Source organism: Cajanus cajan, chromosome 9 (assembly GCF_000230855.2).
Source record: "Cajanus cajan strain Asha chromosome 9, NIPB_CcT2T_4, whole genome shotgun sequence".
Classification (NCBI taxonomy): Eukaryota; Viridiplantae; Streptophyta; class Magnoliopsida; order Fabales; family Fabaceae; genus Cajanus; species Cajanus cajan.
Genome location: NC_138525.1, coordinates 14,391,072 through 14,444,697, shown reverse-complemented (window position 1 = coordinate 14,444,697; position 53,626 = coordinate 14,391,072). Strand labels below are relative to the sequence as shown.

The following is a 53,626-nucleotide window of genomic DNA, read 5'->3' as shown; positions in this document are numbered from 1 at the left end:
TCATGCAAAAGCTTGGAAGCTCACAATCTTCAATGATGCGAGAGCTAAAAACTCATAATCATGCACGAGCTCAAAAGCTCGTAATCTTCAAGACATAAGAGCTCAAAAGCTTAGAATCATGCAAGAGTTTAGAAGCTCATAGTCTTCAAGGCACAAGAGCTCTAAAGCTCATAATCGTGCAAGAGCTTGAAAACTTGTGATTTGAAGGAAAGCTTGAAAGCTTGTGACTTGATGGCAAGTTTGGAAGCTTGGCCTTGTTTTCTATAAGCATTAATGTATATTGTTTTCTACAATTTTCTTTGAAAACATAAGAACAATGAACTTTTTATAAATGAATTAGCGATCAAAATTTGGGCAACAAAAAAAAGAGCTTAGAGGATAAATAATATCCATTTAGCAACAAATTAATTAAGGTGATCAATGACCTTTACATTTGTGGGGCTTAATATGTTGATGATAGGAATTTCATATATTTTATGTAGAGGCTTTTAGTTATAATAGTAGTTGGTTCGGTCTGATGACTTGCCCTTGGTTCTAATGGAAAATCGAATCTTGTATCAACTAGTCTCATGTTTCTCCATATGGATGAAGTTGGCAATGTGTTCTCAACTTGTTAATGTTGGCGGACTTGTCTTGATACAAGTTGTTGGAGAAAGGTACCCTTTTGAGTGGATTTATCATGGTGGTTAAGGCAATCTAGGGATGAAGGTCCTGTATTTTGTTAGCCACGGACGAGAACCTCTTCCTGAAGGCTCGAAGTGATTCGTTGTCTTCTTGTCTAAGGTTGAGCAACACCAAAGTCGAGGTCTCATGAAGTTGGTTGGTGGTGAAACACGCTTTAAACTATTGCTCCCGAACGACATAGCGGGTTATGTTTAATGGGGGCAGGCAAGTATACCATAGCAGTGCAAGCCCTTCGAGCGTCGTTGGGAAGATCTTTCATAGGACTACCTTATCCTAGAAGTACAAGTTTATTCTCGATCACATAGGTAGTGAGGTGCCCATCCAAGCATGTTGAACCATCATATGTCTTCACATTGATGTGTTTCCATCCTCGGGAAAATGGGACATCAATTATGTCATCAGTAAAGGGATGACCACAATGTTCATTGACAAATTGTCCCAAGGTGACCCGAGGATGAGATTTCTCTCTTGGTCGAGATGGGAGCCTTATGCATTAGGGGTATCTTTGGTGGGTTTGGAGGTCGTGTACTCCTTCGTCGTTAAGACACTTGTCCTTGAGCGAATGTCACTATTCTCCTAGCATAAGGCCTAGAGTTCTTGCCCATAGCATGTGCAATCGACCTCATGTTGTTGGTGGAGGGCCACTACGGCTTCTTCATTGCGTTTTTGCATGGCATTGATGTGGGCCGCTAGTGCTTCTTCGTTGCATTTTTGCATGGCTTCCATGCATTGTAGAAGTTCAACAATTGAAAACGTGACAAACAACATCATGAATGTGATAGTGCATAATTGATACATCTTTCATTACATTACATTGGACTTATTTGACATTTATTTGTGTCTTACATTGATGATTTGATTGAGATTTGTTTTAGTGAGATATATTGGTTTTAATTATAAATTCTAGTTATTTTTTTTTTAATTTTTATCAACTTTGGCATATTGTCTTGTATAGACCTTATCTTGAGCTATCAAACTCGAAATCGAACGTTCTTGGTATCCCTAGAAAGCTAAGAGAGAACTCTACAACTTCTTTGTTAGGAGTACATAGTTCAAACATTTCAGAGTCCAAAAATGTAATACAAGTTTACGATTCTGCTATTTATTTTGGATTTGCTTTAGGAACTTATTATAGAAGAAGTTTAACCTTGTTAACTAGTTGATTAGTGGGTCAAGCCTTATAAATGTTCTTACTAGACCCACTAATTTGGTCTTAAATAGTTGTTATGAGACTTTCTATGAGCATTGTTAATCATTCTTTAGATTTTCGAGTTGTTTTCTCTACAAGTTTATCTAAACTTCCCTTTCTCTTTTCTTTTTTTTTTTCGTGTCTCTCATTCTCTCTCAAGTTTTTCTCTCTCAGTTACTCTACACAAATTGATTGCAATAACTTGATGGAGATGTGTGGCTAGTCCGTTCAATCGATTCAAGATTATATGAATTGTTGTAAAGTTTAAGTTTCCGATCTATTTTTACTGTAAGAATTCTTATTTTTTCTCTTCTTCTCTGTTTTAGATATATTTTTTGTTTTCATGATTATGAATTCCATCTCAAATAAACCAAATTTGAGATTGAAGTTTATTTTTGGATCTATATCTAAATCTAAAATAGCCTAAATCGTTGAAATCAATTGTTCATCATTCTTGAATCTCACATTTTTATAAAATTTAATAATCTATATTTATATCTACTTTTTAATTACATTGTGTTGATTTCAGGTTGATTGAATTCAAATTATATGTTGAACCATGACAATTTTCCTGTAAGGATTAAACTCTTGAATTGATGTAATTTTTTTTATTGAAATTTCTGATTAATTCTTTGTTTGCATTATTAATTTCTAATTATTGTTCGTTGTTCCAAAAATCTCATTCTTAACAATTGTGTGATAAATTTAGATTTAACTAACTTGTGTCTTCAAGAAGAATGACTTAAGTTGTTTCCTATATTACAAATATAAGGAGAAAATTGATAAGTTTTTTATAGTGATTCAACAACATTATCAATGTAACAGACGGTGCCATGGACGCATCAAATAGTGTTGCGAGACATAATAAAAAGTAAAGACCTTTTGTGTGTCTTTTTTATCTATAATGTCATGTCAATTAAGTTGTGACAAGTCCCACGACAATACTAAAAGTTAACAATCAACAAATATTAAATTGACGATATAAACAAAATTCAATATTTTTAAAATTAGAAAGACTAAATATCTTTATTTTGAAGTAGAGACTAAAATTGCATATTAACAAAAACAAAGGCACTAAAAGTGAGATTTAGCCAATGTTATTCTTTAGTATATTTGAAGAAGAAAAAAAACGTTTGATTATATTCTATGATTTCTTGAAATATTTTTAAAAATTAAAATAATTTAAATAAAATAATTAAAAGCAAAGTTACAAATGTATTAGAAAATAGTTGTTCATATTAATTAAGATGTTTAGAGTTCAAATCCTGATCTTAGGTATGGAATAAACTATGTTGGAGGAGAATATCCACCTGATATGCGTTTATAGTCCCCCGTCAGAGATTAGTCATTGTTTTCGATGTTAAAGACTTCATACTAATACCATGGTTATGAAAAGAAAAAAAAAATACCACTTTCTTCTCATATCATGAGAATAAAGTGTATGAAATTGTGATAAAAGCAACTTTTTCAAGAATTAACAATACTTGAGAATTTTTTGTCAAGTCTAAAAAAACTAGAAAAATATTACATTCCGTATTTTCCATTTCCATAAATGATAATTTAATATGTGAAACAAACATACTTTAAGAGGTATTTGACACAAAAAAAAATTTCATGCCTAGAAATATTCATGATTCTCGAAAACTATGAATTCTAAGAATCATGGTTTTTCATAATTACTAAAATATATTTCAATGGTTATAAATATTTTTAGAAATATTAATATATATTACTTGAGAATAAAAAATCTTACCTATAGTTAAATTAACAAATAAACATGAAAAAGTTAGATTGTCACCTCTTTCATGAAAATGATTTTAAGGAAGAAATAATTAAAAAAAAATTATAGGAATTAAAAGTAAAAAAGTGATAAATTACGAGAACAAAAATTATTTTTAAACTAATATTTTATTATCAAACTTTTTTTTTTACTATTTGAAAATGAAAATAAAAGATGACACACGCAGAGTTTTGGGCTTTGTTCCATGCCATCCATCTTGAAAAAGAGCATGGCGTTCTTAAGAGGACCCTTATTTTCAAATCGTCCCTATGGTTATCCTATGTTTTTATATTGAACCTCTTAGTTTTGCTTTACACATTTTAAGTGCCGATTCAACAACACTTTGTAACTAGATTTAGTTTTCTATTTTTATGGGGCTTTAGCCCCTTTTAGCCGGAAAAAACAATAACTACAAATTAGTACAATGTAAACATTAAAAATATACATATTAGGAATTAGAAATATTGTAAATATTGAAGTAGTTAATACAAGTTGATTTGATATTTTTTTCATCAAGTATTGGAATTTTATTTCTAACATTCGATCTCTAGTTTGAATATAGAGTTATACACTTTTATCTTCAAATATAAACCTATCTTATGAGAGATAATTACTTTTTATTTATCTATATTTATATTAATAATTAAATAAAGGAAATACTCTATTTGGTGTCTACTTTTGTTTTGTCTATTTTACTCTTATTAACTAAACTTCATTCTTGATAATTGCATAAAATATTAGAAGAGAGATTTGTTATTTCCTCTTTTCTTTATCAAAAGCATGAAGTACTTTTTTTTCTCTTTAATATATATAAAAATATCATAAATACTTTTTAAAATTTACTTGAAATTCTAAATGATTTCAAATAAATATCATCCTAATATGAAACCACTTATAGCTACATAATGTAACTATAGCAATGCTAGCTTCTTTAGTTTTTTAACTAACTTACTAGTTAACAGAAAGTTATAAGTTAAGAACTAAAAAAATTGAAATAATTAATTAGATTGAAATGTTTGATAAAATTAACCGATAATTAGCTAATAAATATAAAATGGCATAAAAATACATATTCAATTACTTGAGATGAATAAAATTACAAATAAATTAATTAAGAAAATTAATAACCTGTAAACTAATTTATTTTCATAAATTATTTGAAGTAACTTATAAAAATAAACTTTAAAACTATCAAAATAAATTTATATACCAGACAACCTTATTTTAATCAAATTAACTTATAAAATAATCATACTAACATAAACTTTTCCAATATAATGTGAAACTCACTTATAATATACAAATTAGTTTGTTCTGAAATGGTTCAATTAAAAATATATATGTTTGAAAACTTAAGTTTCAAGGCACCAGACGGTTTGGAACTTAACAGTTTTAATATTATCACTTAATTTTTATAGTTCATAAATAATGCAATGAAAAATTTATATTTGAAATAGTCAACAAGAGACACGTTCAATTGGTTGGCCAAACTAGCTCGATATACCCTACACTTTACAGATTAGGTTGTGAAAATTTTAGCTTAATTCAGCTTTAAAAATGGTTTATCTATGTTATGTGTTCCGATGAATAATAAATTAGGAGCGTGTTTTAATAGAAGTTTGGAAGTATTTGTTGGAGTTTTTTTTACTAAAAATAATTTTTTTATTTAGTATAAATACCTTAAAAACACTTTTAATTTATATTCAGACAGATTTTATATCAAACTTCTACTTTTTTAAAATCTTTTTATAATTATTTAGAACCTATCAGCAAATAAAACGAACCTCGTTGTATTGGTAATTTTTTGTATGAGGTTAAATTTCTATATTAAAATAATAAATAAAGTTAAATAAAATACTTATGATAAATTTTTTTACATTAAGTCTTATATATTAAATGTGAATAATTACCTTGTATTTGAGTATTTTTAAAAATTATTTTTCAACTATAACGTTTTTAGAAATTGTTTCAATTATTTATCTAATTCAAATTTTTATTTATGTGAGACCCCTCCTTTTTCTCTCTTCTTCCCCGTTCACTCTTTTTAGGTGGTGGTGTTGTGTAGGAGTTGGTTTGCTAGCTAAGTGTTCAGAGTTTCTCTTCTCCTCCTTAATTGCTCAAGCTTGTTCTTCTCCTCCGATCAAGCTTCTTCTCCGTTGAGCTCTTTCTTTTCTCCTCTGCTGTCCCGAAGCTCGGATTTCTTCACTGAGGTAAAGGAAGTTAGTTATTCTTGTGTTGGCTGCTTGGAAGTGATCTAGAAACTCACTTGATGGCTAATTATTGCGGATTGATGGTGGTGCTTGATGAAATTTCGTTTTCGGGGTTTTCATGAAAAATTTGGGGTTTTTGATGATTGATGGATGCATGTTGAAAAAGCTGGTATTTTCGGGTTGTTTGATGAAAATGTGATGTTTTAGGCCGATTACATGTGCCTGGGATGTTGATTTTTGCAGGTTTTAGGTGAAATTTTCGAAGTGGTGAGGGTTACTGTTTGAAATTGCACCGGGCGCAGTTCTTCGCGCCGGGCGTGATTTGAAATGGGGAATCCCTGGGTGAATCACGTCGGGCGTGGGGAGAACCACGTCGGGCGCACTATCAGACGTGAATCTTATGTTTTTGTTACTGATATTGCGCCGGGCTCAGGTTAATTGCGCCGGGCGCAATAGACCTCTGTAGGTCTCTGGTTGAGATTTTCAGAATTTGACTTTATAGTTTTCAGTAAAGTTGTAGCCTTGGATGTTAGCTTTACAATGGCATTGGAATCACCCAAAAAGGAGTTCTAGAACTCCAGATATGACTGTTTTAGTGAAGAGGGGTCAATCTGCCAGCATTGGTTGTAGCTGTTGTGGTTTTTATCGTTTTTAACAAGGTAGATGAAGGAATTAAGACTTGGTGTCTTCATGAGAGTTGTAGGAAATATTCTTATCTTTCATATGAGATAAGGATGAGTATGGTAGGAGTAGTATAACTCCTGATACATTGTTTTATGTGAAGGTTGCCATTTCACAGTTAGTGATTTGGTTGAGTTGAAAGTTGTTTTAGGTGCTTAGGTTGATTGGTGTTGTTTGGGTGGGTAATTTGACAAGATAGATGAGTTGTAAACAAGATGGATGAGCCGTATTATGTGTTGAATATGTTGTATGTTGTTTGGGCTGTTATTGCTGTTAAGCTGGGTTGTGCTGTATGTTGTTTGAGCTGTTATTGCTGTTAAGCTGGGTTGTGCTGAATGTTGTTGAGCTATTATTGTTGTTAAGCTGAGCTATGCTGAATGTTGTTTATGCTGATTTAAGCTGTTAATGATGAATGTTGTTGAGTTGAGTGATGATTTTGATGTGCTGTGAAATGTTTATGCTGCATTATGATGTTAAGCTGTATTTGATGTATATTGTTGTGCTGTAAGTTGTTTAGCTGTGTTGGATGCTGATATTGTTGTGCTATGCAGAGCTGTTGTAGGTCGAAAGGCTGAGCTGTTGTAGGCCGTAAGGCTGAGCTATTGTAGGCCGTAAGGGTGAGCTATTGCCAAAAGGCTAAGCTGTTGTAGGCCGTAAGGCTGAGCTATTGATCACTAAGAATAGAGGAGTTGTTTTCGAAATTTCCTCATCCCATTGTGTGGATTGAGTGGCTGTGGTGCTCTTGGAGCCCAATTTGTTGAAAACCCTCCTTGGAAAGCTAACCCTTGGACTGGTAATTATGATGTTCTCCTCTAAGTTCTTAGTGGTCCCGTGTGTGTGCAATGTCGAGGCACACGTGTACAAAGCGACCACGGTATAGGGGCCAGGTCGAGCTATACCGATTACAAGCGACCAATACTAACTGATATGTGTGACGATGCATTATGTGTTTATTGCTGTTTACTGCTGATATTGCTGAATGATGTGAGATGTATGTTGTGATATATTATAGGCTGATGTTGTTAAGCTGGTTGATGTGCTGATAGCTGTAGCTGTTTACCATTCATATATTTATATATGTATGTTGATTCTTTTCACTAGCTTACCCTTTGTTGTTTCTATGTGGTTTGGACTGCGATGATCATATTATGTATGAGAGTAGAGTAGGGTTAGGTTGGTGTGCTGAGGAGAGTCTGCAGCTGGCAGATGGCGTTTGTTTTTGTTGTTGTATTTAGCTACTTAGTGTAGCATTGCTAGATGTATTTTGTACACTCTGACTCTAGGCAGATTTGGACCTTGTATATATATATATTCTAGATACTATATGTATATACTTGTTTGTTTCGGTGTTCTGGTGTACTGTGCTGTGTGTAGTAACCAGTCAGGTCGTTACAATTTATCTTATTTATTTATAAATAAAATTTAATGTTCTTAAAGTAAATTATGAAAAGTTATAAATATATCATTGTTATAATATAAATTATTTATTTTAAATAAAAACATAATTTATATATTTAAAATATATATTTAAATAAATTTAAAATATAATTTATATATTTAAATATAATATTTATATATAGATAAACTTTATTATAACATTTATTTTTAAATATACATATCAAAATACTAGTTATAACATGTTTGAATATCTTATTTATTCCAAACTCGCTTATTTATTACGAGAAAAAAAAATATTCTTCTAGAAAAAGTATTAAAGAAAGAGAGAAAAAAAATCATAATAAAAGTTGGGAAAGAAAAGTGAAGTACAAAAGAAAGGGAGGGAGCCAGTTAAAAAAATCATAATGGGGAGTGGGGAAATGTAAGGTGTGTTCGGGAAATAGGTAAAAATTATATTATTTTAATAATCGATCATATATGAATAATTTATTATTATTAAAATAAAATTTGTTTAAATACGTTTTTTAAAAGTGTTTTTAAGATATTTAATTTCGTTTAGAAATAACAACAAAGGTTAAAATAATCATAAAAATAACTTAGGAAAAAAAGTTGTTGCATAAGCTTTAAATTTTTAATTTCATAAAAATAACATTTAAAAAAAATTAAAATATTTTATAATTCTTATAATTTCACTTATTTTATCTTTTAGTTTTTGTAGTTTAAAATAGATATTTTTAAGTTTCTATACTTATATTTTTTGAATTTTTTTTAGTTTTTATAGTTTAAGATAAATCTCTTTAGTCTATGTACTTGCACTTTATTAATTTTTTTAGTCTTTATACATAATTAAATATTTTGTAACATAGTTTGTTTTATGTTGATGTGGTAGAAGACTTCAATTTTGTAAGAGTAAAAAATAAATATTTCAACAATAGATATCCCAGTAAAGATATAAAAGAAGCACGTGACACCAAGAGATTTAATTTAGAGTCATCCTAACAAAATAAATTTAACATCATATACATAAAATTGAATTAATATTTTTTTCACGTCAACATGAAAGAGACAATATTACAAAATAAATTAACGAGAAGATTTTAAAAGATTAAAACAAGTATAGAGAAGATCTATTTTAGATTATAGGAATTAAAAGGTAAAATAGATAAAATTATAAAAATTAAAAATATATTTTAATCTTTTAAAAAATTATAAATTTAAGTTAATATCCTAAAAATATAAAATATACATCTTATTTTATAAATCGTTTTTTTCAACAAAAAAAAAAAAAAAGAAGAAGAAAGAGTTGAAGTTTGGGATTATAATCTTTCCCAGAAATGGTCATAAAATAAAAAAGATTTTGAGTCAGTTTTGGCACCGAAAAAGCTAATTTGGTTATGAGCCCATAAACCCATTTCAACGAAATCCAATAAGTATGGACCCATATCCTACCCAACCCATAAAACCCCTAAGGCTCATGATAAACACACCTCCACTCTCTTATAAGCACACCCCCTTTTAAAAAAAATATATATAAAATGTCTAAATTACCCTTAAAAAAAAAAATTCCTAAATTTACACCCCTCCTTCTTCGCACCCCCATCCCGCAAGCAGAACGGGCCGTACTGAAAGCAGAACGGGCCGTACTTCTTGCAATACGGCCCGTTCTGTTTTCAGTGCTGGCCGTTCTGAAGAAAAACGGGCCGTACTGTTTTCAGTACGCCCCGTACTGCAAGCAGTACATCAGTACGGCCCGTTCTGCAAGCAGTACAGGCCGTTCTGCTTGCAGCAAGGGCCGTTCTGGGGCCGTTCTGTTGCAGTACAGGCCACCGCGTCACTTTTAAAATGGCTACCTTATGACTGATTTTAAAACCCCGATTTTAAAAGTTATTTTTGTACTAATCTTTCTTTTCATAGAACAAGTAAGAGTCTTTCTCATACAAAATCACTTGCCGACATTGCGCACCCCTCTTCTTTCTCTTTCTAGCACTCCTCTTCTTCTTCTTCTTACTGTTACGAAAAGTTCTTTCCGGAATTATATAAAAATGTTCCGGAAAATACTTTCCATAATATTAAATTCTTATTCCAGAAAGTATTTTCCGGAAATATTTTGTTATATAATTCCGGAAAGTATTTTCCATAATATTAAAGTTACTATTACGGAAAGTTCTTTCCGGAATTATATGAACAATAATTTCTATTCCGAAAAGTACTTTCCGGAATGTTAATGACTGTAAAAGTACTTTTCGAAATGCTATGACTGTAAAAGAACCTTTCTTATGCTGATTATGGTGGAACTAGTCCTTTTTTTCTATTCAGAATGACTGTAAAAGTATATTGCTTAATAACATTGAGCGGAAAGAGGCTTTGGGAAGAAGAGGGGTGTGAAATGTGGGGTGTGGGGAAGGAGGGTAGGGGAAGGGAGGTGTAAATTTAAGAATTTCATTTTTTTTAAAAGGTAATTTAGACATTTTATATATTTTTTTTTAAAAAGGGGGTGTGTTTATATGAGAGTGGAGGTGTGTTTATCACCAGCCAACCCCTAACCTAATCCAAATATGATCCAACCCATTCACCATTGACCCTCTCTCAAAAGAAAAGACCCAATCATCAAAATCCAAACTAAGCACCCCTCACTTATCCTCAGGGCCTCCAAGACTAATTTATATATTAAATATCAATTTTTATTTTGAACGAGTTTTTTTTAATGAGAAAATTTGTAAAATTTTTTTATTTATCATAATTATTTATAAATTAAATATTAATATTTTAAAATAAATTATTATTAAATAAAAATATTTTTTATAATATAAATTATTTATCATAAATTTAAAATGTAATGTATATATTTAAAATATTTATTAATATAAATTTTAAATATAATTTATATATTCAAATATAGTATTTATTTATATATTTATTAAAAAAAACATGCATGTGCATTACACAAGTTAAGATACTAGTTATATGTATATATATAATATGTTATTAATCTATCAAATTTAAGGTAAATTTATTTTTCATCTTTCAAATTTAAAATTATTATTTTTATAATTTTAAAAAATATAATTTTAATCTTTATATTCAAATTTTGTTAAAGAATTTATTAAATACTGTTGTATAAAATCTATCTATTAGTATCTTCGTTAATGAAAATATTACTTGAAATTTATTTAATATTGTATAACTATTTTAATCTGTCACTTTTAAATATGTTATTAGTAATTTAAAGAACTAAAATATAAATTTTAAAATTATTCTTAGGAAGATTAAAATTAAAAAAAAAACATTTATAAATATCTTTGGAAATAACATTCTGAATAATATATAATATTTCTGAAAATATAATTCACAAGAATTATTTTTTTTTCTTTTTTTGTGATTCGTCCCTAGATTATCCCGGGCCGAACCCCGGAGGCACCTCAAAGGGTGGGTGGGATAGCTGGCCTCAAGATTTAACGCGGCTGCATACACAAGGCAAGATTAGAACCCCTGACCTTGCTTAAGCGTGAATCAACCCCTACCGCTGAACCACACATTTGGAGTTATAATTTAATCTAATATATACCTTACTAAACACTTTCATAGTCCGCACCCTTTAGTTTGTGACCGTACACATTTAAAATCCACCTTAATTTTAAGTTTCCCCCTTCTTTACACGTGTGTTGCTATGCTTCACTTCCAACAAAACTTATATTCTTAATAGTTGATTCCTCAATCACTTCTTAAATTCAAGATAGTCATCTTTTATGTTAATATGATAATATGATTCTAATAATAATAAAATAGTATTCACATTAAAAAAAATCACTTTAGGATGCTAAATTTTTTTCCTTTAAAGTCATGAAGAAGTAAAGGCTTTCCTTCCATACATTAAATTGAGAATTTATTCATTTAGAAAATTGACTGTCTTTGCTAGTTTTCTACCATAACACCACACTTAATGAGTTTGAATACAACTTTTCCTATAATTCAAAAGTGGTTCGAACTTCCATCTTTTCTTTGCAAGTTATTGTTAAGTTGATGGGATCACTCTCATTCCCATTGGCAGATTCTAAAGTGGTTGGAGATGGTGACATGGAAGACGTATCTCCTTTCCATTGGTAGGGACCAAGGAGGACATGATTCGAGAGGATTAAGGAGCACCATGAGACCTATATTAGCTCCAAATAAATACCATCATATACATATCTAAGTGCTGTAGAAATATTGTTCAATCCATTGAATGTCGTACTTGGAAACTCACAAGTGTACAAAAAAAAATATGTGAATGGTTTTGTATCTGAAATTTAAGGATATTTTCTTGGAAGTATTCAATGTCAATTGCACTGTGCCCGTGTAAACACTAATCAATTTTACAAAATTTTATTTTTATTAATTTTATAAGTATGATGTCAAATATTAATTCTAGAAATCAACAAGTCGTTGACAGGAATGTGAATTTTTTTTAAAGTAAAGTTTCGCATTTAAATCATAAATAAAAATGTAATTAAGAAAAAAAATCTCATATGTTTAGTTAGGTTTTCAATAGAAATAAATGATTATCAAATATTAGTTACTTTTAAATTAATTTTACGATCTAACTCGAGTATATATATATACTAATACTAGTACGTGTTAAGAATAGCTACGGACTCCACCGGATACTTTGGATTTTCTCTGTTTGATTGGGCTTGTTGCACTGCTACAAGTTGGGTTAGGCCTAATAAAAGCATATTTTATGAGAATTTATAGGATCACAAAAAAAATTTCAACAGTTACTTTTCTTATATTATCAAATTCGCAGTTTTAATCCTTTTATTTTTAAATTTGTAATTTTAATTTTATTAATTTTATTAAATCAATAGTTTTGGTCTCTTAATTGAGTTTTTTATCTATTGATAATTAAAATTATAACATTAATTATGATTTAACATTAAGTAATAAATTAAAAATTAATATTAATAATATTTAGACTAAATTTTATTATTAGTTCTCATTTTTATCTCATAAAAGTGAAAAAAATGAAATGCAAAAGTGATAAAAATGATAAATAAAAGCGTAAATTATGATAAATATTATTAAATATTAATCATCTTGTCATCTACTCAATGTCGGATTACAATCAACGTTACAATTTTAATGATTAAGAAATCAGTATTCAATAAGAGGATCAAAATTATAGATTTTATAAAATTAGAAGACTAAAATTACAAAATTAAAAATAGAGAAAATAAAATAACATATTTGATATTATAGGAGGACTAAAAGTATAATTAAACTAAAAAATAACAAGTACACCAATATTTTTTCATATTTATTATTATTATTATTATTAATAAATATAATAAATGCAAAAAAGATGATAAAGTAAAAAAGAAATTCCCCATTCACATTAGTCCTTAAGTGGATGGTTGTTAATGAATATCGTTAATAGAGTTAGCTTGCCATTATATATTAGTTACATTTACATGATAAAGAGAGAGAAAATATGTAAATGCTTGATTAGAAAACTTGTTATTCTTTTGTAATTTTAGTCATCTTGATTAGATTATCTCCATTCAACAATCCTTGAAATTTTTTGTAATCTTAGTGTTAATGAGTATTTAGTGATTCTAACATTAAAATGAATTTTGATGAATTAGTATAAGGATCGATCTAAAAGTCATTATCCATTTTTAAGAAAATATCATTTAAAAAAACTTCAATTTAATTCCTATAATTTGACAATTTTTTTTTAATTTCATCCATGTGAAGCCGTAATACTTTAATTTGTTTTTCTATGACACAACATACCACATAGAATAAACAATAATTATTAATGTGATACTTAATATGTCATGTCAACTTCTTTAACAACGCCTTTTAATAATTATACTTAAATGGAAGTAACTTTTAATTTTTTTATGAAAATTTTTTACTTTCTTATTAATTTGGAGTTAAGAATATTAGTTTTTCATATCCTAATAATATTTTGTATGAAAATTTTCTACAAAATTGTTCATATGGAAAGAATATAACATTCATACTAAGTTAAAATAAAAGTTTTATTACACTAAAAATATCACATTATTTTTATTTATTTATTTAATATAATAACAAGATGAATTCTTAAATTATTTATATATATATATATATATATTAATAACAAGGTTAATTAAATCAATAATTTGGTTCCTGTGTGATCATATACCATATTCCGTTTTAGGCCTTGCATTAAAAAAATTGTACACTTAAGTATCTTTTTGACTTCTTAAATTTGAATCAAATTTATTTTTAATCCTTGAATTAAGTAATTTCTTTAGTTCTCAAAATTTAAAAATAGCCTACTTTTAATCATTAATATGTGATCATTTACTTCACATTATTTAATAATAGTCCATTTTTAATTTCTAATATTTGTGATCATTTTAGTCTCTAGAATATGGAAAGGAGACAAAGTGGATTGTATCAAAATTAGGATATTAAAAAATATTTTTTAACCTTTACAAACCAAAATCAATTATTAAACAATTTTAACTTCTACGTGCTTCCTTAATCACCTATTATTCTTTTTTAAATTGTCCTAAGTAATTTCATTATTTCTAATTTTTTATCCATAAAAATTATGTTAACATAATTCAAATCTAAGATCTTACATATATTATTTTAATTTCCACTACTAGACTTATTTTGGTGGTCACCCTCATTACTCCTATAGAATACACTTTCATTTTTTATTTAACCTCAATTTTTTCTTTTCCTCTTTATTTTATTTAAAAAATGAAGATTTAATAAAATATTTATCTTTTCTCTTGGCATTTATAGGGATAAATTGTACTTTTGACCTCTCTATAATATCAAATATGCATTTTTGATCCCTCTGTTTTTATATCTACAATTTTGTCTCCTTAATTCTATAAAATTCGTAATTTTAGTCCTTAATGTGCGAAATTCACAAGTGCACATATGACAAATAATACAATTATTGAATTCATAGGTATTGTGTTTTGATTTGTGCAATTGTTATTAATTAATAGAAATTAGATAAAAAAGAAAAATTTTGCAATTGATAATTAAAAAGCTAATTCAAAAAAGATAAGATCAAAAGATTTAATAAGCAAGATAACAAACTGGATTTTGATAATAATTAAAATATATTTCAAAATTATGGTTTGCACAATGAGTTCCTATGTATCTAATTATCTCACTCATTATTTTACTAAAATTTGTTTGAAGGTGAATAAATCTAAAGTACCATTCATTCTTTTTCAATATAGAAAGGTGTATCTAATTGAATTAACTCCTTCTATTGTGGCAACTGTGTTCAATTAAATCAATGACATTCTTTGTTAATTAGTTAATTAAAGAATGAATGTAAAACATAACTCTGTCTTATTCATGTTGATACTAAAAGGATTATATACATTATATTATAGGAGCTAAACATGTTATTCCAAATTATATGAAGATATGATTGAGATACAGATGATATGTTACTAAGATACAACTATTAATTATCCCAATATTAATCCTCAAAAAATTAAACCTACTTTTGTGATTTAATGTCCAAGTCTAATTATTACGGTTTTATTATTTAAGTTCACCTTTTAGTTCTTCCCTAAATATATAAAGTTCTAAAAAATAATTTTCAACGCTTTGTATATATAAAAACACTAAGAATTAAGATCAAAAACACTTTGAATAATTTGATTAAACAAAAAAGTTCTCAAGGACTTAATTTGGATCCTCGAATGAAAGGAGACTACTCACATATGTTAATGGCAGTTCTTCCTAAGAAAACAAGAAAGCATAAAAGCAAACCTAAAAATTAAGAGAGTGAGACTTGAAATTCTCAGATATAAAAGGTAGCAAGTAGATCAAAAGATTAAAGAGATAAATAAATTTGAATTAATTGATGAGTTTGTTATGAGATGATAATATGATAGGAAGAGATAAGGTTTGTTTTAGGTTGTTCTAACCACCTTATCAGCTTATATATACTCCATGTAATCATTCCTTTTAGACATAAGAATAAGAAATCAATTTTCTCTTATCCAAATTTATTATGGCATCAGAGCGGGAAAATCCAAAATTGGAGAAGGAAAATCATGCCTCTCATAATGAAAAACCACAATTCCAATCCCATACCACCATTGCTTACACATCACCTTACTATCTTAGTGCATCAGAAAATCCTAGCACTCCCCTCGTAGCAGTACCTCTCAAAGGGGATAATTACTGTAACTGGGCAAGATCCATGAAAACGGCATTACGTGCAAAAAGAAAATTGGGTTTTATCAATGACTCAATCTAGAAACCTTTCGCTGCATCTTCACACGTTGATGATTGGGAGAGGGCAGATTCCATGGTGACAGCATGGCTCATTAATTCCACTAATCTTACATTACATGGAAGTATTTCTCATGCAACCACATTAAGAGACGTATGGTTGGATCTTGAAAAACGCTTTGGACAAGAAAATGCACTGCGGATTCATAAATTGTGGCGTGAGTTATGTTTAATTCAACAAGATCAAAATACCACGGTGACTAATTATTATACCAGGTTCAAAAGCTTGATTGATGAATTAAGTGAGTTACAACCATTACCAAAATGTACTTGTGGTGCATCTAAAGAGTTGGCTCAAAAAGAAGAAAAGCATTATGTTCATCTTTTTCTTGGAGGACTTGATAATGATCGTTACACTCAAGTTAAAGGAACCATTCTAAATTCTGATCCCTTACCTTCTCTTCGACGAGTCTTTAACCATATACTGTGGGAAGAGTCACGTGTAATTGTCGAAAGAAACAGAGATGTCAAATCTGAAATTGGAACTGCATTCTACTCTAACAAACAGAAAATTCGAGATGGATGGAGATCAAGATGTGATCATTGTGGTAAAATTGGCCATGAAAAGTCTAAATGCTTTGAGCTAGTAGGTTATCCACCAAACTGGGATACGCGAAGACCAAATCGAAACAAGAATTTTACAAATTCAGGGAGAGCACGTCTAGTTGTGGCAGACAACAATCAAAACAAGAATGTGGGACAAGAAGGAGGAAACAACAACCATGCTCGCCATGTTTCAAGCAAGAATCATGACCAACATGATCATATGTCTGGTAATCAAATAATTCATGATGCTTACAGTTGGGTACTAAACAGTGGAGCCTCTTATCACATGACTCAATCATATCATGTTCTTGATGATATATGCAATCTCAAGGAACCGATATATATTATAGTACCAATCGAAGACGTAGTCATGATAAAAAATAAGGGCATTATGACTCTTGATGAGAATATAAAATTGTTTGACATTCTTTATGTTCCACAATTCGGTTGCAATTTAATTTCTATTCATAAATTGATAAATGACTTGAATTGCATAGTAACTTATTATGGTGATAATTTTGTGATACAAGACCAAACCAAGAAGAAGATGACTGGGTCAGGTGAATTTCATGATGGGATCTACCTATTCAAAACAACAAAGCTTGGTTCTTCATTGGCTGCTTGTTCACACCATGAAAGTGCTCTTTGGCATGCAAGAATGGGTCATCCTTCTAGTCAAGTGTTATCCAGAATTTCTAGTTTCGTTAGATCTCCTTTAGATGCAAATAAATTGGATTGTTGTGATGCATGTCATTGATCCAAACAATGTATGATCCCTTTCTCTTTAAACAACAATAAAGCAAGAAAAGTTTTTGAATTAATTCCCCGTGATTTGTGGGGTAAATATCATACCAATTCACATAATGGTTCTCATTATTTTTTAACTGTTGTTGATGACTACACTAGAGGTGTATGGGTTTTTCTTTTGAGAGAAAAATCTGAAACTACGACTCATTTTATCAAATTTTGTAAAATGATTCAAACACAATTTTGAGGCTAAAGTGAAAACTATTCGTAGTGATAACAGAACTGAATTTGTTAACTCAAGGATTCAATCTTATATACAAAATGAGGTTATCATTCATGAGACATCCTATGTAGCTACACCCCAATAGAATGGTAGCGTGGAACGAAAACACCGTCATATCTTAAATGTTTCCCATGCACTCTGATTTCATGCAATACCTTTGAACTTTTGGGAAGAGTGCATTCTAGTAGCTGTTCATTTGATTAATAGGACTTCTACCACTGCAAACAAAGGAATCACACCATATGAAATGTTATATGGAAAACCTCCTTCATATGAGCACATAAGAGTAATTGGTTGTCTCTGTTATATGAAGGCACCAATTAAGCCACATGATAAATTTGCAGCTAGAGCACATCGTTGCATCTTTATTGGATATCCTTAAGGTGAAAAAGGTTGGTGTGTATATAATTTAACTACGAAAGAATTTTTTGTCTCAAGGGACATTATCTTTTATAATCATATATTTCCATATAATCATCATAAAGATAACTCACCTAATGGTGATATTTTTCCTAATGGTGCACAAATGATTGAGGAAGAGCAATTGAATGTTGAGCATGCTGTTGGGATATGAAACTACCATGACTCCACAACGTCTAATGATGAATTGGCACCATTAGTTGAACATGCACTAAATTAGGATGATGGCGTGATACCTCAATCTAATGACTTGAAGGATTCAGTTACACAATCAATTTTTGAAAATGAAATCAATACAATTTCGGTTCCAAATTCTGATGGTTATTCCACATCATGGGTCCCACGGAATAGGCAACCACCATCATATTTGAGGGATTATTACTGTGGAGTAGCTATTCAAGACCCATCATGCAGTGCATCTAATCTAACATCTTCTCGTGGTAAGGTTTATCCAATATCACAATATATTAGTTATGATATTTTTTCCAATTCACATAAAGCTTTTCTTACGGCCATCTTGTCTCATGATGAGCCCAAAACATTCTCTCAAGTAGTGAAATCTCCACACTGGCGTAAGGTCATGGCTTTAGAGATCAAGGCTTTAGAAGACAATAATACTTGGAGTCTGGAACCTCTCCTAGAAGGCAAGAAATTAGTGGGATGCAAATGGGTCTACAAAATTAAATATAAGGCCAATGGTGAAATTGACAAATACAAGGCACGTCTTGTTGCGAAAGGTTACACACAAGTTGAAGGAGAAGACTTCAAAGAGACTTTTGCTCCAGTGCCCAAAATGACTACTGTTCGTTGTTTATTATCAGTAACAACAGTTAAAAATTGGAAACTTCACCAAATGGATGTTAGTAATGCATTTCTTCATGGAGATCTTAATGAAGAGGTGTATATGACTGCCCCTCCAAGTTATGTCGTTTCTAATTCAAAACATGTTTGTCGCTTGCAAAAACCCCTTTATGGACTTAGGGAAGCTTTTAGAAATTGGTATGCAAAACTCTCACAAGCTCTTATTCAATATGTTTTCAAACAAAGTCGTGCTAATCATAGCCTATTTACATACTCATTTGGTTCCATTTTTCTTGCCACATTAGTTTATGTTGATGACTTTGTTATAGCCAACAATGATACTTCAACATGCAATAACTTTAAGGGTTATCTTAAACAATGTTTTCAAATGAAAGATCTTGGAAAGCTCAAATATCTTCTTGGTCTGGAACTCTCTCATGGGAACACTGGTTTATTTCTTTGTCAACATAAATATACACTTGATATTCTTAAGAAATGTGGACTATTGGATTGCAAACCCTATGGGTTTCCTATGGAACAACATCATGGACTTGCCACGAACATAGGGGACATGTACTCAAATCCTCCTCAACATAGACGTCTAGTTGGACGATTGATTTATCTCACTATTACCCAACCGAAAATTTCTTATTCGGTTCATGTGTTAAGTCAATTTATGTAGGAACCTCGACAAGCACACTAGGATGCTGCCACAAGAGTTCTTTGTTATCTAAAATCCTCCCCTGGACAAGGTATTTTAATGCTAAAAGATAATGATTTACAACTCATGGGATATTATGATTCAGATTGGGCTTCTTGTCCAACAACAAGGAAGTCAGTTTCTGGATTTCTTATGAAGTTAAAAGCAATTCTAGTTTCATGGAAAGCAAAGAAACAAGCCACAGTCTCCCGATCATCGAGTGAGGCAGAATATAAAGTCTTGGCACATGCAACTAGTGAGATTGTTTGGTTAAGGAGTCTCTTCTCTTTACTTCAAGTTCAATTTGATGGTCCTACACCGTTGTTTTGTGAGAATCAATCAGCACTTCATATAGCGGCCAACCCCGTTTTCCATGAGCGTACCAAACACATTGAAGTGGACTGTCACATCGTTTGGGAACACTTTTAGACAAGGACAATAACTACTAACTATTTATCCACTACACAACAAGGAGAAGATATATTTACCAAGACTTTGGGGCAACGACAATTTCTTTCCTTGTTATCCAAGTTGGAAGTTCAAAATCTTTACTCTCCAACTTGAAAGGGAGTAAAGAGATAAATAAATTTGAATTAATTAATGAGTTTGTTATGAGATGATAATATGATAGGAAGAGGTAAAGTTTGTTTTAGGTTGTTATAACCACCTTATCAGCTTATATATACTCCATGTAATCATTCCTTTTAGACATAAGAATAAGAAATCAATTTTCTTTTATCCAAATTTATTAAAGATGTCTCACTTTCTTGACTCACATCCTATTTAAAAAGCTTAAAAACTAATCTTAAAGAGAAAATGCAATTAAAATTATTAAAAAAATATAAAACAAAAGATAAATGTAATTAATGCAAGGACATACAAATAATAATAAATATTATTATTAATTGACTTATTATCATTATTATTATATAAAATAATAATTGATAGTAGTTGTAGTATAATGTTTATATATGGGTTAGCGTAAAAACTTTTATAATACTTTAATATCAATCAATTAAAAATTTTCTTTCATATAATTTTTTAAGATAATTATTATAAAATTTAATAAATTTATATAATAATTTATGATTAAACGACATTTTGAAATTATTTTGTATCGCGAATATATAACCTAATTTCACTAACAATAAAAATACAAAACTATCATTTAATTTATTAGTTGTGCGACTTGTGGGTGTGGTTGTGAGACTCACCTTTGCAAAAGATTACCCTATATGTTGGGACAAAGGAGTCTGGATCGTAACTGAAATATGAAAATTAGGCAGATATATTAATTAATGCTTACTCATTTGAAAGTCAACATTCACGGATGATGGTATGAGCATACAATTTAGCTATCCATTCAAGATGACTTCAAATCCACTCTAAAAAGGCCCTCTTGGTACAAGGTAGGTACCCTTTTTCCTTGGTCCCTCCTTTTAAGCTAAACTCCATGCAAGTCAATGAACTCTTAATTGTAAGGGTACCCCGTAGTTTACGTACCTCATGGAGCAAATATTTATAATAGATTGCATATTTCTTCAAAAGTCAGCATCCCCCACAAATGATTTTCACTCTCGACCTTCCTAATTAATACGATTCATAGCCTTTTTCTTATCCACTAATCTATTATATGTCCAAAACCTTTCCAATCTTGTTGCCCAAACACAACCCACGAAAATATCAACCCTACATCCGTACAAGTTTATGACATGGGAATCTATCATTATGCCAAGAAAAGACTAATAAGCTAATATTGTAACATTATGCGTGTGCTTAACAAGTTTTCACGAATTTTTCTACTCACCAGTAATTTATGAAAGTTGAAAAAATTAAGCAATATAATGCACTTTATATATTATAAATTAGAATATACTGAGGTTTCTAATTTTTATATTATTTTCATTAAACATACTTAATATCATTTCTCTATTCTTTGAATGTATATTTATAGTCAAAATAATTTTTCTTTCAATTATCTCAAAATACTCTTCTTTTTATCTTTATTTATATTATTTTTTTTAATTTAACTTTTATCGACAAATACTAATTAATTATTAGTGAGTTATATTAATTCTTTTAATTGCACGTCACTTTTAACTTCATCTATTTTATCTGTCTCTTAATAGATTTTTTTTAAAAAATATATCAGCAATTAAAAAATAACATTATATAACAACTTAACTTCTTTGTAATAAATTTAAAATACAATTTATATATTTAAAATATTTTTATATAAATAAATATTTATCTTATACATATACTAGTGGAAAAAAGACTTTTAAAATCGATTATTTTTTACTTTTAAAATCGGTTCTGTAACCGATTTTGAAAGAGCCGATTTTAAAAGTTAGACTTTTAAAATCGGTTAAACAACCGATTTTAAAAGTTAACTTTTAAGATCGGTTATTTTATAACCGATCTTAAAAGTCTAGCCGTGGAAAAAAATTAAACTGGAACGGCCCATTCCAAAACCGGAACGGGCCGTTCCAGTCTGATTAAAAGGCTTAAAAGTTCACTTTGAAGTACGGGGCGTTCTCCAGGGAGAACGACCTGTTCTCCTTGAAGAACTGCCCGTTCTCAATGGAGAACGGCCCGTACTCCTTGGAGAACGGCCCGTACTCCTTGGAGAACGGCCCGTACTCCTTGGAGAACGGCCCGTACTCCTTGGAGCACGGCCCGTTCTCCTTGGAGCACGGCCCGTTCTCCTTGGAGAACGAGCCGTTCTCCTTGCAGCACGGGCCGTTCCAGCTGCGAAATTTTCCCAAAATGAACCTACAACGAAAATTGAGACGAGAAAAGCATGAGAAAACGAAAAGAGACACACAAAAAACATAAGCAGACGAAAATGAAAACGAAATTTACCTGGAGACTTTAGAAAATGAGAAAGATTAAAGAAAATGAGAAAGATTAAAGAAAATGAGAATGGAGGGGAATATAAAAGATTTCTGACAATACTTTTAAAATCGGTTAATTAAGAACCGATTTTGTATACTACATACAAAATCGGTTATGAAAGAACCGATCTTAAAAGTGGCACTTTTAAGATCGGTTATAAAAGAACTGATCTTAAAAGTACTTTTAAGATCGGTTCACCACTTTAAAGATCGGTTGTTTTATAACCGATCTTAAAAGTGTCACTTTTAAGATCGATTCTTTCATAACCGATCTTAAAAGTACTTTTAAGATCGATTCTTTTGTAACCGATCTTAAAAGTATCACTTTTAAGATCGGTTCTTTTATAACCGATCTTAAAATTATTTTTAAGATCTTAAAAGTGTTCATGTTATTTACAAAATTTTCACCGCGTCACTTTTAAGATCGGTTACCTTGTAACCGATCTTAAAACTCCGATTTTAAATCTAACTTTTGCACTAGTGATATATTTCACACAGTAAGATATTAGTTATTTTATTTTTACAGATATTAGTTGTTTTCTTATTTATTGGTTTATCAGATAGGATAATAAAATATCCATACATCGTCAATTTATGAAATGGACATTATATTTATTAATTTATAAATAACAAGATTTTATTAGTTTTTTTTAATAATACTCCAATTTTTTTTTTTTGGAGGATTATGTTTATACAATTATCTCACTTTCTTTCCTACATGATTAGTTGGACCTTTTGATGTTATCATTCAAGAATGGTAGGATACCAGTTAATCAAGACGCACACAGAGAATCTAATTCAAGAGAAAGATAACATCACATACGGATCATTTACATGCTAAGTGACAAATGTTAGAGTTAATTCGAGAAAAAAAAATATTTACACCAATACACGAGATTAAATTAATTTATTTCTTAAAAAGAAACAAAAGATGGAAGTAGTTTTTTAATTCATAACCGCAACAACATAAAGAAGAAAGAAGCAATTAAGTGCGTTGGTATTCCAACGGTGTATATCGAACTAGCTCGAACAAACGAGGCTACTTGTGTGCTCAACTTTTCCATGACAGTGACAAACAACCTCTCTCTTTCCCTCTCTCAACAAGTGAGATCCTTTAGCCTCCACCCTCTTCCCCATTCATTCTTAAAAATTGTACAATAAATATTTATAATTTTCAAATTTATCAAAAATTGTGCTACAAGAAAAAAAATATTGTATATATATATATTTTTTATTTATTTATTTATTTTTGTGGTGTCCACCACCTTGTCACAAGAAGCTGCTTCTCTCGGTGCTCTTCTCTGCCTTATCACTTTATCCACTTCGGCAAACTGAACATTTGTATTTTAATGCCACCGCTGCTCCCATCTTTAATTTTCGCCTTCAAATATTTAATTACATATCGACCGAATCATCAAAGATATAACATACATAATAATAATAGAGCGAATATTTACACAAACCCAATCCCTTGAGCCCTATATTAAAGAACCTCAACCAAAATTCTTGCACCAACGAAAAAAGTTATATTCTCCGGCAATAATAACAAACACAAACTACTCAACGAATATTGAAGCATGATTCCATGAACAAGCTCGCTAAGAACCACTTAATTTGGTAGGTTACATAATATATGAATTGGCAAAAACCCTAGAAAATAACAACACTTGATTTGATTTGATATTACGATGATTAAAAGGACAAAAGATAAATTAAGGGGAAGGGGTTAGCTAGATTGGAAGCCCCAACTCTATGTATATACATATGATATGAGTATATAATGAAAGGAAGACATGGGAAATTGATACTATATATTATTATTGATTGATATTGGATATGATGAATTATGAAATATCAATCTTGAAGGTCTTCGAGTTTGGGAAACTCGTTCAAGTCAGGTTTGAGAGAGTTGGAAGAGGAGTGGGAGGAGGCGTGGTGGTGAAGCGCGGTTTGGAGCGCGTCGACTCTGGCGCCGACTTGCGTGGCTTTTCGGCGAATGGAGTCCGCGGACATGTTCCCTGCGCCGTGCTGCACCGAATCATTCCCCTCCTGGTCGTCCTGGAACAAGAGTTCGGGGAAGTTAAGGCGCGCGCTGGGGCCACGGAGGTAGAAGACGGCGGTGTCGTAGGCGCGTGCGGCGGCCACCGGCGTCGTGTAGGAGCCCAACCAAATCCTGGACCTCTTGTTGGGCTCTCGAATCTCCGCCACCCACTTTCCCCACTTCCTCATCCTTATTCCTCTGTACGGTTTCATGGCTTTGGAATTCTCTCGGTGCTGTGGCTTCTTCGGTTTCGAATTCTTGGAACAACACTGGTCCCTGTCTTCCATGATGCTTCTTCTATTTCTATGCCTATGTTCCTCCTATGTACCTATGTCTATGGCTAAGTGATTAAACTATACTCCTAAATATATAAATATTAATTCTAGCTCTAGCTATTGCCGCTACCTATGCAATCATTTACATGGGGGTGTATGTATGTATATATAGATGGATCATGGATAAATATATGTGGAATTTGGAAATATATATGAAACGGTGGCCAAGGGGAAGGAACAAAGAAGTTGAGTGAGTGAGATTCCGTTCAGACCAGGAAACACACTTGCCCATACAACCATGCTGCTCCTCTATCCCTTCTATTTATATGAAGATGGAAAATTATTGACCATTGACTAGTATGCCAAAACTAAATCAACCAAGTAAAATACATTTTTTTTTATTTTTTTTCTTTTGGTAAATTAAGGTGCTATCTTCTATACGTACCCTAAACTTATTTCAAAATATTACTATTCATGTCTTCTTATAAATTTTCTCATATGTATCATTATAATCAGACACAAAATTATTTATCAATTACATTTTATTAATAATTTAAAGTTGATTTAGAATTTTAAGGTTTTTTTTATAATGTCATTAATTTTTATAATAATACTACAGAATTTAATATAATTTTAATAAATTTATGGTATAAAATTTGAATTTAACAAAAAAAAATATTATCTTGAAAGAATTTAATGAATATGAATAGTCCATGTAAAACAATTCACATGATCAATCAATTGGAAATTAAGTGCTTACATTATTTACTCTATGTGTAATATATAATGTTATTTCTAAATTTTAAACAGTTTCGTAAAAGAATAAGTAATGTATACAGTTGATAGTGCTAATTAAGATCATTCAATTATATTAACGGTTAAGAATCTAATTTGTAACGGTTTTACATCGAAAATTCATGTTGATTAAACTATTTATTAAAAGAAATCATAGAATGATATTTTATACAATTATCATGATAAAATTATAAGCGGTTGACATTACAGTGTTGATGCATAAATATAATATAATAAATTCGAAAAAGATATTTAATCATTTTATTTGGCAGTTAGCTGGGGAAGAAAATGTTGAAAAGAAATTAAAAATAATCTTTATTGGTATTATAATAAGAAGAGAAGAAAAAAGAAATGAAGGTAGAGAATGAGTTTTCCATGTGTCCTGGGAAAGAGGAGGCCACGCGGAGTTCTCTTGAAGATAAATTGGAAGGTGGCCGACACAGCCCCTCACACCCCATCTCTGTCTTTGAATCTGAAAAGCCATTACACCAACAAAACACACTCATAAATTAAACTTAAGAACATTAATTTACATACGTTCCTTATTTGTGCGCCAAGCCTTTCCAAATGGAAAATTGCTTTTTCCCACGAAAGGCTTTGCTTCATGAATTGCTTATGAAATAAGCAATTATTGTTTGTCAAATATGGGATTTGCGGTAACAATTAATGTTTGTTAGTGGATAATAGGGTGAGTTTGTTCTCCAATGATAATTGTGGGTGTGCTTTGTATGTATGTTATAATTTTGGTGGGTGGGGCAAGGGACAGGTGGATCAAATCTAACGGCTGAGACAAGTCGGTGCCCAATGAACGGTTGATCTGAAAGTGGAGGACTTTCCGTCCACGCAATAATAAAAGAGCCCACGTGTACAGTGGAGTAGACGTACAACGTGAGAGTTTCAAGTCTTTTGTTTGGTTCACAAGCTAGAACGAGAACAATAAGCCGCGTTTGAATTCAATTCTTAAAATGTCAATTTAATTAATATGTTGCCATGGAGATTTCAAAATTACGCTAATTACATTTTAATTTCTTATTTGTTTTTTAGATTGCGTTTGATTCAAAGTTTAAAATGTCATGAAGCCTGAAAAATGTGAAAAATACTACAATAATCATATTAGGATTTTCCTATCAATCAAAATTATGGGGTGTATTGGATTAGAATTTTAAAAGATAATTTTAGTTGAAAAAAGTCTGGTGAATTTTAAAAGACTTTGTAGGATTTTCATGACTTTTAATATTATGTAATATTTCACAAGACTTTCAATTAGGATTTTAATGGATTTTGCAAGACTTTTAAGTTAAGATTTTAATGGATTCTGTGTGACTTTGTGAACTTTGCAAATTTTATAGATTTTTGACATACGATAATAGTCCAACATTTTTTTTCATACATTCAAATTTAAAAAGAATAAAAAACAAATATAATAAAAAAAAATAACAATATCTAGATAAATAATAATAATAATAATAATAATTCTTCATAAAATCATGTCCTTTTAAATAATATTCATCCACATATCTATATCTATACTAGTCCTTCAAGCATTAACATATTTTCGTTCTTGCTCCTGAGTTTTAATAATAAGCTCAAAATTATGATTTTCATTAATCGGTAATGTTGAAGATGAAGGTTCTTCCACCACTCCAATTGAAAATTCATCATAATGACATTCTTTACGAAGAAAATTATGTAATGTTGCACATGCTAAAAATTATTCTAAACAATATTTTAAATTTTTTATAATTTGTGATTTAAAATATTTTGTTTATAAATTTATAAATGATTACTCTCTTATAACTAAATATGTCCCTTCATTTTATATTAATATTCAAGTGAAAGTTTATCTTTCATACACTTTTATTCATTTAAAATATCTTAGAAATTTACAAACATCAACTAGGAGAGAAAAAAATTTGAAACTTGTTACAGGTACAAAATAATTTTTTTAAGTTTTTTATTGCTTTCAATTATTCACTCGTAAAAAAATAAAATTCAGGAATTTAATTTTTAATTTAGTTCCAAAATAAATTCATTTTTTTAAGTTTCACATTCTCGTAAAATTAGTTTAAGAGTGTTAGTGTTGTGACAATATAACATTAGTGAAAATAGTGATAATAATAATTATGATAATAATGACTTTAATAGTAATAAAAACGAAGATGACTGTAATAACAAGAATGATAATAATAATAATAATTATGACAGCATTAATAGTAATATGATAAGTCATAACAACAATAATAAGAGTTTAGGATAACATGGTAATAACAATGAAAATGGTCAGTATTAAATGTAAGAGTAAATTATACTTCTCTCCTTTCATATATACGAATATACATTGTTTTTTCCTCTTATACTAAAAATTGCAATTTTGTCTCTCAATTGATTCTAATATATGATACTTACTATTTTTTTTTTTTAAGTTTTGTTAACTTCTATTAAAAAAATGTTACCAAAATATTATTTGCACTAAAAATCCTTCAAATATGTAAATATTATATTGTTATCACTTTTTGTGTTAAAATATGTTATTTTCCCCTATAAGGTAATAATATTACATTATTTTTTTCTTTTGTGTTAAAATATAGAATTTAGTACATTAAACTTAATGTCATATTGTAAATTACACTTTCTTATCTTGAGAGATATAAGTATTACAATATCTTTCACTCATATGTTAAAATATCATGTAAATTACACTTTTATCTTACAAAGATATAAGTACTATACTACCACTTCCTATTACATTAATTTATAGTATGTAACTTAACATTACTAAAACATATTCATTATAATATTTTAAAATATAATTTTAATTTAATTATTATTCATAAAAACACTTTAATTAAAGTATATTTTAAAATATTTTTAATTTATTATCATTCTTGATTAAAAACTTGTAAAATATATAATTAAATTTAAATTAATTTATTAAAATAAAAAAATAGAAACTATAAAAAAAATTATATATGTGTGTATATATATAATATAAATTAATATACACATAAAACATAAATTAATATATATATATATATATATATATATATATACATGTGAAATATACATGTAAAAGTATAAATATTTGTAATAATTATAATTTATTTAATGATAAATTTTTAATATAAATATGTTTATTTAAAAAATCATATATTTAATTACATATTTTAACATTGTATTAATATATAATAATAAATAACAATTCACTAGTGAAAAAAATACTTTTAAGATCGGTCATTTTTAAGTTTTAAGATCGGTTCTTTGACTAATCTTAAAAGAGATGATCTTAAAAGTAGAATTTTTTAAGATCGGTCGTCAGCCGATCTTAAAAGTTGGACTTTTAATATCGGTTATGCCAATAGCCGATCTTAAAAGCTGAACTTTTAACATTGTATTAATATATAATAATAAATAACTAGCACAAAACACTAATTTATTTATATATTATTAAAATATCTTTATTAGTAATATCAATTAAATAATATCTTAATATTTATTTTTTATTTTTATAATTAATTTTATATAATAAAAATGTATTTTATTTAAATATTTTAAAAAATATTATATTAATTACATTGATTAAATATCTGAATGCATGTACTTGATTTTATTAGACTTGTATATATATATTATTTTATTTTGATATATAATTTTAAAAATATATTATAAAAATAATAATGAAAATATTTTTAAAAAATATATAACTAATTTTAACAAAATTAATAATTTTATAATAATAATAAAATATGTAAATCAATAGATAATTTATTAAAGTGTAATATATGTAAATTTGTTAAGAAGGAAAAATGATTATTTTAATACTAAAAAGAAGAGCGGTGAAATATTTACATATCTAAAAAGATGTTAGTATAAGAGATATTTTGATAATAATAATTTTATAATAGAAGTTAATTGATCTTTAACAAAAAAAAATTAAATAAAAAGGTAATGTATCACATATTTGAATCTATATATTAAGAGAAGGAACTGTAATTTTCGATATAAGAAAGAATGATAATATAATATTTTTATCTACCAGAGAAAGAGAGAGTGTAATTTACTCTTAAAACAAATATTTTTCTCTCTTAAAGATATAAATATTATCAAAATAAAAATAATATATAATATAAGTATAATAAAATCAAACACGTATACTAAGAGTATTTAATTATTTTTATAGATATTTAAATGAAATAATATTATCATCATATTATATATATATATATATATATATATATATATATAAATTGATGTATATATAAGTATACTTACATAATTTATGCATTTTTTCTTTTATTTATTATTTTAATAAATTACTTTAAAATTGATTATATATTTTATACTTTTTTATCAAATAAAAATAAATAATAATGAACAAAAAATAATATCACATATTTTAATCATAATTATATTTTAAAATTTTTTTATGAATATATATTAAGATTTTAAGTTAAATATCTAAATTATAAATTTTAATTTAATAAAAAATTAATATAATACCTATATTTTTAAGAAATAAAATTATAATTTATTTTATATTTTAATATATAAAAAGAGGATAATATAATAATTACATTTTTCAAGAGACAATAGTATAATTTATTTTAATGATATTAAATTAAATAAAAAAATTATATATTTTAATATAAGAAGGAATAACAATATAATATTTTTATTTATCTGAGGTGATTTATTCTAAAAAAAACAATGAAAGTATTTTTTTAAAACTAAAAATCAAATTTTAAAAAATCACTATTATATATATATATATATATATATATATATATATATAACCTTTATTTAAATTATGTCACATCATAATTATAATGATTTGCGCTAGATAACTTGCAAGAATTTGATGTGATATTAAATAATTAGAAGAGTAAACTATTGTTTAAAAGATGGCACGTTAATAAGGATGATTTGACATTAATGTTTTTTTAATTAAAATAAAATACAATAAAAATAAAATATATTGAAATAGAAATAAAAAATAAATAAAGCGAAACCCTGAACCCCATGACATTTGAATGAATATAAATAAGAGTTGGAGTGGAAAGTTTAGTTTTCGTTTAATTTTTGATTAGATGAGTGGTAAAAAGAGTTAAAAAAAATAAATAAACAAATTATATGAAAAATATTTTTATATCAATTAAAATATTGAATTCTATTCTATTATTATTTATAACAAAAAAGTATTTATTATTATTTTTAATTTTAATATTATAAAATCATTTAATTTTTAAACAACTTATAAGCCCTTTCCTTCCAAAACCATGACTAAAGTGGGAGGAAGTAGAATCCGGTGGTACTCGCATACTTTTCTAATTTCCCTCCAAACAAATAAGGAAAATTACTGAAAATCACTCTTAAATTCTTTATTTTCAAATATTTTTTCACCTAAATTGTCCAAAAACAAACATGGGAAAAATAATTTGGAAGAATATTTTTATTTAAGGTTGGAATATCGATGAACGTAAAGATCAATTAAGCAAGTTTATTTTAATTTATTAAGTGGCTTTGAGTTCAATTCATATGCAACAATATGTTAAATTAAAAAAAATATTTGTCTTTCATAATAGTTTCTTATTATTAACATTTGAATATTTTTTTTATTTACTTTTTGGTAATGAAATTATATAAGAATAAAGTACTTACATTGTTAATAAATACATAGTTGACATGAAAACTTAACTAATCATTTTTAATGTGTCTTTTCTTTTAATTATGTATTTTTTATCTATAAAATTCAAACTTGAAACATTATTCAAGTGTTTTGAGTCCAATTTCTCTTGGATTATTGACATATTAGTAGTTATTTCTCTTAGTTTAATAACTAATTAATAGAAGAAAAAAAATACATTAATGCTTAGGTGATTTTAAGAATAAGGATTAACTTATGTATGCAAGGTATTTTTGAAACATTACTTTGTCTTTTGATATGCATAACAACCGATAAAATTTAAAATATATATATATATATATATATATATATATATATATATTATTAATGATATATATTAAAAGAATTAAAATTAATCACTATAAATGCAATATCATTGACACTTTATTGTGAATTATTGTTTGTTTAATTTTTATTAATTAAATTGTTGCTTTTGTGTTTTAAAACTCCAAGGACTAAAGAATTCTTATGAGTGTAGTTGTTTGAGGGTATTTTATGTTGAGGTCAAAGTTAATCAAGTTTTGGGGAAGGTATATTAGATTTTTTAATAACTTAAATTTCATAAGTTCATTTCTTAGATTTTCTAGAGAGAGGCTTTAGAGAGATAAACTTTGGAGTCAAAGGAGACCTTCTTGTTTCTGACTTTGTTGAAGTGCCCCAATCCTTCCCTAGAACAATGCTTGTATTAGTTGAGTTGAGATTTGAAGCTTGGGAACTGAGATCGAAAGTTGAGTTGTCGTACGACAAGAGCATGAAAAGTCAAATTCTTCATCATTCTTCCTTTTTTTTCCTCATTTTTGAAATATTCAAGGTCAAAGAAACTTGTAGATTAGTCTTTGTTGTGATATATGTGTTGATTTCTACCTTGATTTGCCCATTGGTAGCCTTGGTGATGATTTGGGAAGTGGAAAACCTTTATGTCTTAGGTTTTTGGTTGTTTTGAATATTTTGAAGAAGAGTTTATGATCTTGCTGTAGACACCCAATTTCGTCCGGGAGGTACAAAACAACAATATAGGACGTCAGGGACCCAAAAGACAAATTAGGGATTTTTAGGGGCCCAGAACGGGCTGTTCCGAATTCAGAACGGGCCGTTCTGGTTCCCCCGGAACGGGTCGTTCTGATTTCAGAACGTGCCGTTCTGGTTACCCCGGAACGGCCCGTTCCGATTTTGGAACGGGCCGTTCTGGCCCGAAACGGGCCGTTCTGAATCCAGAACAGTCCGTTCTGGTCCCCCCCGGAACAGGCCGTTCCGATTTCAGAACGGGACGTTCTGGGGTACAAAATTTAGGCACAACGGCCATATCCAGAACGGCCGTTCCGGTTTTGGAACGGGCCGTTCTGGACCCCCTCCCCGAAGCCTATAAATAGACAGCTGGGGCTCATTTTTTCGGACTCCGAAATTTCGTCCAGACTTCCTATAGCTCGAAATTTCTCTCTTTTTCTCTCTTCCCCTCTTTTTTTTGTATTTCTTGAGATTTTTGTGAGGCATTGTAGTGTGAAAGGTTGCCAAAAAGCACCCAAATCTCCATCTTTGAAGATTAATAGAGCTCGTTCAAGAGGTATTCAAATCAATTTTCTTCTCTCTATTTTATTTCTTACATTTGATAAATATTATTTATAATAAGAGCAATCATGTAGATATTTTAGAGTTAATTGTTATTTTAAATTTTAAATCATGTAAATAATCATCAATAAAAGGGATATAATATTTAATTTATTATTTCTTATCGCATTAACTTCATCATAGGGTACCGATTTAGGGCGTTGTAAGGGTGCTTAATACCTTCCTTACACGTAACCGACCCCCGAACCCAATTCTGGTTATGAAGGCCATTATTGGATCTTTTAAAAATCTTTTCTTTTTCCAATGTTTTGAGTAAAACATTGGTGGCGACTCCATAGAACCTATTTTCAAAATCATTGATTAAGGATTAGTCTGGTTCCGGGCATTCCTTAATTGATGAGATCTTTAAAAGGATGTTTAAACCATAGGTCGCAAGATCGAAAATTTTCGGGTTGCGACACTTGTGTCTTCTTGTTGATGCATGTTGTTAATTTTGATGAATCTGAGTTAATTAAGATGTATATATGTTGATTTGAAGGTTGCATGCTGAATTGGTGTGCATTAATGATTGAAATTATTGTGAGAAGTCGAATTGTTTAAGTTAATGAATCATGTTCTTGAATATGTTTTTTTGTTGTGTGTGCTCGCTCAAAGCGCCCTTATGGCTTGCTCAAGTGAGCTTACTTGATCATTTCATAGGTGGTCTCTGACTTGACTGGCTTTGAGTGTTCATTTGGTCTCTCTAAGCAAATTTCGCTTACTTAGAGCTAGTATTCACTAGCTTAAGCAAGTTGATTTCACCTCCTAGGTTTAGTCTTTATTTAAGCTCACTCAAAGCGAGCTATTGAGTGCTTGGAGTGAATTAAGCTTGCTTAGAGTGCATCTCATTGAACTTGGAGTGGCGGGGTTTTGTTGAAACTTGTAGCTTCTAAGTTATATTTTTTCTTATATGCATGAAACATGTTGTTGTGTTGAAATGTATTGTGATATACATGAGGCATGTTATTGTGTTGATAATATGCATGATGTATGTTGTTGAACTGTGTTATGAACTTATGACTAGAGAGGAAGTGTTGTTTTTATAAGTTAAAATATTTCATTGTATGGATATCTATTGTGGTGCTTTGAAAGCCCAAATGTTGAAAAGCCCTGTTTGAGTTGTTGCCTCTAGAAATGGAGTGTTGAGTTTCCTCTAAGTCGAGCAATACTGGTTTAGAAGCACCAAATTGAGTAAGGTATGAAGTTGAGTGATAAAATCCTTAATTAATTAATGGAAAGGTGTGTGGTATCACGAGGATAATTAATGAGTTGTTACCATATGTGACTTGATTAATGTATGTCAATATCGTGGCGGAGCCACACCTAATAAGTTATATTATACCTAACGGTAGGTATTGGACTTTCCTAGTGTGATTGACAAAATTTGAGAAATCATGTTGTGTTGAAAATGGATCAATATGCAACTTTGTTGTTGATCTAGCAAGTCAAAAGGATTAACTGCTCACTTGTGTAGTAAGAGTTCTCTTATTTGAAATATGTGACAATGCATAAAGTTGTTGTGTTATTAAGTTTCTGTGTTGTTATGCATTGTGTTGATAAACCATGATATGTTTTGTTGATAATTAAGTTGTGTTGTAAGTTAAATTGTTGTTATGTTTTTAAGTAGTGTTGTTGATATGTTAAGTTGTATAATTGTGTTGATGTGTTGTGAACTTGATGAGTTGGTCCATGTCATTAAGTTGAGTTATGGTTGTAGTTGTGTTGTGTTGCTGAAGTTGGTTATATGACTAGCTAATTGCTTCTATATTATGTGTTGTTTCATTGTTTACAAGCTTATCTTTTTCTTTTTCTTTTTATGTTGTTGGATTGTGTTGGTCATATTATTATGGTAGCAAGGTAGGATTCTATCAGAGGGCGAGCGCATTTTGAGCCATGTTGGTGATGGCATAGTTTTGGCGAAGATTGTTCAGATACAACATGTTTACAATTGTTGCTTGATTGACAATGACAACTTAGGGAATTTATGTTTTGCAATATATATATTTGTATATAAATATATGTGAATGTGAGTACAAGATTTGGTTATAATCCCACTGTGGGATATTATGTTTTCAGTTGTTTATTCCTTACATATATATTGTTGTATGAATATCCAATGATTTTTTGCATGAGACTCCTATGTATTTAAATGTATGTTTTTGCTAATAATTGTTGAGTAGTAGTAAATGTAATGATCTATCAAGTCATTATAATATCAATGTTGTACTTTTCCCAAAAGCTAGTTCTTTTGGAGTCGACTTGTGTATGTGTGATCATAACAATTCTTTCCTCAAAGAAAGGTCTCGAAGTTTTGCAAGCCTCCATGATCCTCATGAATGTGAGACATTAGCTTTACTAGAGATACTAACATGGGTTAAGGATCAAAGGTTGAAGTTATTATATTTGAGAAGAACTACCAACGAGTTGTAGATAATATTAAATTAGTCTAGATTCCTTTCGAAATATGGTGATATCATATGTAAATGCATAGAACATTCATGAGGATATACCAAATTGTAATGTGAGTTTTTCACCTAGATTAACAAATTCAGTGGGTCACAATCTAGGTAAAGCAAGTGATGTTCATGCTAGTCTTAAATATTTTTGTTACATTCCTTTTTGTATTATTCAAAAAATTATTATCAATGAAGTGATATAAGCATGACTCCTTTTAAAAAAATATAAGATTAATGGGAGGTGAAAAAGATAATATTTATAGGTCATAAGTTATATTTTTATCATCTTTATTGCTCATAAAAATAATTAAAGTTAATAAAAGTATTAAAGAAGAATAAAAAATCACTAATTTTAAAGATACATTTAGAAAAATAAAATATAAATTTATGCTAATTATACTTTTAATTCTTCTATTTTTGTGGATGCACAATTTTGTTTTTTTTTATTTTAAAATATAAATATTTAGTCCCATATTTTTATAAATACAAAATTTTAGTTTTATCGTCAATTTGATATTCACTAATCATTAAATTTTGACATTATTTATTAATTTGTCATCCTTAAATAATGTGATATTTAGTAATGTTATATATGAAGATTAAAATTAATTAAAAAATAACATATAAAAGATTTATCGTTTGTATATATTTTTACAAATAATTGATTTTTTTTAATAAAAATCTTATTTTACATATTTTTTATTTTTATTTTTAAATATTACATCATTTAAGTATGAATAAACTTTAAAGCTTAATGATTAGTAAATGTTATAAGAAGATCAAAATTCTATATATATAAAATTAGATGGATTAAATATATCTATTTTAAAATAAAATATTCAAAATTAAAAATTGATGAAAATAAAAAATTATAAGTGTAATTTAGTCTTAAATTTAATATTATTAATTAAATTAATTAATAAATTTTTAAGCCTTGTACATAATAAACTCGATTTTACATAATAAAATAAGGAAAGAAATGAGTAAAAAATTAGTGCTTTAGTAGGTACAAATTTTATAAGAAAAATTACAATTATTTTAAAATAAATATTATATTATTATGATATCCAGCGTGTTGCATAATAACTAGTTTAATTATTGATTCATTATCCGTTTGTTAACATCTTTATAAGATCAACGCATTAATTCCGAGTACATCGATTCAAAGCTGATTTGCGTACGGGACTTTTGACAAACACAGCCTACATTAATCAATCAATGTTAGGTGATTAGCTCCATACTGATAATATTTTCTTGAATAATAATAATAATTAATAATTAATAGAAAAATCTTCTACAAACAGTGGTATTCAAATAGTCTTTATAGATGATAAAACTTTTCATCCAAAAGTAGATGATAAAATCAACTAAAATAATAACTCATGCATATTTGTTTGTGTGATGTTGTTATGAGTGTGTAATAATAAGGATTAAAAGGAGTATTACTTAATGGAGAACAGTGTTAAAAAAAGAAATAAAAATGGGATGAATAGTGAAAAAATGATGAGTGAGGGGCGATGGGGCAACCACTGACCTAGCTAAGGTGACTCCCTGAAGGATTTGGTCATCATGAAGGGTGTGCCATGCATGCATCAGTGTTATTCAGTATCTATAATTAGAATTTATGTATAATGGAAATGCTAATAAGATAATGTGAATAACAGGTAAGGTCCACCAAATTGAAAGAAGATCATTGTGAGTGTCGGATATTGGGTCATCATCAGCATGACTTGATAGGGATATTTCAGCAAGTCACGCCCTACGCAGACACCATTTCCTTCTTTCTCAATCATCAAACAATAAGTGAACTTAGTTTTAGTTCTCTATCATGCATTTAGAACTTTCTTTGTCTTTTACTAAATAAAACTCTTCCATTCATATTTTTTATTTTATCTTCTTTTTCTTTCTCTACTTTACCCTATGTTTGCTTCCATCGAAAAAGGAGGGAGGGATTCAAGATGGAAACAAAAATTATCAATGTTTACTGGTTAGAGTGTTATATCACCCGCTTGAATAAATTTTTATTGGAGTATTTATAATAAACAAATAAAATAAAATACTTTTTTATTTGATAAAATTAGTTTATACATATATAAATTAAAAAATAAGATTTAGAGAAATTAATAAGACAATACTTCTAACAAATAACTTATGTATAAGTAAATTTTATCTTATACATTTCTTTTTCACATTTTGTTCTCATATAAATGTTTCTGCTTTTGTAAAGGTGTTTATTCAAATAGATTTGTAATATACAAATTAATAAATAGTTGTAATTAGTTTAATAAACCCCATCTAAAATCTTGATTTGGAAGGGCGAAAAATAGGCTGAAGAAAGTAAAAGAAAAATATCTCGCTTTATATGTATCCTTTATTTTATTTATTTTTTCATTTTAAAGTACTTTTTTTTTTTCATTTTTCATACATTTTTTTTGTACTTTTCTACATATTCAATCAACATAAAAACCAATAAGAATTGATGCATTTGGTTGATTTTTCTGCGCACACTAATTGCGACTAGGATTTAATTATCAGGTTTTTTTTATATTAGTAGACAATATTAAATTCTTCTAAAAATATTTGTTGAGGTTGATGGTCTTCACTAACCTTCTAAGGAATTTTTTATTCTAATTTATTTTCTTTAATATTTTATCTCACTTTCTTTTTCTCTCCCCTTCTTTTTTCCTTATTTTTTTCTTTTCACCTTTCGTTCCTCGTTTAAGTATACCCTGAGTATTAAATAATGGAGTTGTACATCTAACATTTTCTACATTATGTATCTAACGTCTAGTATTTTTATTTCTAAAAAACAGGTCTAGTATTTTGCAAATGAAATTATAATATTCTTAAATTTGTCTCTCTAACTTGTTCTTGTCCATATTTTTTTATTTGGATTTTATAAATTAGATTAGGTGTATTTTTAGGGCAATTTTCAATGATTTATATTGTTTTCAAAAGTTTATTTTTAAATAAATATATATTAATAATAAGAATATTTGATAAATAATATTTTGTATAATACAGTACTATTTTTATTTCATATTTTTTATGATTCATTTTTAACAAATATATTTAGAAAAAAATACACTTTGATTTAGTTTTATACTATTATAATAATATATAGTTAAATTATGTTAACTTTTCGAGTCAACAATAATTTAATATTATGAAGAAAATTAGTTTCCAATCTAAAAAATAAAACTTGTGCTAACATGTTGGATCTTGATTAAATCATTTTTTTAAATTGTCAAGGAATATTCTCTGTTAAATATGGAGACAATATCTTTCGAGAGTTAGATAGACATTAAATAACATTTCTAACTTATTTTCTATTTGCACAAAGTAGATCATACAAAAGGTGAAGGAAATAACTTTAATAAATTTATAATTTATTAAATTTTAATTGGATGTAATTATAATTAAAATAAATTATTATAACAAAATTTTGACTCGAATAAAAGTAAAGATACTGTTAAAATGTAAGTCAAGTTTCATATTATTTTTAAAAAATAAATATAAATTTATATATACATAACTATCTTTATTAGTTAGATATCTTTTAGATGATATCTAAAAATAAAATTTTAAATATTTAAATTCAAAACGAATAATATTTTATCGATTAAAAAATATGTGTAGATACATATCTCAATCCAACACTCACCTCCATAATACATACATAGCCATGAGAGAAAATGAAATAAAGAATGATACAAATTAGCTGATGCAGTGCACGGGGTCCACCGACTTTCCAACATGGAGCAGTTTAAGTCGGCAGTCCATTTTGTCCTCTAATGTAATTATAATGGCAATTCCCAAATTATCTTCATATAACATCATCATGCATTTGACATTACTATCTATCAATAAAACTACAATTATGATAACTATAGTAACAATATCGTTCTTTATCAAAGGTTAAGACATATATAGGATGATAACAAACAGTGAACTGTGTTTCGGTTGTTTCTCCATACACCATTCATTAATCGATACTCTCTATAAAGACTCAACTGTTTCCAATTCAGAAATCAAAAATACTTTATCTCATTTAAATCTTTGGAGAGGTTTATATATACGTGTGTTTGAGTATATTATCTTAAATTTTTTAGAATTATTTTTCGAAGATCTTAACATAATTATATATTTAATTTTTAGTATTATTAATGTATACAAGTATGATGTTAAATTATTGGATGTTTATTTTGATTGAGTTGGTAAATAGTCTATATATACCATAGTTCTCATATGCTTGGTATGAATAATTTACTCTAATAATTTTGGGTGGAAGGAAAAAAATACCAAATGATAAGGGAACCAACAAATTTAGTAGTTCTGGCACTGAGTGGAATAGCTAATAGCCCAGTTAATCGTTCATTATAGACTAGTTACAAAGAGCTTTACAACTATATGTGAGAACCTCAAACGGTAATTTTATTTCTGACATAAACAGTATTAGAAAACTCTATACAGTAAAATTTGCACGTCAAGACACAATCTCTGTCTCATTTTAATAATCAAGGTGCTCAGAAAAGAACCGTTTCTCTTCAAAAATTGTGAATCCATGCGACAAAATATATAATTTAAAATATGAATTCTTCGGTAGCTTCCTGCACTTTGATTGTTTTGAAATATGAATGTTTCCCGGTCCGTATGTTTCTTGTTTTGATATGCACAAGTATGCATATTTGCATTTTTCACATAAAAGTCTCTTAGTTTTCTCTCTCTTCTTCCTTTTGTTTTCATTTCTATTTCTATCTTGTGTGTATTAGCATCCCAATAATTGGTATCACGAGCATATGTTTGAGGACTTGTGCATCAATTGAAAAATCTTATACTTGTATAATTTATGAATATCTCTCTCATTATGATATGTTTGGACTGCTACATTCCATCAACTTCCATTGGTTCATCCTCGAATCGTACTGTATTAGGAGAGAGGACCTGTTTTGATATCATTTGTAACACTCCTCATATTTGACATCTTAGCAGCTACACTCTATAACATTTCATACAACTCCTCATTGCTTAGAAGCTTTCACCGATCAAAATCCTTTGTAGGTAGCCCTTTTTTTATATGTTTATTCACTTTTAGGATCAATGACTGACCCAACAAATTAATACAAGACTTTTCGGTGTATTTTGTCCTCACTTATACACTTTTTAGAAATTTTTGAAAAGGTCACTCATCCTTAAATTATTCCAAGTCAAGTATGCTTAACCATGGAGTTCTTATGTGATGAGCTGTTAAAAAGTAGATGCATCTTGTTGGTATAGGTAGTACAAATTAATTACTTTAAGTCATCCATTCTCAGCTATACAATCTCATACTTATACAATCTCTAGATCCATTTCATTCTCGTGTGTCTGGGTTGTTACAACCTGATATAGAATTTTTGTAGGAATAATACTAAGATACATTTAGAGTCCCAAAGTATATCATCTCCTAGGTACCAAATGGATTCTTAAGTACATCAAATGAACCATGGCAATGAATATTTTGTTTTTGCAGAACAACACTCCAACTAAGAAAATTAAAGTTGTTAGGTTCATAGATGCAAATTAGGGAAGTGATAAAATGATTGTAAGAGCATTGTAGGGTTTGTGTTCTTTGTTGAAAGAGCTCTACTCTTGTGGAGCTCAAAGAAGGAACCCGTGGTTGTGTTGTCCACATGCGAGGCTGAGTACATAGTTGCTGCTATATGTGCGTGTTAGGCTGTATGACTAGATAAATTATTTGATCAAACTGAAGAAAAAGCATGGTGTAGGAATAAAGTTGTTCATTGATAACAAGTCAACAATAAACCTATCAAAGAACCCTATATAACCCATGGAAGGAGTAAGCATATTGAAACAAATAGCATGCAATTTTGGGTTGTTTTATACTTTTATTTTGTATAAATAGCATGTAAATTGATATAAGTATATTGCAACATGTAATGATATGCACACGTGCGCACATTTGCATTTTTCATGTAAAGGTCCCGTAGTTTTCTCTCTTCTCTTGCTTTTGTTTTCATTTTTTGTTTCTATCTCGTGTGTATTAGCATCCCAACAATATTTTGATAATATTTTTTCACAGAGTCATCCTTCAATTGCATCAATTTATTGTCTTGACTTTAGTTTTCTTGTAAGATGTAGTCTTTCGTTGTATACACAAATAGGAGATCCTAATCAATATAATCCCAAATTTTTCTTCAATTGAATGCTAAATTGGCAACTCCATCCTTCTCAATATTCAAATTCTTTGACTAATCCAAACATGAGACATTTTTTCCCAATATTTATACCCTAGTTTTTTTTCCACCAAATGTCATATATGAGTAATCCATATGTAATATTGGGGCAAAGTGCATGGAATGAATTTTTTTTATCCCAACAACTAGTCCTATCATGTTTCGTGGTACTTCGAGGATGAGTAATGGTGGGAGTTGCTCTGATTAACAAGTGCTAATGCTAGTGGAATTTGTATCAAAGTCTTCATTTCCTTCTTTTCCTCACAAATCAACTAATGTTGCAATCAATGAAGTTATAAGTGGTTGTGTGAATCTGAAATTACAATTTACAATGGATGAGGACAAACTACTTATTAGCACGCGGCTGAATATTTCAAAGAAACCATCGTTGGGGTTAACCAAAAGGCAAATGACTTTTGGTTAAGTATTAGAAATTACTATAATGAAAATCGAGTTAATGAACTAAAAAAAGGAATATGTGGGGTGCACTAAAAGCTTCTTCAACAAAAAATAATGGTGAAATTCAAAAGTTTAATAAGTTATATATACAAGTTGTCTTAATAAAAAAAATGGGAGCCTTAATTAAGAATGATATTATTCCTTTAGGCATTTTTTTTTAATGAAAATCATGGTAAAAACATTCACTAATGAGTATATATGGCTTGAATTAAGGAAGCATACAAAATGACCTACAATGTATGGTGGAGGTTCTTCAAAAAGAACAAAGACAACAATTTTAGGAGCCTACACATCATCATCCCAACTAGACACTAATAATTTGGCCCAACATCATCATCATTTGAGCGTTCGATGGGAATAAAAATGACAAAAATAAAGACTAAAATGAAATTTAAATAATCAAATTATAACCTTCTAAAGATTAAGACAATGCAAGAATCATTGAATCAAGCACTAACAAGATCATAAGATTTTAAATGTATTAAGGAGAATAAAATCTAAAACAAAGAGCAAGAGTTACTTTTGAAGAAAATTGATAACCTCATGAAAGATACAATTAGGATGAGACAACTTCGATGACACCATCATTTGTGTGAAATAAATAAGAAAAATTTGTGTTAAGTTATTATTAATAATTTTAATTTGTATTATATTTTATGTATTTTAATTTTGCAAATTTATTTTTTTTAGTTAAAATGTATTTATTTATTTATTAGTTAACAATTGTCATTTTTAATATATTAAATTAAAATTAACATAAATAATAGAATATAAAAATAGATATATTGTGAGCCCATTTGAGAAACTTCAATGAGCTTCTTGCTTGAATTAATAAAAAAAAAAAATTGAATTGTTTAAAGTAAAAAATATAAAAATTCGACAGATCTTTATACTTTACAACACAATTACTAATATCGAAAAACATAAAACTATTTACTAAGATTAACATGCAAACAATTCCTGAATATACATGCAATAATATATATGTGTGTGTAGGATACTAATTGACTGAAATCATAATACATAACTACTACAACATCCAACTAGAAGCATAAAATCTTAGTTGTCAGTCAAACAAAATCTAAACCAGATAGCTACATCAAAGTAGCTCAAGACAACCTCGTCATTCTCTAGTATGACTCCCAAAATGCACTCCTCCTCCTACTTGTCCCTATCCTACTCTTATGTAAATATGATCATCGTATTTCAACCACAAGGAAACATGCAAGGATAAACTAGTGTTCAAAAATAATCAACAACATAGAAGGATAAACTAATATACTACAACTAAAACAACTCAACAATTCAACCACTTCAAGTAACAACTTAACAAACATAACATTATCCACTACAACACAACTACATAAATTTCTCATCATACAACACAATCATACAACTTTTCAACATCTAAACATGACATACAAATAATACAACATATCAACAATTCATATACACAACACAGTAACTATATGTGTATCACACATTCAACTAAGAGAACTCATACAACACAGCTGAGTAGCCTAAGTGACCTAATCCTATCAAACCAACTTAATAACGTGATATTATCAACAAATTTTGATAAAAATTCACAACATAATATGATTTCTCATATTGATCCACTTAAACTAGGAAAACCTAGTATTTCTATCAAGGTATAACAATTTGGGTGTGAGCCTACCACTATCTCAGCATGCATAACTAAGTTTCCTATGAGATTATACCCCCAACTACCCTCCAAATACTACATCCCTTTCAGTACTTAGTTAAGAATTTTGACTCCCAACCTTGTACCTTATTCGATTTGGTCTTTTTGTACACTATGGCTTAACCTTGCCCGATACGAATTTATATTTATTGTTTTATAATTAATATAGTTCGATCTAACCCCTATGTTATTTTATATTGGTTGCTTTATACACCAATGGCTCAACCTAACCCCATATGAATCAACATTTGGTTGCTTATAGGCAATATGGCTCGACCTAATCCCCATATCGTATCAACTAAAGTCTTAGAGGAGACTCAACACTTCACTTTAAGAGTTAATTTTCTCAAGAAGGATTTTCAACAAACGGGCTTGTTGTGCACCATAACACCATATCCTTGCAATGAGATATTTAACTTTTAAAACAACATCTTCTCTAATCCTAAGTCAATCAACATAACTTAACATCATGCGTTAAGCATTCTCAACACAACTATTCAATACTACACAACTATTCAATACTACACAACATACAACCGTTGCTACATTTTAACATTTTACAACTTACAACTTTCAATAGTATAAACATCAAAATATATAATCCTAGATCAATGTATAAAGAATTATAATCATACGCAACACACAACATGTGAGCATTCATACTTACACACACACAATGTTTACAACATGGCCAATTAACAATACATTTTTCATTTAGCATCTTGCACCCGAAGTCATTCTTACGCCTAATGTCATTGAGGCAGAGAGTCTTTGACTCACCCACGCCCAAGGCCAAACTACCCAGGCTCATGTGAATGAAGCAAAGAGCCGTTGTGATAATCATGTCTAGCGTGACTAATTCCACACCTAACCTCATTTAAGCAGAGGCTTGTCAAGGCAGAGAGCTTTTGTCTTGATCGTGTTTGGTGCCACCCAATTAGGGTTCGACATCACAAACACTACAAGAAAAAGTCAAATTTTCCACGGATTATTTCCCACGGACCAAAATCCGTCGAAAATTTCCCACGGATTTTTAGATGAAGGAATTTCCGATGGATTTAAATCCGTGAGAAATTTCCGACGGAATTTCCGACGGATTTAAATCCGTCGGAAATTTTCAACGAAATTTCCCACGGATTTATATCCGTCTGAAATTTTTGACCAAGTTTCCCACGGATTAAAATCTGTCTGAAATTTCTGACGGAGTTTCCCACGTCTGAAATTATTAAATAAAATTTAAGCCAATTATTTTTCAAATGCAACCAATCCTAATCGCATCAATACACACAACAATGCACTATATAATATTTTCATTATTATATCCGTGTTTTCAAAATATAAATAAGATAAATATAAATCAAAGTGTGTGAGGTATAACTTATATTCACTACAAGAAAATGACGATTTTGCGACGGTTATATGGCCTACATTGCGACGGTTAAAACTGCCGCAAAGGAAAGATTGCGACGGTTCGGGAACCGTCGCAGAATTGTCCGTCACCAGGCAATTTTGCGACGGTTATGAGAACCGTTGCACAAACCGTCGCAAAATTTGAATTGCGACCCTTGAAGGAACCGTCGCACTAAATGCCTCTATATTAACATTGCGACCCTTTCATCAACTGTCGCACTAACTGTCTCGATATGAATATTGCGACCCTTTCATTAAATTTATATAAAAATAAAATTAATATAGTATATTAAATTATTAAATTTATATAAAAATAAAATTAATATAGTATATTAAATTATTAAATTTATATAAAAATAAAATTAATATAGTATATTAAATTATTAAATTTTGCGACAGTTATTTGGATCCGTCGCATGAACTGTCGCAATATGGACATATTTTGCGGCAGTTCGAAATAACTGTCGTACAAACGGTCGCAAAATTGAAGCGGCGACAGTTGCGCAATAACCGTCGCAATTTGTCTGTCGCAATTCATCCTTTTCCTTGTAGTGATTACCTATATATAATTATATGTTTAGGTTATTATAAATTATAAACTAATTAGCGTAAATGTGTTTTTTGTTACTTATCTTGAAAAATACCAACACATGACGTTCAAATTTAAGAATAACACATCTTTTCTTTAATTTTTAAAAATCACTCATCTCTTTGAAAATATCGTTATTAATTAAATAAGGGGGAAAAAAGTTAAATTATGTTCTGCAAATCATATATATGTATTTATCATTTATTTCTAAATTACATCCAATACTATGTCATTTTGATGAAAACTTTCATTGATCTTCAATTTTGAAAATAAGATTTTTTTCAATTCATTTTTAAAATTATTACTTAAATTTAATATATTTTTTTAAATCATAGTGTGCATGATATTTAAAATAAATTTCAAAAAAGTTGAAATAATGAAATAAGAGATCAAATCTCATTTAATTATTGATATTTGTATTAATAAATTATTTTCTCTTAATAATATATAAACAGTATTATCTTATATAAGTAGTTGTATGTGCCACTTAAATAAATAAATAAGAAAATTAATACTCACTTAAAAATTTGAAAAGAGATATATGTATGACGTTATTGAGAAAAACTTCAAGTAGGGATTAATGGAATTTTTTCTAAATTAAATCTTCTTTATTTAAAACTTAAAACATTAAAGTTAAAATAATTACACTAAATAATTATTTTTGTTCCTAATAACTGATTGATTTAAAAATCTCTCCTTAAGTTGTAGTAATTTCTTAAATTTACATTTTATTGATTTCTGAATTTTATATTTAAGTAAATCAGTAAAATACAAAGTAACGAGTATAAATATGAGTATTTAAAACTTCAATGAATCTATATATAGAAAGTAGAGATAAAGACAGAGAAAATCAATAGAAGAAAAATAGTTAAATATATAGTTGTTTGATTATCTATAATAATAGATAAAGGGAAATATACGTCATCTTGTAACTGATTTTGTCTAAAAAATAATAGATAATCATACCCTTAACTAATTTTTATTTTATATATTCTAATTTTATTTGAAATAATATGATTATATATTTAAATAGTTTAATTTTAATAATTTTTAAGTATATTTTTGTCTTTTCACTTAAAATATTTGAATTTCTATATTTTAATTTGAATTATTTTTTAAGTATATTTTTGTCTTTTTGTCTTAAACTTTTGAATTTCTATATTTTAATTTTAATAATTTTTTATTTCTATTATTTATTAATTATTTTCATTTTAAATATTTTATAACATTAATAAAATTTTATAATTTTAATCTCTCTAATTTTATCTTACTTTTTATTTTATAAATATAATTTGGATTATTCATTTTATAATTAAATTAAATTTTTTAAATTTTTTATGAGTTTACATTCTAAGAATGTATTGAAATTTCTCAATATTTGATTATTAGATAGCAACAACATGGATATTCTGATTATTAGACATTATGTTATAATTCTACTACTGATCCTACTATATGTTATTTTTAAATTTGAACTCCTAAACTTTATTTGTTATGTATGACATTTTATTTTGTATGAATGAACTTGTTTTGATTTACATAATTATGATTGATTTAATATCTTTAAATATGATAATTATTTAATAAAATTTTGAATTTAAAAAAAATAATTTTTCACAGAATTTCCCACGAATTTATCCGTGGGAAATTACCCACGGATAAATCCGTGGGAATTTCTGTGAAAAACTATTTTTTTTTAAATTCAAAATTGAGGAGTTTCAATACATTCTTAGAATGTAAACTCATAAAAAATTTAAAAAAATTAATTTAATTATAAAATGAATAATCCAAATTATATTTATAAAATAAAAAGTAAGATAAAATTAGAGAGATTAAAATTATAAAATTATAATAATGTTATAAAACATTAAAAAAGAAAAGAATTAATAAATAATAGAAATAAAAAATTATTTAAATTACAATATAGAAATTCAAAAATTTAAGACAAAAAGGCAAAAATATACTTAAAAAATAATTCAAATTAAAATATGGAAATTCAAATATTTTAAGTGAAAAGACAAAAATATACTTAAAAAATTATTAAAATTAAATTATTTAAATATATAATCATATTATTACAAATAAAATTAGAATATATAAAATAAAAATCAGTTAAGGGTATGATTATCTATTATTTTTAGACAAAATCAGGTACAAGATGACGTATAACTTTATATTAAATGTGAATTTTGTAAATTCAACCGTTAAATTAAAAATATTTTACTCTTAAATCATATATACAAAATGTTATATTAATCGAAGATAATTTTTTATAAAACAAAATTAAATCTGTTGAAAAATTTATATTTTCGATGAGAAATTTTTTGTAGGAAAAGTTATATTATTGATGAAATATTTCAGACAAATTTATATTTGTCGAAAATGTAAGAACTGGTTTTAAATTTGATATGAAAATATTATGATATTATTAGATAAGATTTTAAGTTAGTATTTTATTAATAGTTGATAATTAAAAAATAAAACAAGGATAAATACATTTTTTGAATTTTATATGTTTGATTTAAGATAACTTATAAAATAACTCTTTGGTAAAGTTATTTCGCTCAGTAACTCATGGCGTGTGTTGAATTTTATCGATCTAATTAATTGTTAACTTAAAAGTTACTAAATTTTACTAATAATTAATAAAAAAAAGTTAATTAGTTTTGGAATAAATTAATTGTGAATTAACAATATAATTGAAACATTAATTATTTTAAATTATTTAACTAAAATCTTATTGAGAATTTACTATATGATCTTAATATTTTTGTATAATTAATATCTGGTTTTACTATATGATCTTAATATTTTTGTATAACTAATATCTGATTTTAAATTTGATATGAGAATATTATATATAATTAGATAAGATTTAAGTTAGTATTTTATTAATAGTTGATAATTAGAAAAAAAAACAACAAGGATAAATACATTTTTTGAATTTTATATGTTTGATTTAAGGTAAATAAATATATTAAATTAATTAATAATTTATTTAAAATATTAAAATTTAATTTATAAGTATGTATTAAATAAATATTTATAATTTTTTAAATTATATTATCATTACAAATTATAAAATTAAATAATTTAAATTATAATTTTAAATAAAAATAAGTAGACGTTAATTATAAAAGTAAATACATATAAATAAATAATAATTAAATATATTATTATTATTATTAATTATTATTATTTGTAATATAAAATTATTATATATTATTATTATAGTACAAATATGAGATTGTATATTTGAGGATCGCTTAAATGAATTAATTTGTACAAGTTATACTGACAACATACATATACATTTCGGTAGCTTACTCATAAGAACTTCATAGTTAAGCGTGCTTGACCTGGAGTAGTACAGGGATGGGTGACCTTCTGGGAAGTTTCCCAGAAATTGCACAAGTAAGGATAAAGCACACTAAACAATGAAATATCGTGAAATAGAACCCTTGAGAGGCCAAATATGAGGGTTGTTACATTAATAAATTTATTAAAATTAAAAAAAAATTATAATTTTCGGGTAATTACCCACGGATAAAAATCCGTGGGTAAATTTCAGACGACTAATTTACCGACGGATTATTATCTGTCGGTAATCCGTCGGAAATGCCTCATTACCCACGGATTTTGGGCATTTCCCACGGATTTTTGCCGTCTGAAATACCGAATTTTCTTGTAGTGAAAGTCAAAGAACAAAAAGGACATATATGCCCGGTGCCTTTCAACCCATGCTCGGTGTGACCAAGTCAAAGAGCTTTCCTCTAACTCACGTTCGATGCTATCAATTATGTACCTGGCGTTAGTAAGGTAGAGAGATTTTGTCTTGTATCACGCTTGATGCATTGAAGCTATGCCTAACGCCATGGTGATTGTTGTACTTCATAGAATCACGAATTTCGCTCTCCTTACCTAAAACTCAGGAAAATCCAACATGCAATGTCATATTCTACAACAACACAACATAACGATCCCATTTCCAACTAAAAACATAATATGCAACTAATAATTAACTAAAATCATCAACTTCACTTCAACATGCTACAAGAACCACAAAACTCGAACTTCAACATTCAAACTCAAATTTCAACCAACAGAACCACAATTCAATGAAATTCAAACAACATACAAATTATAAATCATCTAAGAATTAAGTTATAGCTTCCCCTTGCTCTGAATTAACCCGGAAAAGTGGAAGAGAAGAAAAGAATGAGACCCTCCAAGGATTTTGCTCTATTTCTCTAAGGTCTCTGATTCTCAACTCAACGGGCTTGAATCACAACACAGCTACTCAACAATCTCTAGTGACGGGTTTTATGCTTTATAGGGACTCAAAAGAGGGAAGAAAATCTCTCTACCTCTAGAACCCCAATCTTTAACTTCTTTCTAACTTTCTTAATAAATAAATTTATGAAGTTCACTTCGTAATAAATACTTTATATACTTTTTTCTCACATGTCAAACTTGACCTCAGCTTGAAACAATTCTTTATAACTAAAAATTCTTAAGAATTCCTAAATTCATAGATTTTCTCAACAATTAACAAATAATTTACAATAACATATAATTTAATAAAAAAACATATTAATAAAATCCAACGTTGAAAAAAATGTAATGTTACATTATAAAATTATGTGAAATATTATTAGAAAAGTATAAGAAACCGATAAAGTCTCGTTGAAAATGCTCTATGCTTATATTATAAAACTATCATTTGAATTGTCTGAAGATATACAACACTCTCTTATTAATATCCAAAATAAAAAGAATTAAATAAGTTAAAAATATTTAAATAATCATATTATTATACATTTAAATACTAAAATAATGATAAATAATTAAATTTTAATTTAAAATAAAATAACTGGAAATTTTAAAAATTCATTTATATTTCTTTTTAATTTCAGCGACTAATTTATCGATAGAAGCTACACTTTTGCGGCAAAAAGACAAATGTCAAGTCGTATATGACGCTATCGGAATTCAGAAATGTAATAACCTGTCCAGTTCCTTCCTACTCCGGTTGCGGTTCAGTTTATCAATATTCTATCTCATTCATGAATTCTATTATTTTTTATAGGTTTAAATATTTTTTTTTCTCACAAATTTGAGTTAAATTTATTTTTAATTATTTAAATTTAATTTAATTTTAATTCTTATACGTAAATTTTGTTAGAGAATCTCTCAATTATTGTTTCATAAAATTTATTGGTGTCTCCATTAATAAAAATATTATATTAAATATAATTGATATTATATAATTGTTTTAATATATTATTTTCATATATATTATTAATCATCAAACCAGTTAGGGTACTGGGTCAATGGGTTAAAGGTTGAACTGATGGGTCACTAATAGAACCGCATGACCCGATTTTTATTAATTTTATAAAAAAATATTCATGTTAAATATATTTTATACTTATAAATTTCAATAAATTCATATCTTATCTTAAATTTTAATTTTTATCTTATTTAAAATTGTCTTTATTTTTATTTTGTACAAAGAAATACATAAAAATTTATTAATTTTTTTTGTTGAATCAGTTTGACCCACTGATTCACTGGTTGAATCGAAAAACTGACCAGTTCACTCCGATTTGAAATGGGTCAAATGCATAACTGATCCAACTCAAGATTCGGACCGGCTCGATCACTGGTTCTCAGTTCAACTGGTCCGACCGGCCGGTCTAATCCAATTTTTAAAACATTGACTCGAAAGATTAAAATAATGTTTTAAAAATTATAGAATTTAAAATAATAATTTCAAATTTAATAAATCAAAATAAATTTATCCTAAATTTGTAGGACAAATCATATTTAAATCTTTTATTTATTTAGATATCGGTCACACAAATCTTATCACAATACTTTTTTTTCTCATATGTAATTTAATATTATATCTTAAATAAATTAATAAAAATTATACCATTCAACATTTAAAAAACATTACTATGTCATGAATAAGAAAGTCTTACATTATTCTTAGATAGTATTTGGTAGGGGAAAAGTATTTTTATATTGGTTAAAACTCTAATTTGGTCCCTTATAATATTTTTTTTGTTTTAATTTAGTCTCACTTTAATTTTTTGTTTCAATTTGGTCCCTAATAATTTAAATTAGTGCAATGTCGGACTTCCGTCCAAATTATTTAAACGGAGTTAACTGTTGGCCACGTGGATGTCATGTGGATGCATAGGTAGATACCAAATTTCTTTAATTTATCTAGAACCAGAACGACCCGTTTTGATTCTAGAATGTCAAACTCAAACGGTCGATGATTATAGTTCACGCCCGTGATTCTAAATCATAGTTGTGAATCGTGCAAGGAAAAAGACCCAAGGTACAAAACATTTCAAACACTGGATTTGGTAATATTGTCAATGGGGATTGATAACTTCAATTGCTAAACATTTGGGCTATACAGTGTATCATTAAGGACAATGTAGTGTATCACTAAAGACAATGGTGGCAAGTTTTATTTCATTGTTAGTCAAATTGGAGTGAACCACTTACAGTCAAGGATGAAACGACATGGTGTTTTCTCTCGAAGTCATTGACCAATGTACCCAACAACAACAACCTGTTCTTGAGGAGGTACAACCTGAAGTAGAGGAAGAGGACACACAGGATCAACATTTTACCACACAACCACATGTACAGGTAGATAATGTTGATATCCTGTCAGCCATTCAGTGTTATATGTAGATAAGATGTATTATTGGCACCTTCAGCGTTATCTAGATGATTTCTGTAACACCCAGTTTTTTTATTTAATGGCATTTTCGTAATTATTGATGGCATTTTCGTAATTTTATTAAAGTTATAGGGGTAATTTGGTAACTTGGAACGGGCCGTTCCAAGTATTAAAAATGTGTTGTTTTTGTTGTTTCGGAACGACCTTGGAACGGGCCGTTCTGGTATGGAGAACGGGCCGTTCTGGAAGCAATACGGGCCGTTCTGCTGAGTCTGGAAGAAGAACGGGCCGTTTCGGATAGATCGGGCCGTTCTGCTAAGATTGAGAACGGGTCGTTCTGGTTTCAGAATGGGTCGTTCTGCTTTTTTGGAACGGGCCGTTCCGATTTTGGAACGGGCCGTTCCAGTTGAGAAATTTGCCCACGTTTGAAGGCTCCGGAACGGGCCATTCCGAAATCAGTACGGGCCGTTCCGGGGACCCCAGGATGCCTATAAATAGAGACTGGGGGTGAAAAATTATAACTGAGTGAAAAGTGAAAATTCTAGAGAGAGAGAGGGAGGGAGAGAGAGAGAGAGGGAAAGAAAGAGGGAATCTAGAGGAGGAGGTTCTGCTCAAGTTTTAGTTCCTGCTTATTCAGGTAAGGGGGAGGAGAACCTTATCTCTTTAAAATTTTATATATTATTATGTTTATTTATTTATTTATTTATTTTATGTGTATTTATCTAGTGAGGTGTCCCTAACCTCATTTATTTGCTTAACCTATGATTATTTTTATCCATATTAATTATTAAGGTGTTCACATTTTATATTGTTTAATTATTATATCATTGGTATTCTTAATATATTCTTTTTACGTAAATATATTTATTGTAAATATATTTATAATCAACTATGATATAGTTGTACTATCTTGGACTCGTTGTTGTTATTTCTTCACGTATTTATGAAGATAAATATTACTCTATGGCCATAGAAGATAAAGTTTGAATTATTTGTAGCTGGATGTTTGACCTTGGGGATTTAAAT

The 53,626-nt window shown here is 28.4% G+C and overlaps 1 protein-coding gene across 1 annotated transcript; it reads right to left on the bottom strand.

Moving 5' to 3' along the window:
- Positions 1-24,224: 24,224 nt before the first annotated feature.
- On the bottom strand, positions 24,225-25,262 carry LOC109814302 (ethylene-responsive transcription factor RAP2-1). Its single transcript, XM_083063685.1, has one exon. It carries the CDS (start codon positions 24,969-24,971, stop codon positions 24,498-24,500), a length of 474 nt encoding a protein of 157 aa, XP_082919811.1. The 5' UTR covers positions 24,972-25,262; the 3' UTR covers positions 24,225-24,497.
- Positions 25,263-53,626: the final 28,364 nt, after the last annotated feature.

Bases quoted from the DNA above. Each gene is read 5' to 3' on its own strand.
- LOC109814302 (XM_083063685.1), bottom strand. From the start codon at position 24,971: ATGGAAGACAGGGACCAGTGTTGTTCCAAGAATTCGAAACCGAAGAAG.